Source organism: Lithobates pipiens, unplaced genomic scaffold (genome assembly GCF_037356315.1).
Source record: "Lithobates pipiens isolate NorthernLeopardFrog02 unplaced genomic scaffold, aLitPip1_a1.2 Scaffold_27, whole genome shotgun sequence".
Classification (NCBI taxonomy): domain Eukaryota; kingdom Metazoa; phylum Chordata; class Amphibia; order Anura; family Ranidae; genus Lithobates; species Lithobates pipiens.
Genome location: NW_027507788.1, coordinates 35341085 through 35404640, shown reverse-complemented (window position 1 = coordinate 35404640; position 63556 = coordinate 35341085). Strand labels below are relative to the sequence as shown.

At 42.1% G+C, this 63556-nt stretch overlaps 2 protein-coding genes across 2 annotated transcripts in view; both read right to left on the bottom strand.

Annotated features, from left to right (window-relative positions):
- The window catches only part of LOC143933168 (protein BTG2-like), a 5628-nt gene extending 1770 nt beyond the window's left edge, over positions 1–3858 (bottom strand). Inside the window, exons 1-3 of the mRNA XM_077456103.1 lie at positions 3312–3858; positions 1324–1531; positions 533–667 (exon numbers count right to left, since the gene is read on the bottom strand). Coding sequence (XP_077312229.1) covers positions 533–667; positions 1324–1526 — 338 coding nt within the window. The 5' untranslated portion in view covers positions 1527–1531; positions 3312–3858. The remainder of the gene's footprint in view (positions 1–532; positions 668–1323; positions 1532–3311) is intronic.
- A 28117-nt stretch (positions 3859–31975) lies between these two features.
- On the bottom strand, positions 31976–63270 carry LOC143933768 (protein BTG3-like). The gene is made up of 5 exons (XM_077456765.1): positions 63156–63270; positions 44128–44328; positions 40729–40866; positions 39311–39527; positions 31976–36190 (listed from the first exon to the last, which is right to left on the bottom strand). The coding sequence occupies exons 2-5, from the start codon at positions 44298–44300 to the stop codon at positions 35993–35995; spliced, it is 726 nt and encodes a 241-aa protein (XP_077312891.1). The 5' UTR covers positions 44301–44328; positions 63156–63270; the 3' UTR covers positions 31976–35992.
- Between the last annotated feature and the right edge of the window lie 286 nt (positions 63271–63556).

Genomic DNA, 63556 nt, shown 5'->3' with positions numbered 1-63556 from the left:
TAAACTAGATCCTCCATCCCCTCTCTTGCAGCAATGGAGAATAATCTCAAATTCAAAAAAAACACCCCCCACCGTGTTACAATAAACTTTCCAACCCTTGCATCCTTATAGTTTTGGCTCCCCTGCTCTTTAAACTTTAATATACATTTTGGGCATAGACATGTATTTACTTTATATGTAGGAAGTTTTCTTCTCGTTATACGCCTCCTTAAATACAAGAGCACCTAAATAACTGAGAAACCATGTATCTGGAAAATTTCCACCACAAAGAAGCCGGGGTCACGTACTTTAATCTAATGTTGCATCATCCATGCTCCTGGTTCCCCTTAGCTCCTGGCTATAGCCAGGCAGGCTGGTGAAGATGCATGGCCTAGTTTGGCATCAGTAATGGTGTCATGTTATGGGGTCACCAATCACAGTAGCTGGTTAATGTTAAGGTTAAGTTTACCTTAAGATACAATCATTAACTCAATACTGCTATATATACTGAGAATTGCTAAAATACTGTCATATAAGGATTTTGACTACTCACAAAACAGAGACATCATTTGGGTTAATCCACAGGGTCATCTCATCAGGCAAACACAAGTCTGTGTATTTGAGGCCACATTGAGCGCAGGCCTCTAGGATGCTCGGATCCATTACATCTTTGTTGCTCCTGATACATCTGAAAAAGAATAGAGTCAGAATTAAATATTACACCATAAATTGGGTCTGTCATTTCTTCACCTTCTGGGCGATAAAGGTCTGTGCCCCCATAACTGATAATTTAGTTTTTGCACTTGCCGGTGAGTTAAACCATCCAGTAGTTCCTTATATCTCTTGAGGACTCTATTGGTGAGATCTCCCAGCTTGAGTTCCTGGGTCTGCCGACCAAGTGTGGCCATTATGACGGCTTTCCAATTGGTAAATATTTTCTTTATTTATATATTTTTTATTCCACAGGCATAACTGAAACACCAAAGGTGGGTGGGAACACACGAAACTCCCGATAAAGAGTTGGAAGGGAGATCTCACCATTGGAATCTCCAAGGCATAAAAGCAATCAAAGGCCATCTCAGCCTACCATGAAAGGTGAAGCATTGTGGTTGATTTACTAAAACTGAAGCATCTGTGCATAGTTACCAATCAGCTTTTAACTTTAGCTTGTTCAATTAAGCTTTGACCATAAAACATAGAAGCTGATTGATTACTATGCACCAGATTCTGTGTGCACCGGTTTTAGTAAATCTCACTCATTGGACAACTGCCATTTAATGTCTTCAAATAGCCAAAGGATAGTTATCAGTCGAGACTGTAGAGTAAAAAAAAATGTACCGGTACCTGTATGCCTGGCCCTTTTTAGGCTTGTTCAGAAACCAGTGCCCGGTGTATCTATGGCACAAAATGATTGCCAACTTTTCTCCAAACTCGTCAATGATATTTTGACTCAGCTGCTGGAATGTGCTTGCCAGAACCTTGATTAAATCCACTCCGGCAAGCACCTCGTCCCTCATCACCAGAGGGATACCAGGTAATAACATCATTGTATCTGAAAAGACAAAAAACACAAATTTTATATTTTACGTTGAGTGGAGACACGTTCTTTTTACTTTTTCACAAAGGTGTTGGCCCTGTTCTTACACTGTAATGACATTTAAGGCATATTAATATCATGCAATGATAATGAGCTGAGGAGCTCATTTAGCATGCCTTAAACCATATCCAAACCCTACATTAAACAGTAGAGAATAATTAAAAAGTCCAGTTGGGTGGATTTTCCTTTACTCTTTGTCTTAAATAGGACTTAGGAGGAGATCTCTACAAAGTATTTTTTTTCTTAGATAATTGCCACCAGAACAAGTGGTCCTTATTGGATAATTTTCTCTCTGTTCCGGTGAAAACGCCATATTTTTTTTTCCCACACTTTCGCACCCTGTGATAATAATCGCAAAGACTAATAGGGTAAATCTCACTAACGGGCACATGGACAGCAATAAAAATAACTGATAAAGGCTCCAACCCTAGTTTATCTAAAACAAACTTGGATTGATTTACTAAAATTGGAGAGTGCAAAATCTGCTGCACCTGGGATTAGTAGCCAATCAGCTTCTAACTTTAGCTTGTTCAAATAAGCTTTGACAATAAAACCTGGAAGCTGATTGGTTTCTATGCAGAGCTGCACCAGATTTTGCACACTCCAGTTTTAATAAATCAACCCCACTGCCTTTAGGCACTATTTAGTACGCTTTGGAGCTAATTTACTAAAACTGGAGGATGCAAACTCTAGTGCAGCCCTGCAGAGAAACCAACCAGCTTCCAGGTTTTTTTGTTAAGGCTTATTTGGATAAGCCGATCGGTTTCTATGCACAGCTGCACCAGATTTTGCACTCTCCAGTTCTGGTAAATCAACCTCATTGGGGTTGCATTTGCTGGTGAGTTAAACCATCTGGCAGTTTCCTTATATTTCTCAAGAACCCTATTGGTGGGATCTCCTATCTTGAGTTCCTGGATCTAATGACCAAGTGCGGCCATTATGACGGCTTTCCAATTGCTAAGTATTTTCTTTATTTTATGTATTTTTAATTCCACAGGCATAACTGAAACACCAAAGGTGGGTGGGAACACACAAAACTCCTGATAAAGAGTTGGAAGGGAGATCTTACCATTAGAACCTCCAAGACATAAAAGTAATCCAAAGCCAACTCAACCTACCAAGAAAGTTGAAGCCCATTGGGGTTGATTTACTGAAGGCAAATAGGTTGTTCACTTTGAAAGAGAATTTTCTCTTGGTTTTGTGAATAAGGTGAATCTCTGTTGACTTCCATTATCCAATCATGTGCAAGCAAAAATACTTAAAAAAAAAATTGAATTGGGTATTCTTAGCCAAGGGGATTTTTCACCAGATTAGTTAAACTAAGGAAATATTTCCCTGCAAAGTGAACAGCCAATTTGCCATTATTTTGGCCAGTGATGGTTTCTAGTAAATTTTATTTCTTTTTCAACTGATGTTTTTAACTATCGAACTGCTATAAGTCTTTAAGACTTATAGCAGTTTGATAGTCAAAAACATCAGTTGAAAAATAAATAAAATTCACTAGAAACCATCACTGGCCAAAATAAAAAGACTAGCAAACATACATCATTTTACAATGAACATAAGCCAAGAAAGTTGAGGACCAGATGGATGTTCAATGTGCTATCCATCCATACTGATATAATACCATAACAAAGTATTTAATTACAAATGTAATGCACTATAAAGGAACATAACATGATAAATGACAATAACATAACATGTATAAAATAATCAATATTTATCCTGCCCATACCTTAGTGTTCCTGGTGTAGATAAAGTAGATGTGAGGCTTGGTCCTCTTCTCCTGGGAAGATACTGACCATGCCGTATTTAAAAATGTTGTCTAATGTTGGGGGGGCAGCCATGCTTATATAGGACCTGCAACACAAAGGGGAGGAGTCAGGTTAATGTCAGCTTCTAAAAAGGTGATTGACTGATTTACATGACAAAGTGCCATTGTCCAGACATTGTCCAGACATCAACCAGACATTGACCACACCTAAAAATCGACTTTCTGAGGACTCTCTCTCTAAATATGCTTAACCTCATTATAATCAAAATTTTTGTACACAATGAACTATTTCCTTTTACTGTACCTGACTTTTGTCTGCAATATATTTGAAATATAGTTGTTTTGCTTTTTTGTGTCAAAGCTTAATTGTGCAAGCTGAAGTTAGAAGATGCTTGGTTTCTTTGCAGAGCTACACCAGATTTGACACTCTCCAGTTTTAGTAAATCGACACCATAGATAGTGATCGATAGATAAATACGTAGCAATAATGTTTATTGGAAAGGTTATAGTTACTATGACTATATTATTTACATAGCTATACACTGTATCTTTGAAGATATGTATAACTAGGATTATATCTATAATACAATTCTTGTACACTACAATTTACTATTTTATTTTTCTGTGCCTGATTCTATCTACGGTATATATGGAGATACATGGACAGATATAAAAAAAAAAACATCCATAGATAGATAGGAATAATGTTTATTAGATGGGTAATAGTTACTTAGATAAAAAATATATTAATGACATAGATATATACAGTATCTTTAGTTATAGATATAAATATTATTATTTATAATACATAGATTGTACACTACAATTAAGAATTTTACTGTGCCTGATTTTATGTACAATGTATCTGAGAAATAGTTAGACAGATAGATATAGATCCATAGATAGATAGTTTATTGGACAGGATACAGTTATTTAGATGAACATATATTAACATACCTTAATTACATTAGATAGATAGATCGATAGATAGTTTATTGGACAGGATACAGGTACTTAGATGAACATATATTAATTACGATAGCTAGATAGATAGATAGATAGATAGATAGATAGATAGATAGATAACTAGATAGATAGATATATAGATAACTAGATAGATAGATAGCTCTGTCTATCTATATCTATCTGTCTACCCATATCTCAGATAAATTGTACAAAAAATCAGACATATTAAAAATTAATAGTTAAGTGTACGGTATATTTATATTCATATTTATACTAATATTCAACAATATATATCATATAATATATACTATATGTTAGGTGTAATTAATATAGCCCATCTAATGAGCATTACTCTATCTATCTAAAATCTACATATCTATCAATTATCATCAGTCAATTTATCTATCAATTAATCATTATCTTACCTATTCATTATCTATCTACCTACAGTATCTATCTATCTATCTGTCTGTCTATCTATCTATCTATCTATCTATCTATCTATCTATCTATCTATCTATCTATCTATCTATCTATCTATCTATCTATCTAAGATCTACATATCTATCAATTATCATCAGTCAATTGATCTATCTATTATTCATTATCTTACCTATGTATTATCTGTCTACCTACAGTGTCTATCTATATATCTATCTATCTATCGAGCTATCTATCTATCTATCTATCTATCTATCTATCTATCTATCTATCTATCTATCGCAACCTACCAGTGCAATATGTAAATTAAGTATGTTTTGTTTAGAAAATATGGAATCTAAATGTGTGTAGTAATATAGTATATTCAGGGGTCAAGTCCTGGGGGAAAAAGTGTGGGAACTCCCACCCTAGATCCACTCCCCCACCGAAAAAAATAAAAAATACGCTCATCCAATTTTCCTATTGTGTGTATGAAGCTTAACTGTTATTACATAAAAAAAACAATCCTCAATAAACATAAATTCGGTAATTCTCTGAATAATCAGCATTCATTCAATTATGCTTCCATGCAAATGTGAACATCATGTTTTGATCTTTATTGGGGAATTTTTTCTATTTATTTTGTATATAGAGTGTTTATGTGGTGAGTTTACACTTTTCATTGAACAGAGTTTGGATAACACAGGTTTAAACGGAAAGGTGATAAATTAACTGCACATTATCTGGACAGAATGTTGGGGAGATAGTGATGTGTTCCTGCTTAGGAGATGTATGTTAGCTTGGAGGGGCTGCAAACACTGCAGGGCTCCAACACACACGCGCTGCTATTCCAACCCTTCACATATTTCCACATAAACTTCCTTCCTGGCATTAAATTTTGCCAGGTATTGTGCTCAGCTTACCACCCCAAACTGATGTTCCTCCCTCAGCTCACCTCTCTCTCTGCATGTCCTGTGAGCAGAATAGCTGATCTACCCTTCAGCTAGACCTAGCTGTGATTGACAGGTAGATCGAAGAGGAAGCTGATATGGGGCCCCCTACTGGCAATGCCGGAATGGTCAGGTGTGTGGCACTTACTATTGCGAGCTGTGTCGGCAGCTGCTGGTGTAGCACCTGCCACACACCTCACATACTTCAAAGTCTTGCAAGACATGGCTGCTAATGGGAACTGAGTTCCTGTTGTGGAAAAAGTACAGGAACTCCGTTCCCATGCGTTCCCGCAGGACTTGAGCCCTGAGTATATTATTATATATACCGTCCATCTAAATTTTGGTATTATATTCAATATATCTAACATATATACAGTAGCTGTGTAGCTAATTTTCCTTTATGCAATATTCCACCTGATCTGCAATATATATATATATATATATATATATATATATATATATATATATATATATATATATAGATAGATAGATAACTAGATAGATAGATAGCTCTGTCTATCTATATCTATCTGTCTACCCATATCTCAGATAAATTGTACAAAAAATCAGACATATTAAAAATGAATAGTTAAGTGTACGGTATATTTATATTCATATTTATACTAATATTCAACAATATATATTATATAATATATACTATATGTTAGGTGTAATTATTATAGCCCATCCAATGAGCATCACTATATCTATCTAAAATCTACATATCTATCAATTATCATCAGTCAATTTATCTATCAATTAATCATTATCTTACCTATTTATTATCTATCTACCTACAGTATCTATCTATCTATCTATCTATCTATCTATCTATCTATCTATCTATCTATCTATCTATCTATCTGTCTGTCTATCTATCTATCTATCTATCTATCTATCTATCTATCTATCTATCTAAGATCTACATATCTATCAATTATCATCAGTCAATTGATCTATCTATTATTCATTATCTTACCTATGTATTATCTGTCTACCTACAGTGTCTATCTATCTATCTATCTATCTATCTACCCAACCATTCATCTATCTATCTATCTATCTATCTATCTATCTATCTATCTATCTATCTATCTATCGCAACCTACCAGTGCAATATGTAAATTAAGTATGTTTAGAAAATATGGAATCTAGATGTGTGTAGTAATATAGTATATTATTATATATACCGTCCATCTAAATTTTGGTATTATATTCAATATATCTAACATATATACAGTAGCTGTGTAGCTAATTTTCCTTTATGCAATATTCCACCTGATCTGCAATATATATATATATATATATATATATATATATATATATATATAGATAGATAGATAGATAGATAGATAGATAGATAGATAGATAGGTAGATAGATAGATAGATAGATAGATAGATAGATAGATAGATAGATAGCTCTGTCTATCTATATCTATCTGTCTACCCATATCTCAGATAAATTGTACAAAAAATCAGACATATTAAAAATGAATAGTTAAAGTGGGGTACCCCCTAAAAAAAAAAAATTAAAAGTCAGCAGCTACAAATACTGCAGCTGCTGGCTTTTAATAATCGGACACTTACCTGTCCCGGGTTCCAGCGATGCGGGGGAACGAAGCCCCCCCCTCGCTCCCCGCTCCGCTCGCGGCGCCGTCATGCATACTGTGGGCACCCGGCTGTGGCTTCACAGCCGGGCACCCACTGCGCATGCGCGAGCGGCGCAGGGCGCCGTGATACGCCGTACAGTCACCTGGGACACCTGACAGGTCCCAGGTGAATGTGCGGCGCGAGGGGAAGTGATGTCACCAGCCCGGGCAATGAAGAAGGCAGACTACGAGGGACCCCCTAGCAACCGGTATTTAGAGGTGAGTAAAAATTTTTTTTTTTGCCAATTATTTTTTTTTGATTTTTTTTAAGAATTTTAAGTAGTTTTATTTTTTGGGGGGCAACTCCACTTTAAGTGTACGGTATATTTATATTCATATTTATACTAATATTCAACAATATATATTATATAATATATACTATATGTTAGGTGTAATTAATATAGCCCATCCAATGAGCATCACTATATCTATCTAAAATCTACATATCTATCAATTATCATCAGTCAATTTATCTATCAATTAATCATTATCTTACCTATGTATTATCTATCTACCTACAGTATCTATCTATCTATCTATCTATCTATCTATCTATCTAAGATCTACAGTGCCTTGCGAAAGTATTCGGCCCCCTTGAACTTTTCAACCTTTTTCCACATTTCAGGCTTCAAACATAAAGATATAAAATTTTAATTTTTTTGTAAAGAATCACCAACAAGTGGGACACAATTGTGAAGTGGAACGAAATCTATTGGATATTTTAAACTTTTTTAGCAAATAAAAAACTGAAAAGTGGTGCGTGCAAAATTATTCGGCCCCTTTACTTTCAGTGCAGCAAACTCACTCCAGAAGTTCAGCGAGGATCTCTGAATGATCCAATGTTGTCCTAAATGACTGATGGTGATAAATAGAATCCACCTGTGTGTAATCAAGTCTCTGTATAAATGCACCTGCTCTGTGATAGTCTCAGGGTTCTGTTGAAAGCGCAGAGAGCATCATGAAGACCAAGGAACACACCAGGCAGGTCCGTAATACTGTTGTGGAGAAGTTTAAAGCCGGATTTGGATACAAAAAGATTTCCAAGCTTTAAACATCCCAAGGAGCACTGTGCAAACGATCATTTTGAAATGGAAGGAGTATCAGACCACTGCAAATCTACCAAGACCTGGCCGTCCCATCTAAACTTTCAGCTCAGACAAGGAGAAGACTGATCAGAGATGCAGCCAAGAGGCCCATGATCACTCTGGATGAACTGCAGAGAACTACAGCTGAGGTGGGAGAGTCTGTCCATAGGACAACAATCAGTCGTACACTGCACAAATCTGGCCTTTATGGAAGAGTGGCAAGAAGAAAGCCATTTCTCAAAGATATCCATAAAAAGTCTCGTCTAAAGTTTGCCACAAGCCACCTGGGAGACACACCAAACATGTGGAAGAAGGTGCTCTGGTCAGATGAAACCAAAATCAAACTTTTTGCCCACAATGCAAAACGATATGTTTGGCGTAAAAGCAACACAGCTCATCACCCTCAACACACCATCCCCACTGTCAAACATATTATATTCAATATATCTAACATATATACAGTAGCTGTGTAGCTAATTTTCCTTTATGCAATATTCCACCTGATCTGCAATATATATATATATATATATATATATATATATATATATATATATATATATATTTATATATATATATATATATATATATATATATATATATATATATATATATATATATATATATATAGATAGATAACTAGATAGATAGATAGCTCTGTCTATCTATATCTATCTGTCTACCCATATCTCAGATAAATTGTACAAAAAATCAGACATATTAAAAATGAATAGTTAAGTGTACGGTATATTTATATTCATATTTATACTAATATTCAACAATATATATTATATAATATATACTATATGTTAGGTGTAATTAATATAGCCCATCCAATGAGCATCACTATATCTATCTAAAATCTACATATCTATCAATTATCATCAGTCAATTTATCTATCAATTAATCATTATCTTACCTATTTATTATCTATCTACCTACAGTATCTATCTATCTATCTATCTATCTATCTATCTATCTATCTATCTATCTATCTATCTATCTATCTATCTATCTGTCTATCTATCTATCTATCTATCTATCTATCTATCTATCTATCTATCTATCTAAGATCTACATATCTATCAATTATCATCAGTCAATTGATCTATCTATTATTCATTATCTTACCTATGTATTATCTGTCTACCTACAGTGTCTATCTATCTATCTATCTATCTATCTACCCAACCATTCATCTATCTATCTATCTATCTATCTATCTATCTATCTATCTATCTATCTATCTATCTATCTATCTATCTATCTATCTATCTATCTATCTATCTATCTATCTATCTATCGCAACCTACCAGTGCAATATGTAAATTAAGTATGTTTAGAAAATATGGAATCTAGATGTGTGTAGTAATATAGTATATTATTATATATACCGTCCATCTAAATTTTGGTATTATATTCAATATATCTAACATATATACAGTAGCTGTGTAGCTAATTTTCCTTTATGCAATATTCCACCTGATCTGCAATATATATATATATATATATATATATATATATATATATATATATAGATAGATAGATAGATAGATAGATAGATAGGTAGATAGATAGATAGATAGATAGATAGATAGATAGATAGATAGATAGATAGATAGATAGATAGATAGATAGATAGATAGCTCTGTCTATCTATATCTATCTGTCCACCCATATCTCAGATAAATTGTACAAAAAATCAGACATATTAAAAATGAATAGTTAAAGTGGGGTACCCCCTAAAAAAAAAAATTAAAAGTCAGCAGCTACAAATACTGCAGCTGCTGGCTTTTAATAATCGGACACTTACCTGTCCCGGGTTCCAGCGATGCGGGGGAACGAAGCCCCCCCCTCGCTCCCCGCTCCGCTCGCGGCGCCGTCATGCATACTGTGGGCACCCGGCTGTGGCTTCACAGCCGGGCACCCACTGCGCATGCGCGAGCGGCGCAGGGCGCCGTGATACGCCGTACAGTCACCTGGGACACCTGACAGGTCCCAGGTGAATGTGCGGCGCGAGGGGAAGTGATGTCACCAGCCCGGGCAATGAAGAAGGCAGACTACGAGGGACCCCCTAGCAACCGGTATTTAGAGGTGAGTAAAAATTTTTTTTTTTGCCAATTATTTTTTTTTGATTTTTTTTAAGAATTTTAAGTAGTTTTATTTTTTGGGGGGCAACTCCACTTTAAGTGTACGGTATATTTATATTCATATTTATACTAATATTCAACAATATATATTATATAATATATACTATATGTTAGGTGTAATTAATATAGCCCATCCAATGAGCATCACTATATCTATCTAAAATCTACATATCTATCAATTATCATCAGTCAATTTATCTATCAATTAATCATTATCTTACCTATGTATTATCTATCTACCTACAGTATCTATCTATCTATCTATCTATCTATCTATCTATCTAAGATCTACAGTGCCTTGCGAAAGTATTCGGCCCCCTTGAACTTTTCAACCTTTTTCCACATTTCAGGCTTCAAACATAAAGATATAAAATTTTAATTTTTTTGTAAAGAATCACCAACAAGTGGGACACAATTGTGAAGTGGAACGAAATCTATTGGATATTTTAAACTTTTTTAGCAAATAAAAAACTGAAAAGTGGTGCGTGCAAAATTATTCGGCCCCTTTACTTTCAGTGCAGCAAACTCACTCCAGAAGTTCAGCGAGGATCTCTGAATGATCCAATGTTGTCCTAAATGACTGATGGTGATAAATAGAATCCACCTGTGTGTAATCAAGTCTCTGTATAAATGCACCTGCTCTGTGATAGTCTCAGGGTTCTGTTGAAAGCGCAGAGAGCATCATGAAGACCAAGGAACACACCAGGCAGGTCCGTAATACTGTTGTGGAGAAGTTTAAAGCCGGATTTGGATACAAAAAGATTTCCAAGCTTTAAACATCCCAAGGAGCACTGTGCAAATGATCATTTTGAAATGGAAGGAGTATCAGACCACTGCAAATCTACCAAGACCTGGCCGTCCCATCTAAACTTTCAGCTCAGACAAGGAGAAGACTGATCAGAGATGCAGCCAAGAGGCCCATGATCACTCTGGATGAACTGCAGAGAACTACAGCTGAGGTGGGAGAGTCTGTCCATAGGACAACAATCAGTCGTACACTGCACAAATCTGGCCTTTATGGAAGAGTGGCAAGAAGAAAGCCATTTCTCAAAGATATCCATAAAAAGTCTTGTCTAAAGTTTGCCACAAGCCACCTGGGAGACACACCAAACATGTGGAAGAAGGTGCTCTGGTCAGATGAAACCAAAATCAAACTTTTTGCCCACAATGCAAAACGATATGTTTGGCGTAAAAGCAACACAGCTCATCACCCTCAACACACCATCCCCACTGTCAAACATATTATATTCAATATATCTAACATATATACAGTAGCTGTGTAGCTAATTTTCCTTAATGCAATATTCCACCTGATCTGCAATATATATATATATATATATATATATATATATATATATATATATATAGATAGATAGATAGATAGATAGATAGATAGATAGATAGATAGATAGATAGATAGATAGATAGATAGATATATCTATAAATCTATGGATATATATAATATATTTATAAACCAATTTCTTTGAACCACAGTCTAATAACTGACAATGTTAAAAGCGTTTCCTTTCTGGCAGAATTATAGATGTAGTTTGTATTATGAAGAAGTCAGCCTTCATAGAAAAGATTTTAATTACTCCCCCACCCCCCATTTCCATTGTTAAACGCCTTTACAATATGACCCAATAATTTGTCTGATTGATCAATCTCTATGCAGTTGTCATAATCTGGATGATCAATTCTCCGTGTAGCACCGATGGGTGGGGGTCTCCCTGTGGCATTTCCTAACCACTTCTCCCAGTCCTCCCATTACCATATGAAAAGTTGTTTCCACTTTCAGCACAACAACCTATGAATAGAAATAAACAAAATAGAGAAAACACCCATTACAGACTAGTTCACCTGCAAATGACTAATAACTACATATGCTACCAGTTCAATTCATATTATATTTAGTATTAATTAAAATTATTTACATCTAAGTAAAAACTTGGACTTTTTATAAGTACTAAAAATATTTATTACAATGATCTGTATATAAAGCAGCCAAAAAAAAAAATGAATGTACACTGATAAAAATCATTCTGTTGGCTTATAATTTTACCATAAAAATTTTATCATTTTCAACAAATGAATAAATGTTACTTTATTCACTTTGATATTTTAAGTACTTTACTTCATTTTCATTAGTTCTTAAAACACACCTTTTACATTTACAAAAATAATGTGTAATATTGAGTAATCTAGACAAGAATTTTAAGGTATGTGCATTTCCATATTCTAAATGAGTTACATTTACTTTAAAAAATTATCTTTTCATTTGACTGAAATTGCGGAAGCAAATGTTTGCCAAACGAGTTTTGATGCTGTCATTTTAAAGAGTTTGACATCTTTTGGAACTTTGAAAACCGTCAGGAGGCAGTGCCCATACGTTTGAGGCCCATCAGGACCAAAGAGCGCCACCAATGACAAGAACTTTTCCAAGTCACTACAAAGCCATGCAATGGCGATGAAAGATAAGAGTGAACACTGAACAAATTATCATTCACATGCTTTAAATGGTGCTTAACCACTTCCTGCCCACCCTATTGCGGATTTACATTCGCAATGTGGCTCCATTATCCTGACTGGGCACCATATTACGTTCAGCAGAATAAGCTGCTCTTGTGCACCCCTGGCTCTTAACCATGTGATCAGCTGTGACCAATAACAGCTGATCACTGTGGTAACCAGGATGTGTCGCTAAATGGCTTTCCACTGTACGTGCTGACAGGGAGAGCCAACCGGCGCCAATCCTGACAGAGGGGGGTCTGCGCTAAAAATCAGCACATTGTTTATCAGTGCAGCCCCCATCAGAGGTGCCCACCAAAATGCCAATCAGTGCCCACCAAATGGCAGTTAGTGCCCACCAAAATGCCAATCAGTGCCCATTAAAGTGCCAGTCAGTGCCCATCAAAATGCCATTCTGTGCCCATCAGTAACACATGTCGGTGCCCTTCACAGATGCCAATCAGTGCCCATCAGTAATGACTGTCAGTGCCTCCTCATCAGTGCTGCCTATCAGTGCCATCTATTAGTGCCCATCAGTGCTGCCTATCAGTGCCCTCCGGGTGGTGCATATCATTGTAGCCTATCAGTCCCTACCAGTGCTGCATATCAGTGCAGTCTATCAGCACTGCATATAAGTGCCTCCTCATCATTGCCCATCAGTACTGCCTATCAGTGTCCATCAGTGCTGCCTATTGATGCCCATCAGTGCTGCATATCAGTGCCCATCAGTGCTGCATATAAGTGCCTCCACATCAGTGCCACCTTATTAGTGCCACCTCATCAGTCCATCAGTGCTGCCTATTGATGCCCATCAGTGCTGCCTATCCATGTCCATCAGTGCTGCCTATTGATGCCCATCAGTGCTGCATATCAGTGCCCATCAGTGCTGCATATAAGTGCCTCCTCATCAGTGCCACCTTATTAGTGCCACCTCATCAGTCCCGCCTCATCTGTGCCCATCAGTGCTGCCTATCAGTGTCCATCAGTGCTGCATATCAGTGCCCATCAGTGCTGCATATAAGTGCCCATCAGTGCTGCATATAAGTGCCTCCTCATCAGTGTCGCCTTATTAGTGGCACCTCATCGGTGCCTATTAGTGCAGCATCATCAGTGCCTTTCAGTGAAGGAGAAAATAAAATTTTATAATAGAAAAAAAGAAAAACTTTTTTTTTTCAAAAAATTCAGTCTTTTCTACTTTGTTTAGCAAAAAATAAAAATAAAAACCCACAGGTGATCAAATACCACCAAAGAAAGCTCTATTTGTGGGAAGAAAATTATTTACAAAAATGATAAAAATTTAGTTTGGGTACAGAGCTGAGGCTGTCAGTCACAGGCTGTGTTCTGGAGATCCCTTCCAGTCACCTTTTTTCTCTTGGCGTCAGGAAAACTTGTCAGAAGTCACTGATAGCAGAGAAACAAAGTAGCAGACAGAAATGACACTTAGTGCTCTTAATTGAGACAAGTGCACACTATAGAGGGATATGCTTTGTTCATATTTCATGTCTGAGGTTTACATCCACTTTAACCACCTCCCACCCACACTATAGGTATGTGTCCTTTGGACACAGCTGTTCACAGATCAGGGTAAAGAGCCAATCAAAGTGGCTCTTTACCATGTGACCAGCTGTTTCCAATCACAGCTGATCACAGTTTAAACAGGGTTTGCCAGTTATCGGCAGTCTTCTTTTTTATAAATAATAAATGTTATTTTACTTTCAAAGCCTGTTTCATGAAACTATTCCTTTTTTTAAACCATATTATTGTTTTAATATTAAATAAAAACCTTCAAACATATATCAAATACATTTGGAAAATAAGTTTTACCAACCTAAAAAAAGAAAGAAATAAGTTAATATCACTTAAAACTATGGCTCTAGACAAGTGGTGGAGTGGTGAGCACAGTGGTGGAGTGGTGGAGTGGTGGAGTGGTTAGCACAGTGGTGGAGTAGTGGAGTGGTGAGCACAGTGGTGGAGTGGAGGAGTGGTTAGCACAGTGGTGGAGTGGTGGAGTGGTTAGCACAGTGGTGGAGTAGTGGAGTGGTGAGCACAGTGGTGGAGTAGTGGAGTGGTGAGCACAGTGGTGGAGTGGAGGAGTGGTTAGCACAGTGGTGCAGTGGTTAGCACAGTGGTGGAGTGGTGAGCACAGTGATGGAGTGGTTAGCACAGTGGTGGAGTGGTTAGCACAGTGGTGGAGTGGTTAGCACAGTGGTGGAGTGGTGATCACAGTGGTGGAGTGGTGGCGTGGTGAGCACAGTGGTGGAGTGGTGTAGTGATTAGCACAGTGGTGGAGTGGTGGGCACAGTGGTGGAGTGGTGAGCACAGTGGTGGAGTGGTTAGCACAGTGGTGGAGTGGTGAGCACAGTGGTGGAGTGGTGAGCACAGTGGTGGAGTGGTGAGCACAGTGGTGGAGTGGTGAGCACAGTGGTGGAGTGGTTAGCACAGTGGTGGAGTGGTGAGCACAGTGGTGGAGTGGTGAGCACAGTGGTGGAGTGGTGGAGTGGTGAGCACAGTGGTGGAGTGGTGAGCACAGTGGTGGAGTGGTTAGCACAGTGGTGGAGTGGTGAGCACAGTGGTGGAGTGGTGAGCACAGTGGTGGAGTGGTGAGCACAGTGGTGGAGTGGTTAGCACAGTGGTGGAGTGGTGAGCACAGTGGTGGAGTGGTGAGCACAGTGGTGGAGTGGTGATCACAGTGGTGGAGTGGTTGGCACTTTTGCCTTACAGCAAAGGGGTTGCTGATTTAAATCCCAACCACTAACATTATCTGTATGGAGTTTGCATGTTCTCCCTGTGCCTGCATGGGTTTCCTCCCACGCTCAAAAGACATGCTGGTAGAGTAATTGGCTCCTGTCTAAATTGGCCCTAGTATGTGTATGTATGAATGTGAGTTAGGGATCTTAGATTGTAAGCTCCTTGAGTGCAGGGACTGATGTGAATGTATATGTAAAGCTCCGTGTAAATTGACAGTGCTATATATGTCCCCGGAATCAAGGCCGGTGCTACCACTAGGCAAACTAGGCAGTTGCCTAGGGCGCCCGGCTGCTGGTGTTCCTACTCTCTTCTCTCTGCAGCAAGCAACTAGCAGGCAGCCACCGTTCCGTTCGCACATAGTGTCAGAGGCGCATTGGCGGCAGAGGACTGTGTCTGTGTCCCGACTCCTGAATGAATGGAAGCAAAGCAAACATTTGATGGGTGCTGGTGAGGCTGAATTTGATGGGCGCTGGTGAAGTTGCATTTGATGGGTGCTGGTGAGGCTGCATTGATGGGCGATGGTGAGGCTGCATTTGATGGGCGCTGGTGAGGCTGAATTTGATGGGCGCTGGTGAGGCTGCATTGATGGGTGCTGGTAGGCTGCTTTTGATGGGCGCTGGTGGGCTGAATTTGATGGGCGCTGGTGGGCTGAATTTGATGGGCGCTGGTGAGGCTGCATTTGATGGGTGCTGGTGAGGCTGCATTTGATGGGTGCTGGTGAGGCTGCATTGGTGGGTGCTGGTAGGCTGTGTTTGATGGGCGCTGGTAGGCTGCATTGATGGGTGCTGCTGAGGCTGCATTTGATGGGTGCTGGTGAGGCTGCATTTGATAGGTGCTGGTGAGGCTGAATTTGATGGGCGCTGGTGAGGCTGCATTTGATAGGGCGCTGGTGGACTGCATTTGATGGGAGCTTCATTGAAAAGGTGGGATATACATCGGCAGGGAAAAGAAGGTGGAGTCAGAGGTGGAGTCGGGGGGGGTCGGCACCTAGGGTTACAAAAATCCTTGCACCAGCCCTGCCTGGAATAAATCAATAAGTTAATGTATGTATTCCTAACTTAAATTTATGGTCTAGAAACTGGAAAAATTTAGTTGGCTTTACCTAAAACGATAGTTCCAGACAGGTTAAGGTATGTATTCCTAACTTAAAACACTATGCTCTATAAACTGAAAAAAATGTTGTTGGCTTCACTTAAGCATTTGCTAAGCCCCGCACACATATATACGTGGGCAGAATGGCACAGGCAGGCAAATGGGCGTACAGGTACATCCCTTTAAATCTGCTGCCTTTTGGGGGCACTCGCTGCGGGAGCGTGCCTGTGGGTCCCGGGAACTCGATGCTGGCTGGCCGGTGGCTCGCGATTGTGGCGTGGAGAGGTAGAACAGGGAGATGCCTATGTAAACAAGGCATTTCCCCGTTCTGCCTTGTGACATGACAGAGATCATTGCTCCCTGTCATCGGGAACAGTGATCGCTGTCATGTCCTAGGTAGCCCACCCCCCTCAACAGTTAGAATCACTCCCTAGGACACACTTAACCCCTGGATCACCCCCTAGTGTTTAACCCCTTCCCTGCCATTGTCATTTACACATTAATCAGTGCATTTTTATGGCACTGATCACTGTATAAATGACAATGGTCCCAAAATAGTGTCAAAAGTGTCTGAGGTGTCCACCATAATGTCGCAGTTCTGATAAAAATCGCAGATTGCCACCATTAGGCCGCGTACACACGGGCGGATTGTCTGGCCAACTTAGTCCGCTGAAACGTGTTTCAGCGGACAATCCGCTCGTGTGTGGGCTTCAGCAGACTTTTTCAGCGGACAGTCTGGCGGACTAAGTCTTTCGGAATTTCCGTAATACAGTCCGTCCAAACTTGGTTTCAGCGGACAGTCCGCTCGTGAGTAGGCTAGTTGGACGGACTAAGTATGGCGCATGCTCAGAAAGGATTTACACGGCCGAAGGTTGCATTGCAGTGTATTGGACGTCGTATTTCTAGTCCCGTCGTACGTGCTGTACACGTCATCGCGCAAGCTTTCAGCGAACTGTCTGTTCATCGTGTGTGGTCAAGTCCGTTCATTCAAAAGTAGGACGGACTGTCTGTCGGATTGTCTGACGAACTTAGTTGGCCAGACAATCTGCCCGTGTGTACGCGGCCTTACTAATAAAAAAAGATTAATAATAAAAATGCCATAAAACTATGCCCTATTTTGTAGATGTTTTAACTTTTGCGCAAACCAATCAATATAAGCTTATTGTGATTTTTTTCTACCAAAAATATGTAGAAGAATACATATCGGCTTAAACTGAGGAAAAAAATTATAATTTTATATCGTTTTTGGGGGATATTTATTATAGCAAAAAGTTTTTCAAAATTTACGCTCTTTTTTTGTTTATAGCGCAAAAAATAAAAACCACAGAGGTGATTAAATACCACCAAAAGAAAGCTCTATTTGTGGGAAGAAAATTAGAAAAAAAATGATAAAAATTCTAGTTTTTATGAGTGAGTAGGGATGAACCGAACACCCCCTGGTTCAGTTCGCACCAGAACCTTCGAACGGACCAAAAATTCGTACCCTCATACCCTAGAACCCTATTAAAGTCTATGGTACTCGAAATTTCGAAATCAAAAGTGGTAATTTTAAAGGCTAATATGCAAGATCTGCAACAGACAAAACTAGCAATAAGGGATATCTTCAAGTGTATACTGTGCTGGAGGCACACAACACCCACTTTAACGCCTGCAGATGCCTGTATTAGAGAACACCAGCAATAAATGGTAGATACAGGTGTATACTGTGCTGTGCTGGAGGCACACAACACCCACTAACTCCTGCAGATGCCTGTATTATAGAACACCAGCAATAAAGGGTAGATTCAGGTGTATACTGTGTATACTGTGCTGGAGGCACACAACACCCACTAAATCCTGCAGATGGCTGTATTAGAGAACAACAGCAATAAAGGCTAGATACAGGTGTATACTGCGCTGGAGGCACACAACACCCACTTTAACTTTAAGATGCCTGAGAAAAGAACACACTGTCCCTGCCTATCTTGCTCTTTCCCTGCACACCGGAACAAACTACACAAGGCCGCCATGCTGGCAGCCTTATATAGTGTGGGGCGTGTACTAAACCCCCTGAGCTATAATTGGCCACAGGTATTCTGCCTGTGGCCAATTATGGCTCTCTTCGCTGCCGGCGCTGTGATTGGCCAGGCATGCGGGTCACAGTGCATGCTTGGCCAATCATGAGCCAGAAATGCACTGCGATGACGTAGTGCATTGTGGACCGTTCGTGCCACACACGAATTTGGTACGAACGGTCCACAAAGTTCTGAATTCAACGAACAGACGAACGGCCGATGTTCGAGTCGAACACCGAGCTCATCCCTATGAGTGAGACAAGAATAAGTTCCTTGCCTTAATTTTTTGAGTAGACCCAGCACAATATTTTTACAGTGTATCTTTAACAAAATTAAACGGGTTGTATAAAAATTGATTTTTCTGTAAATAATTGTGTGGTTATAATAATTTAATATTATACAATTAATATAATTTATTATAAAAGCATATAATATATACCATAATATAATGCATGATATATGTTATTAACAGTAGCAGCCTATATATTTTTTTTTAGAACTTATCTCCTCCACTGAAATAACTTTACCTACATTCCAGTTGCAACTAAATTTAAATAAAATTTAAGCAATGGAGAAATGGGAAGTGAGTGGAAAATTGTTGTCATAAAATATTTTACGATTACAATTTTACACAATTTTTAGACAGTCTGGTCAAAATCAAAATGGAATTAATTACAATATTTTAAAATGTTGATAACTAAAAAAATGTTAACCACTTCAATACAGGGCACTTTTGCCCCCTTCCTTCACAGCCCAATTTTTAGCTTTCATTGCTCTGGCGCTTTCAGTGACAATTGCGCGGTCATGCTACACTGTACCCAAATTAAATTTTTAACATTTTGTTCGCACAAATAGAGCTTTATTTTGGTGTTATTTATTCACGACTCCGTTTTTTATTTTTTGCGATATAAGTGCAAAAAAGCGGAAATTTGGAAAAAAAACAATATTTTCTTTTTTCTATTTTAAAAGAAATACAATAAAATCTAATTTTGTCATAAATTTAAGCCAAAATGTATTCCGCTACATGTTTTTGGTAAAAAAAATCAGTTAAGTGTATAATAATTGGTTTGTGTGATCACGGACATATGTACGCAAATGATCGTGTACATATGTGTGCAGGTGATCACGTACATATGTGTGCACATAATCATTGGGACATGTGATTTTAGTGGGACATATGTGGGGGACATGTTTTTATTATTAGGGACATGTGTTTTTATTATTTGGGGACATGTATGTTTTGGGGACATGTGTGTTTTGGGGACATGTGTGGGCACATTGTGTTTGTGTGTTTACACTAGACCAGGCATGTCCAAAGTCCGGCCCGCGGGCCAATCGCGGCCCGCGGTCCGGTTTTGAACGGCCCGCCTGGTTATTTAAACATATACATCTTTTGTGGCCCCCGGCGATCTCCCAGCGCCGGGGTCACAAAAGATATATAGTCCAGCTGCCTTGGAGGGAGGAGGCAGGACGAGTGCCGTGCACACAGGCTGAGAATTTCCTGTGTACATGGCAGCTGTAATAGGAAGTCCCATCTCTGCCATTGGACGACTGTTCTGTCCATCAGAGGAGGCGGGACTTTCTCTTAAAGGGGCCGTTGTGTAAATAAAAAATTCTCCTGTAGGATGTCTTTGGCGCTCTTCCTGCCCTCCATGGCTGCACTGATGGTAATGGTGGCTGCATTCCTGGCAGTTGCAATTGTGGGGCTGCATTCCTGGCAATGGTGGCTGCATTCCTGGCAATGGTGGCTGCATTCCTGGCAATGGTGGGTGAATTCCTGGCAATGGTGGGTGAATTCCTGGCAATGGTGGGTGAATTCCTGGCAATGGTGGCTGCATTCCTGGCAATGGTGGCTGCATTCCTGGCAATGGTGGCTGCATTCCTGGCAATGGTGGCTGCAATGGTGGCTGCATTCCCGGCAATAGTGGGTGCATTCCCGGCAATGGTGGGGCTGCATTCCTGGCAATAGTGGGTGCATTCCCGGCAATGGTGGGGCTGCATTCCTGGCAATAGTGGGTGCATTCCTGGCAATAGTGGGTGCATTCCTGGCAATGGTGGGGCTGCATTCCCGGCAATGGTGGGTGCATTCCCGGCAATGGTGGGGCTGCATTCCCGGCAATGGTGGGGCTGCATTCCCGGCAATGGTGGGGCTGCATTCCCGGCAATGGTGGGGCTGCATTCCCGGCAATGGTGGGGCTGCATTCCCGGCAATGGTGGGGCTGCATTCCGTGCAATGGTGGGGCTGCATTCCGTGCAATGGTGGGGCTGCATTCCTGGCAATGGTGAGTGAATTTCTAGCAGTGGTGGGTGCATTCCTGGCAATGGTGAGTGAATTTCTAGCAATGGTGGGGCTGCATTCCTGGCAATGGTGGGTACATTCCTGGCAATGGTGGGCACTGCATTCCTAGCAATGGTGGGCGCTGCATTCCTAGCAATGGTGGGCGCTGCATTCCTGGCAATGGTGAGTGAATTTCTAGCAATGGTGGGGCTGCATTCGTGGCAATGGTGGGTACATTCCTGGCAATGGTGGGCACTGCAATTCTAGCAATGGTGGGCGCTGCATTTCTAGCAATGGTGGGCGCTGCATTTCTGGCAATGGTGGGCGCTGCGTTCCTGGCAATGGTGGGCGCTGCGTTCCTGGCAATGGTGGGCGCTGCGTTCCTGGCAATTGTGGGTCTGCAGATGGGCACTGACCCTTATTTTGCTTCAGTTCTTTATTTAAAATTAAATTTTTTTTTTCCTGAAGCTTCCCTCTTAAAGTGAAGGTGCGTGTTATACCCCAAAAAATACGGTGTATCCAAATAATACACTTGAGTTCATCTCTTCACCACACACAGCCACAAAGGCATGAGAATTCTTGTTGGGTAGTGTATTAGTGCTCGGCCGAACACACTTAGACCGAATTTTAATGGTTCAAAGAATGTCAGGCAAAATGGTCGGCCCTCGAGCATGTTCAGTTCATCAAATCTGGCCCTCTTTGAAAAAAGTTTGGACACCCCTGCACTAGACTGATGATCAGTAAGTAAAAAGCTGTAAAAAACAGCTCATACTCACTGATCATCAGCCGGCTGCAGCGATCTGCTCTCCTCTCCTCAGCGATGACTACTGTGTGAGGAGAGGAGGAGCCAATTGCCTAGCAACGGGCTGTTTGTTTACATCACATGACAGCTGTGATTGGACACAGCCGTCATGTGATCAGGAGGGCCAATCACAGAGCCCTCCTGCCGATCTGAGATGCGCCGTGTCCGGGTGACACAAGCACATCGGGATCGCGCCGATGGGATCCCGCTCCTTCTGAAGGACGTTCCTGAATGTCCTATCAGAAGTAGACGGCTCCCACCCGGCCGTATATGTGCATTGGCCGCGTGGGAAGTGGTTAACAAATGTAATAAATGTATATCTATATATATATATATATATATATATATATATATAAAAACATTCCCACCATCCCTATGTTGAACTCCTGGGTCTGCACACCTGCTGTGCTCATTATCAGGGGTCCCCACCATTCCTACCATCCCTGTGCTGAGCTCCTGGGTCTGTACACCTGCTTTGCCCATTATGAGGGGCTCACACCATTCTGGTGCAGAGTTCCTAGGTCTGTGCACCTGCTGTGCCCATCATGAGGGGCTCCCACTATCCCTGTGCTGAGTTCCTAGGTCTGTACACCTGCTGTGCCCACTATGAGGGCTTCCCACCATCACTGTGCTAAGTTCCTAGGTCTGTACACCTGCTGTACCCATTATGAGCGTCTCACACCATTTCGGTACTGAGTTCCTAGGTCTGTAGACCTGCTTTGCCCATTATGAGGGTCTCACGCCATTCTGGTGCTGAGTTCCTAGGTCAGTACACCTACTGCTCCCATTATGAGGGCTTCCCACCATCCCTATGTTGAACTCCTGGGTCTGCACACCTGCTGTGCTCATTATCAGGGGTCCCCACCATCAGGGCCGCTGATAAGCCAGTACAATTGGCCCTGTTGTACCGGGCCCAGCCAGCAGGGGGGGCCCGGGCAATCTGAGCAGAGAATGATAGAAAAAAATATATATATTTCTCCAGCCAGCACGAGATGAGTCTGACCACCGGAGAGGTGAGGAGCGGCAGGCGCCACTCAGAGGCTGGAGAGGAGGAGGAGAACACTTTCCAGACAGTGAGTAAACTCAAGGCAGGGGTTGACTTCAGTTTAACAGCACCGACGGCAGGTAGCCTGCATGTGTGACTTGCTCACATTCCACTCACATCTCTGCTCATGTCCCTTGTGTCAGTGAGGAGAACAGCACCATGGAAGCCTCTCCTACACTGCTAGCTACAGATTTTTGCCTCCCAGCAGGATGTCAAACCAATTGGTCTGCTGCTCTGTCATTCAGAGCTGCACCGCCTCCTCCTGACCTCCAGACTGTGCAGGAAATACAATGTGCAGCCTGGAGATTTAAATGTCTGCTGAAGCAAGAGTGGTGAGAGCCAGTGGCCTCACTTGTTATAGCTGTACACTCAACCCTGTTTACCATCAATGGTGTACTGTGATGGAACATGTGGGCAGAGGGGTGTACTGAGGGAACACATGTGTAGCGATGACACATATGTACATGAGGGGAAAGCAATGGAACATGTGTACAGTGACAGAACATGTGTGCAGAGGTGTACAATGATAGAACATGTATGATAAGGTATACAGTGATAGAACATGTATGAAGAGGTGTACAGTGATAGAACATGTATGAAGAGGTGTACAGTGATAGAACATGTATGAAGAGGTGTACAGTGATAGAACATGTATGAAGAGGTGTACAGTGATAGAACATATGTGAAGAGGTGTACAGTGATAGAACATATGTGAAGAGGTGTACAGTGACAGAAGATGTGTGCAGAGGTGTACAGTGATAGAACATGTGTGAAGAGGTGTACAGTGACAGAAGATGTGTGCAGAGGTGTACAGTGATAGAACATGTGTGAAGAGGTGTACAGTGATAGAACATGTGTGAAGAGGTGTACAGTGATAGAACATGTGTGAAGAGGTGTACAGTGACAGAACATGTGTGAAGAGGTGTACAGTGATAGAACATGTGTGCAGAGGTGTACAGTGACAGCACATGTGTGAATAGGTGTACAGTGATAGAACATGTATGAAGAGGTGTACTGTACTTCATATAATGGGGGGCCCCCTGTGTGTCCTGCGAACAGTGTACTCATAATGGGCGACCCCCTGTCATGTCATGTGGATGGGGGAGATTTAACTCCTTATATTGAGACCCCTGTGTGTCCTAACTCACTGGGAAGCAGCCAGGGCTGGGGCTGAAGGAGGGACCAGGGGCAGGACCAGGGGTGGGGCTGAAGGAGGGACCAGGGGTGGGGCTAAAGGGGGCCCCGTCAGGTGGGCTGTAGGGGGCCCAATGATTTCTATCAGCGGCCCTGCCCACCATTCCTACCATCCCTGTGCTGAGCTCCTGGGTCTGTACACCTGCTTTGCCCATTATGAGGGGCTCACACCATTCTGGTGCAGAGTTCCTAGGTCTGTGCAGGTGCTGTGCCCATCATGAGGGGCTCCCACTATCCCTGTGCTGAGTTCCTAGGTCTGTACACCTGCTGTGCCCACTATGAGGGCTTCCCACCATCACTGTGCTAAGTTCCTAGGTCTGTACACCTGCTGTACCCATTATGAGCGTCTCACACCATTTTGGTACTGAGTTCCTAGGTCTGTAGACCTGCTTTGCCCATTATGAGGGTCTCACGCCATTCTGGTGCTGAGTTCCTAGGACTTTACACCTACTGTGCCCATTATGAGGGGCTCCCACGATCCCTGTGCTGAGTTCCTAGGTCTGCACACCTGCTGTACCCTTTATGAGGGGCTACCACCATTCCGGTGCTGAGTTCCTAGGTCTGTACACCTGCTGTGCCCATTATGAGGAGCACCCACCATCCCTGTACTAAGTTTCTAGGTCTGTACCCCTGCTGTGCCCATTATGAGGGGCTCCCATCATCCCAGTGCTGAGTTCCTAGGTCTGTACACCTACAGTGGCCAATATGGGCTTCCCACCATTCCTGTGTTGAGCTCCTGGGTCTGCACACCTGCTGTGCTCATTATGAGGAGTTTCCACCATCCCTACCATCCCTGTGCTGAGTTCCTAGTCTGTATACCTGCTGTACCCTTTATGAGGGGCTACCACCATTCCGATGCTGAGTTCCAAGGTATGTACACCTGCTGTGCCCATTATGAGGGGTTCCCACCATCCCAGTGCTGAGTTCCTAGGTCTGTACACCTACTGTGTCCATTATGAGGGCTTCCCACCATCCCTGTGTTGAGCTCCTGGGTCTGCACACCTGCTGTGCTCATTATGAGGAGTTTCCACCATCCCTACCATCTCTGTGCTGAGTTCCTAGGTCTGTGCACTTGCTGTACCCTTTATGAGGGGGCTCACACCATTCTGGTGCTAAGTTCCTAGGTCTGTACACCTGCTGTGCCCATCATGAGGGGCTCCCACCACCCTTGTGTTGAGTTCCTAGGTCAGTACACCTGCTGCTCCAATTATTGGGGATTCCCACCATCCCTGTGTTAAACTCCTGGGTCTGCACACCTGTTTTGCTCATTATGAGGGGCTCCCACCATTCCTATGCTGATTTCCTAGGTCTATACACCTTCTGTGCCCATTATGAGGGTCTCTCATCATCCCTGTGCTGAGTTCCTAGGTCTATACACCTGCTGTGCCCACTATGAGGGCTTTCCACCATCCCTGTGTTGAGCTCCTGGATCTGCATACCTGCTGTGCTCATCATAAGGAGTTCCTATCATCCTCACCATCCCTGTGTTGAGTTCCTAGGTCTGTACACCTGCTGGGCTCATTATGAGGGACTTCCACCATCTCGGTGCTGCGTTCCTATGTCTGTATACCTATTGTGCCCATTGTGAGGGCTTCCCACCATCCCTGTGTTGAGCTCCTGGGTCTGCACATCTGCTGTGCTCATCATAAGGGGCTCCCACCATTCCAGTGCCATGTTCCTAGGTCTGTACACCCGCTGTGCCCATTATGAGGGTCTACCACCATCCCTGTGCTGAGTTCCCAGGTCTGTACACCTGCTGTGCACATTATGAGGGGTTCCCAACATCCCTGCCACCTGTCACGAAGATCCAATAATGGAAATTCAAATCTGACAGGCAGGTCTAACATCTCATCACTCCATCCAAATTTTTGAAAAGTTTATTTTTTGACTATAGCTATCTACTATATGTAAAAGGAAACTGCATTCTCAATATTTACCACTAGATGGCAGAAGACTACACCAAATAATGTAGCCGCACGCCAGATTGGTCTATTATGTCTTAACTGTGATAAATGCGATATAAATAGTATACCGTTTTCACCAGTGTCTTTGTGCTTATTTTTGTTCTTGTCATTTTTACTCTCTGCCTGTAAAAATAATAATAATAATAATAATAATATTATATGTCACATTATCCCACCCTTTTTTCCTTATTTAGATTGTAATTATTCTGGCATGAGAATTCCATAGACTGCCATTGCTAACTTCCTTTTGAAAATGCTGGTTGCCTGACGCTCTTATGATCTCAGTCGCTGTTCTCAAACTAGTAAAATATCTATTGATCTGCCAGAAATCCAGTCTGCCCCTCATTTCCTGTTTCAGATGACAACACTGCCTCCGCTGCACTGAAATCCCAACCGGGGTCATCAGCGCTGCCTGACTACAGAATTCCACCTATAAACCCCCCCCATCAACCTCCGACCCCTTCCCCCCACCCCAACACCCCCGCCACTGCATTGATTTTTTTCTCCAAGTGAACCAATGCTGCTGCATTGACTCTCAAGAGCCTGCACACTTACTGGGTGTAGGGAAAGGTGCTGTATCTTGGGAGATGTAGTTCTGGGAGCGTGCCTGAGCAGAGCAGGAACACAGATAACAGGGGAGCTGAGGAACACCCATTGATTACCAGATATCAGCACTTCATTGGTATCAGTGGGAGGAATATTACCCCATTGTTGGTGTCAGTGGAAGGAATAGTGCCCCATTGTTGGTGTCAGTGGAAGGAATAGTGCCCCATCAGTATCAGTGGGAGGAATAGTGCCACATCATTGGTATCAGTGGGAGGAATAGTGCCCCATTGTTGGTGTCAGTGGGAGGAATAGTGCCCCATTGTTGGTGTCAGTGGAAGGAGTAGTGTCCCATCATTGGTATCAATGGGAGGAATAGTGCCCCATTATTGATGTCAGTGGGAGGAATAGTGCCCCAATGTTGGTGTCAGTGGGAGGAATAGTGCCCCATTGTTGGTGTCAGTGGAAGGAATAGTGCCCCATTGTTGGTGTCAGTGGAAGGAATAGTGCCCCATCATTGGTATAAATAGGAGGAATGGTGCCCCATTATTGATGTCAGTGGAAGGAATAGTGCCCCATCATTGGTATCAGTGGGATGAATAGTGCCCCATTATTGATGTCAGTGGGAGGAATAGTGCCCCACTGTTGGTATCAGTGTGAGGAATAGAGCCCCATTGTTGGTGTAAGTGGAAGGAATAGTGCCCCATCAGTGACAGTGGGAGGAATAGTGCCCCATCATTGGTATCAGTGGGAGGAATAGTGCCCTATCATTGGGAGGAATAGTGCCCCATCATTGATATCAGTGGGAGGAATAGTGCCCCATCATTGGTATCAGTGGGAGGAATAGTGCCCCATTATTGATGTCAGTGGGAGGAATAGTGCCCCATTGTTGGTATCAGTGTGAGGAATAGAGCCCCATTGTTGGTGTAAGTGGAAGGAATAGTGCCCCATCAGTGTCATTGGAAGGAATAGTGCCCCATCGTTGGTATCAGTGGGAGGAATAGTGCCCCATTATTGATGTTAGTGGGAGAAATAGTGCACCATTGTTGGTATCAGTGGGAGGAATAGTGCTCCATTGTTGGTTTCATTAGGCAGAACAGTGGCTCATCATTGGTATCAGTGGGAGGAATAGTGCCCCATCATTGGTAACAGTGGGAGGAATAGTGCCCCATCATTGGTATCAGTGGGATGAATAGTGCCCCATCATTGGTATCAGTGGGAGGAATAGTGCCCAATCATTGGTATCAGTGGGAGGAATAGTGCCCCATCATTGGTATCAGTGGGAGGAATAGTGCCCCATCATTGGTATCAGTGTGAGGAATAGTGCCCCATCATTGGTATCAGTGTGAGGAATAGTGCCCCATCATTGGTATCAGTGGGAGGAATAGTGCCCCATCATTGGTATCAGTGGGAGAAATAGTGCCCCATCATTGGTATCAGTGGGAGGAACAGTGCCCCATGGGCTGGGTAAAAGTTTGAAGACCACTGATCTACCTCTTTTCTGACAAAGCCTGAAGGCCCCTGTGCCGCCCTTTTCATTCTTTCAATCATGGCGACTCATCTTCACATGTGGGCGTTACCGAGAGCAGTCTGCATACAGATCCACCACTGGCATCAGGCCTGAGGGCTGCTGAGGAGTACTGAGGGCGCTGTGATGATTTCAGGAAGCCATGTACAGCATCTTACTGGTCCCTCCCAGCAGCCATGATCTGCCGGTCTTTCATAGAGAAGCGCAGAGCCCCAGTGATGACATCACTACATCTAAAATACGGTATGTAATGAGAGTAGAAACATTTCATTTCAAAACGTTAAAAATGGAAGGGAAAATGTAAAGTAGAACTATAGGTAAAACTTTTTTATTTTTTTATTTTGGATATAGTAAGGAAGGGTCAAGTTTTTTTTCGGTCATCTGTGTCCCATCAAGGAGATTTCCCTTCCCTTCCTGTCCTATAGCCAAAAAAAATCTTCAGCGCGCAAGCTCGGCGGGACGGGGCGCTTTACTTTTTTTTTTCTTATTTATGTCACTATATATTTTTGCACTGTATTTAAAAAAAAGAAAAAATCTGGGTCACTTCTATTCCTATTACAAGGAAAGTAAATATCCCTTGTAATAGAAAAAAAATAAAAATAAAATGACAGGACCTCTTATATATGAGATCTGGGGTCAAAAAGCCCTCAAATCTCATATTTACACGTCAAAACAAAATAAAATAAAAAAGTATTTTTTTTAACTGGTTCCTGACCGGCGCACGCCGATATACGTCGACAGAATGGCTGAGAAATGGGCATGCCTGTAAGTCCCTTTGACTTTGCCGCCGTGCCATTGCGTGCGCACCCGCCGGGAGCTCCGTGAGTAGGATCGCTGGTCCCGCGGACTCGATGTCCAGGGGGATACCCGCGATCGTCTCACGGAGAGGAAGAACAGGGAGATGCTGATGTAAATAAGCATCTCCCCGTTCTGCCTAGTGACACTGATCACCGCTCTCTGTAATTGGGAGCGGTGATCAGTGACATGTCACATGTAGCCCCTCCCCCCCACAGTTAGAATCACTCCCTAAGACACACTTAACCCCTACTGCGCCACCTAGTTGTTAACACCTTCACTGCCAGTCACATTTACACAGTAATCAATGCATTTTTCATCGCACTGATTGCTGTGTAAATGCCAATGGTCCCAAAAATGTGTCAAAATTGTACGATGTGTCTGCCATAATGTCGCAATCGTCATAAAAAAATCGCTGATCGCCACCATTACTAGTAAAAATATATATATATATATATATATATATATATATATTAATAAAAATGCCATAAAACTATCCCCTATTTTGTAAACGCTATAACTTTTGCACAAACCAATCAATAAACGCTTATTGCGATTTTTTTTTTTAACCAAAAATATGTAGAAGAATAGGTATCAGCCTAAACTAAGGGAAAAAAATGTTTTTATATATATTTTTGGGGATATTTATTATAGCAAAAAGTAAAAAATATTGCTTTTCTTCCCAAAATTGTTGCATTTTTTATTTATAGCGCAAAAAAATAAAAACCGCAGAGGTGATCAAATACCGCCAAAAGAAAGCGCTATTTGTGGGAGAAAAAAAAGGATGTGTTTTGTTTGGGAGCCACGTCGCACGACCGCGCAATTGTCAGTTAAGCGACGAAGTGCTGAATTGCAAAAAGTGCTCTGGTCTTTGGCCAGTCAAATGGTCCAGGCTGAAGTGGCTAAAGATCTGGGGTCAAAAGCTAAAAAAGTCTTTTTCTTTATATAAAAAAAAAATTCCCCTTTAAGACCATTGGGCGGAAGTGACGCTTGACTCATCATTTGCTCACTCAACTCCATGCCTCAGAGGAGAAAGGATCCGATCGTCTACACCGGGGAGCGGCGGGAGACCTCTCCCGCCACAGATAAAAGTGATCTTGCTGCGAATCCACCTCAGAGACCACTACTTTTATCTGAAAGTGGACCGCCGGCTGTTTAAAAAGATACCAGATAGCTGCCATAATGCCGGTATTCAATGTCAAACAGCCGACGTATAACGACGGCGGGCGGTCCGTAAGTAGGTAATGCAGATGGAGTAGAGTTGTACAGATGCTTACGCATTTCAGCTTCAATGATTAACCACTTACAGACCGGACCATTTTGCTGGTCAAAGACCAGACCACTTTTTGCGATTCGGCACTGCGTCGCTTTAACTGACAATTGCGCGGTCGTGCGACGTGGCTCCCAAACAAAATTACGTCCTTTTTTTCCCACAAATAGAGCTTTTTTTTGGTGGTATTTGATCACCCCTGCGGTTTTTATTTTTTACGCTATAAACAAAAATAGAGCGACAATTTTGAAAAAAACGCATTATTTTTTACTTTTTGTTATAATAAATATCCCCCAAAAATATATAAAAAAACTTTTTTTCCCTCAGTTTAGGCCAATACGTATTCTTCTACATATTTTTGGTAAAAAAAAAATCGCAATAAGCGATTATTGATTGGTTTGCCCAAAAGTTATAGCGTTTACAAAATAGGGATAGTTTTATGGCATTTTTCTTAATTTTTTTTTTTATACTAGTAATGGCGGCGATCAGCGATTTTTATTGTGACTGCGACATTGCGGCGGGCACATCGGACATTTTTGGGACCATTGTCATTTATACAGTAATCACTGCTATATAAATGCACTGATTCCTGTGTAAATGACACTGGCAGTGAAGGGGTTAACCAGTGGGTGGCAGTGTAGGGGTTAAGTGTTCCTAGGGGTGTGTTACTAACTGTGTGGGGGCTGGGCTTTCATTTAGTGAACACTGATCTCTGCTCCAATCACATGGAGCAGAGATCAGCGTCACTAGTTGCTAGGCAGAATGGGGAAATGCTGTTTACACTGCATTTCCTCCATTCAGCCGTCCCGTGAGACGATCGTGGGTACGCCCATGGCGATCGAGTCCGCAGGACCCGCGACCAGACTCACGGGGGTCCCGACCGGCACGCGAGATTGGACATACCTGTACACCAATATGCCTGCCCGTGCCATTCTGCCGACGCACATCGGCATGCACCGGTCGGGAACTGGTTAAGGCTTTGTAGCTGAAACGCGTAAGTTTCTGTACAACTATATGTTGCATTCCAGTGGCTCATGAGAAAGCCAACCGCTGGTGTTTCAGTTTTTTTCTCCGTTTGCGCCGGTTTGCCCGAGAAACGATCCGAAGGTGCGTCCGGCTGCTCTCATAGGCGTTCAAAGAGCTCTTTGATCAACTCTATGGCCTTGGAAGACCGGAGCAACGCCATGACGTCACTTCCGGTTCAGGCTAGAAGTATATATATATATATATATATATATATTTTTTTTTTTTTTTTTTAAAGCAAAAGATCAAAAAAACTAAGGTAAGGAAAAGATTTGGGAAGAGACTACTTCAGCACTGTGGCAGCCAGGCAACTGTCATTTTCTAGAGGAGATCCATAGCAAATTGGGATCCAGCATGGAAATATACCCCCTTCTGAGTGTCAGAGAGACATAGGAACTCCATAAACTCAAGAAGCCCCATCCACCTAAAACTGATGCTCTCTGTGCGGATTATAAACTAAAAATCACAACCAGAACCGTTTTTTGTTAGTAAAATTTTCTTTTTATATAATAAATATTCCATACAAAATATGTTACACAGGCTTAAAAAAAAAGAAGAAAAATATTAAAAACATATAAAAAGTATATTAACCACATGTACAGTGCAACACAATGGACAAAGCTTATTAATAACCAACATTGTGACATCCCATAATTTCAGCTATATACATTAAATAGCAAACTGTTAAATAAAAAAGGTTTTCTGTGCCTACACTGAACCTGTTAGTTAAATTACTAGAAAATCAACAACAAACACTTTGAGGTATATCTATAAAAAATAAATAAAAAAATTTGCAGAGCTATTCGTCCTATGAAACCGCGTGTACATTCTTCCAGTGCAAAGTCGAACGTCATAAGGCTTTTTTTCTCTCCAGGTCAAACGTTACTCATTCATTATAACTAGACTAGTTTGGGAAAATACAGCATTTAGCCACTAGATGGAGCTGTCATATCAAATATGAGTTATAATCATCAGCCCCACCTAGTGGCCATAAAGCAGTATTACACTGTATTTGACGAGAATAAATAACATTCAATCAGGACAGAAAATAGCCTTACAAGATTCGATTTTGCTCCGATTTGCAGAGGAGGAATGCGGTTTCACATGACAAATAGCTCTGCATTTTTTTTTATTTTTATTTTTTTTATAAATCCACCCTTTATTAAGAGCCCTGAGCAAATGAGACGCAGGTAGGAGACCCAAACCAGCTGAGAATCTTACTGCGGGGAACTGGAACGTCTTCAGCCTTGGAGGATGATGGGAGTTGTGGTTCAGCCACAGCCAGAGTCTCAGCATGGTCCTCTAAGATTCACATATTCTTCAATAGGGTAATATATAAATTAAATGCAACATTGTTTGAATTAAGCAGCACCACATATATCAATTCTAATATTTCAGGAATGATTATTTTATATACTATGAATTTATTTTTTTGGAATATTCATTATACATTAAAAAAAAAAGATGAAAAAATTTATATCCATACAGCTAATTTTAGTCTTACAGCTTCCTCTGCTTACATAGCTCATGGGCAACCATATTGTGAGCAATAAACACACTTACAACAATTCCTGGCACCCACAAGGTACAGGATTATCCAATAGGGGGCACTGTGCCCACCCCACACACACAGATTTCTCCTTTCTTCCTGTTGTCCATTACCCTTTACCTGCACGGGAAGCAAGGGGAAATTCTACAAGGACACCTCTCTTATGATACTAGAAAATGTGTTATTATTAATTCTGGGGGGGGGGTTCCTGACAACGTCTGTCTGAAACACATCACTTATTTGGGAGATTTTCATTCACTTCCTGTGTCCACAAGAAAAAAGAAAAAAAAGAAAGCCAGATAGACAGGAATTTAGGAGATTTTGCCTTACTCCCTGTTCTGTTTGACACAGGCCAAATAGACAGGAATTTAGGAAATTTCCCTTACTTCCTGTTCTGTGTGACACAGGCCAAATAGACAGGAATTTAGGAAATTTCCCTTACTTCCTGTTCTGTGTGACACTGGCCAAATAGACAGGAATTTAGGAAATTTCCCTTTACTTCTTGTTCTATCTGCAGCCCGTCAAACAGATTTTCTTAATTTCCTGTTCTATTGTCTAATAAAAAAAAGAAAACAGTAGGTCAGGACATTTTCATTCACTTCCTGCCTTTTTCCAACACCTACACAGGAATTTAGGAGTTTTACTTCACCTCCTGTTCTATACGAAATCCAAAAAGGCAGGAATTGTGGAAATTTACCTTCTCCTACACAGGAAATCAAGGGATTTTCCTCGACTTCCTGTTCTGTCGGACTCAAATAAAATAGACCACAAGTAAAGAGAAATCCACAAAATCAGGATACAGTAATGAACCCTGGCATGGGTTCTGAACTCATCACTCTATTCAAACCTAAAAAACAATAAAGCTTTGGCTAAAGGGCACTGCATTACCAATATCTACCACTAGATGGCATAACAGTAAAGGAGATATTGTGTAATGTGGCATCTTACGTTGGCCTATACATTTTACATATATATATATATATATATATACAGTGTATGATTCATGCTTTTGTGAGACATGGTGCTTCTATGATGTTTTAATATGCTTATGTTGCAATAAAGGAGCTTGTAAGATAATGAAATACGTTCTTCTACACTTTGGAAATCAGAGCTCACTCACCATTGGACACACATGAATCATTTCTCTATGCAGGCATATATGATCTGTAGTGAGGTAGGTGCACTGCCATTTCTACCACTTAAAGTGTATGTATAGCCAAAGCTTTTTTGTGCTCATCCTTTGGAGAGATTAGTCTTCACTTGCTGTCCTGCAGACGCAACAGGAAGGAAAAGGAAATTTCCACAAAGTAAGGGTAATTTCCATCTTGATTGTCACTGGAACCAGTGTTCCCATCGGAGGATGTTCCCTCAACCCATGTTCTGATGACAGTTTTGGCTAAACACACACTTTAAAGCAGACCTTCCACTTCAATGAAGAGATCTGCGTATTCAAGCTAACCCCTCCCCTTCCATGAAACGGTGGATAAAAAGATAAAATTAACCTGTAGGGGGAGTAAAAGTTAGATAATATACTTGCCGTTCCATGGCTTCTGGCCAGATCTCAGAGAACGTTGAGTAGCCCCAATCTTGCAAAAAGACAATCCCGCGCTGTGCCAGATTTGGGCCACTCAACGTTCTCAAAGATCTGTCTGGAAGGAGGATGACATCAATCCTTACACTAAGGAAGCCAAGGAAAGGCAAGTCATTTTTATCTAACCATTTTTTTCTCCCACAGGTTCTTCCAAAAAACGGGAGGCACCTAGGATAAATGGACAAATTGAGAAACAGACAATGCCCAGACCAATACCCAAGGAGAGCCAGCAGAAGGTGCTGGGTTGTAGGGTCTTCCCAACACCCGAGGACAACAGGAAGAAAGGAAATGAAAGCTGGCAACTCGCTCTTTTTCAAATACTGAAATTTTATTGCAGATGGAGTACAAAAAATACAGCAGCTTGTGCATTTCGGCTGTTAGCTTTAGTCATAGCCATTATTGGCAATGAATAAGGCAAAACGCGTAAGTTGCAGTATTTTTTATACTCTGCCTACGATCAAATTTCAATATTCGGTAGAACAAGTTGCCAGCTTTTATCTCCTTTCCTCATAGGATAAGCTGACTTTGCCTAAAGTGTGAGATTCACCTCAAAGGAGAAACATTTTCATGAAAGCAGAGAGCCTTGCGGACAAGCAGAACTTTGGAAATTAGTCATTGGGAACGAAGTTCCATGCAAACAAGCAGGCAAAGCAGATATTTAGAAGGCTTTAGCACACCAGAAAGATGTCCTGCATCTCTGGAGGCTTCAAGCACACATCTGATATAGAAGGTGTCCACAGCGAGTAGTGCAAGCCAAAGCAAAGTTTCTGGTGTCTAGATTCATGAGGTTATAAAACAAAATATTTAGCTGTATGGATTTTTTGACCAAAATGATGGCATTTAAGGGCCTTAAAACTTTCACAGTCACCAACTTCGGCCATGGACTGAACCACAATGTAAAATCCCAGGTCTGGGGGAACGATCCCATAGATGTACGCCACCTACAGCATAGGCCCCCATCCACCAAACCATTAACATGCAAAAATTAAGAGGATATGGAGAAACAAAAAGATGCAGGTGGAACAATAGAGGTCACATTTAGAAAAACATGACTGTGCTTGTCTAAGATATTGTATCTCAGTACTCCAATTTCCTCATCACCAGTAGTAGGAAACCAAATATCAGGTGAGACGTCAATCACCCATATAGGAATACCTCTTATGGTGTTCAGCTACATACTACATCATCCTAAATCACTTCCAGTGTGTTATCAGCCATGCTTCTGAGCAGAGATTTTGTGCTAATAAATTAATAAAAAAAAAAAAAAAAACTGTCTCAGTAGTTTCTTTCTGAGTTTTTGCATGAAAAATATCAGTTTTGGACCTTCGAGAAGGTCAACCTGTGAGATGATCTCCATTGGCTCAAAATCATCTTCCAAGAGGTGAATAGTTGAGGTCTTCTAGCGGTTGAATCACAAGGGTCCGTACAAATCACACAGTTTAGCTTTTGGCAGGAGGTGGGGACTTCTTGGACTTCCATTTACGATAGCCGCCCTTAGTCCTCATGCTGTGAAAGTACTTCGGGACCAAGTAATAGACCGTCATGGGCTGGTAGGTTGGAATAAAGCTTAAAGCATTTCTGGGATATTGGTAGTAGACTGTGGAAGCTGGAGCTGGGCTGTAGTAATATTGGGCACCCTGCCATTCAAAAAAACAAAAAACAAAACACAACTGTTAGTAAAAGGAACCCAATAGCATCAACGCATTAAAAGGTATGTGTGATGATCTTCTAAAAAAAAGTCCTTCATTAGGGCTCATGCACACTTCTCTAAATGCCCTTCCATGTTAGCCAATGTGTCCATATACACATAGGCGTTTATCGGAGTCTAGAGGCAGAAACAAAAAAACATCACTTATACGTTCCAGAGGGGAATGTTTTGGTAGAAAAAACGTCCAACGCGCCTAAACGCGGGCAAAAGCTTCTAAAAGCACCTAAGCACGTTTGGCTTTTCATTTTATTAGCCACAATAAAATCAATATTTAAATAAATAATCTTGGCTGCCAATAAAATGAATAAACACCCAAGGCATTGACGCACCTAAATGGGCCTAAACGCGTTTCTGAAAAAAAAAAAAACATTTACAAGAGCCAGTGTGCATGAGGCCTAATGGTAATTATTTGTAAAATATATTATAAAATGATTACAAATATTTTTCTTTTTTTTCCATTCAAAGTATAAACGTTGGCACATACACACATAATATGCAGTGCCTTGAAAAAGTTTTCATACCCCCTTGAAATGTTCCACATTTTGTAATTTTACATCCAAAAACGTCAATGTATTTTATTGGAATTTTATTTGATAGACCATCACAAAGTGGCACATAATTGTGAAGCGGAAGGAGAATGATAAATGGTTTTCAACATTTTTTTACAAAGAAATATGTGAAAAGGGTTGCGTGCATATGCATTCAGCCCCCTTTACTCTGATACCCCTAACTAAAATCTCTAGTGGAAAATCTAGTGGAACTAATTGCCTTCAGAAGTCACCTCATTACTAAATAGAGCCCACCTAAATGTAAGTTAATCCCAGTATAAATACAGCTGTTCTGTGAGGCCCTTGGAGGTTTGTTAGGGAACCTTAGAGAACAAACTGCACCATGAAGGCCAAGGAACACACCAGGTCTGGGATAAAGTTGTGGAGAAGTGTAAAGAAGGGTTAGGTTACACAAAAATATCCCAAGCTTTGAACATCTCACGGAGAACTGTTCAATCCATCATCCGCAAATGGAAAGATAATGGCACGACTGCAAACCTACCAAGACATGGCCGTCCACCTAAACTGACAGGCCGGGCAAGGAGAGCATTAATCAGAGAAGCAGCTCTGGAGGAGCTGAAGAGATCCACAGCTCAGGTGGGAGAATCTGTCCACAGGACAAATATTAGTCGTGCTCTCCACAAATCTGGCCTTTATGGAAGAGTGGCAAGAAGAAAGACATTGGTGAAAGAAAGCAATAAGAAGTCCCATTTGCAGTTTGCAAGAAGCCATGTGGGGGACACAGCAAACATGTGGAAGAAGGTGCTCTGGTCAGATGAGACCAAAATTGAACTTTTTGGCCTTAAAGCAAAACGTTATGTGGGGTGGAAAACTAACACTGCACATAACCCTGAGCACACCATCCCCACCGTGAAACATGGTGGTGGCAGAATCATGTTGGGGGGACGCTTTTCTTCAGCAGGGACAGGGAAGCTGGTCAGAGTTCATGGTAAGATGAATGGAGCCAAATACAGGGCAATCTTAGAAGAAAACCTGTTCACCTTCCAGCAGGACAATGACACTAAACATACAGCCAGAGCTACAATGGAATGCTTTAGATCAAAGCATATTCATGTGTTGGCCCTTGTACACACGGTCGGAGATTCCGACAACCAAATCCGTCGGATTTTGTCAGACAGATCTTGTCCGAAACTGTTGCATACACACGGTCAGACAAAGTTGTCGGAAAATCCGATTTTTCAGAACGTGATGACGTAATTTCGTTACGACGGGACTACGTTCAGGCTAGTAGCCAATAGCTTTGATGTAGGAATTTGATCTGAGCATGCGTGGCACTTTGTCCGATCGGAATTCTCTACACATGATCAGAGTATGTCCGATCGGAGCATTTTGTCGGAAAATATTTCCGGCAAGTTGGAGAATTTGGTCCGACGGAAACAGTCCGATGCAGACCACACACAGTCGGAATACCCGACAAAATGCTCCGATCGGACACATTCCGTCGGAATCTCCAACCGTGTGTACAAGGGCTTAGAATGACCCAGTCCAGACCTAAATCCAATTAAGAATCTGTGGCAAGACTTGAAAATTGCTGCTCACAGGTGGTAAAGGTAGTAGAGACATGCCCAAAAATTCTTGCAGCTGTAATTCCAGCAAAACGTGGTTCTACAAAGTATTGACATTGTGTTGTTCTATCACATAAAATCCGAATAAAATACATTTACGTTTTTGTTTCTACTGTGACAAAATGTGGAAAATTTCAAGGCATATGAATAGTTTTTCAAGGTACTGTATATAATATATATATATATATATATATATATACACACACACACACACATTTATTTAATTTTTTATATTATTATTATTATTAATTAAAAAATATATATATGGGTTAGGTACTGATGATGGGTGACCTGGCTCACACTCTTCCAATTCATTCAACAGGCCTTCAGTAGAGTTGAGTTCAAGGCTCTATGAAGGCCACTCAAGTTCTTTTCACACTATATTTGGCAAACCATGCCTCTATGAGTGATAAAACGGAAACCAAAATTATTATAGCTTGCTTTAAATATATATGCAGTAGATATAACTCATAATAAAAAAAATTCTAATGCCATTTCCTTTTCTTTAATGAAAGGGTGGAGAGGAACCAAAAAGATAAGATGACTCAAATAACTGAATCACTTACAGAAAAATGTGAAATCGGTGACTCATAACTCTAGTTTAAACAATTATCAGGGAGATCCGGGTTTGTGGGAAACCTATGACACGTGTGGCTCTAGCAAAACAATTTACCTCCTACAATTCCCAGCAGTTGAATAAAGTTTGATTCATAACAATGTGCTTAGGATAGCACAGACTATAGTAGCACATCAGGTCTAGCAGAATGGAGAAGCCAGGGTCAAACCAAAGGAAAACCCAATCATTGCATTGAGTTGGTATGGTCCAACTGTATGAATTTTCTCTCAAAATACAAAAAGGTCAAGAATGGTTGCCTCCATGTTTCTCTAATGACTGGTGTACTTTTAACCACTTACAAGTTTTTGGGTGTCTATCCCTGGGGTGGTCTTCTTGTCCTTGCTGATAACACTTTCTTCATCCTCGCTGGAGCACTCCGATGGCGATCCGGTGGTGTCTGAGCCATCAGAGTGATAGTCTGAGGTCTCCAGGTCAGATTTGTCTGAACTTTGATCCTTCTTGGACTTTTCGGGCTCAAAAGCCTTCACAATAAAGGGGCTACAGCTCTCTCCAAGCCTGGGGAAATAGAACAGCAGAGGTAAATGACACCTGCCAAGGTCACCATCATAAACGCATCGTAAACTTAGCATTTATATGAATCAACTCAGCCCCATAAAACTTTAAGACAACAATCTGAACTCCGGGCACACAGTTGTGAAATGTCCCATCTTCCAATGAATTTGTAATTCTGGCCAGCTAGTTTTGTGATTTATACACCCCTGCTAGACAGTACAGCCAGGAAAGTGATGCCACTTTCTTTGTTAGGGCTAATTTACACTTCCTTCGGCTTTAACACACCCACTGCTTCAACTTGCTTTTTTTTATGCTTCTGTGATGCTTTTTTGAAGCTTTAATGAAGCTTGGCAAATGCCCTGTGTGTTTATTTTCTGTGTTTTAAAGGGGCCCAGTAGAACCCCAGCTCAGTAGTACCCCTGTACAGCAGATCCTTAGCTCATTAATACCCATGTTCAGCAGATCACCAGCTTATTGGTACTCACGTATCGCAGATTCCCTGCTCAGAAGTACCGCCAGCTTTGCTGATCTACCACTCAGTAGTAAGCCCCAGCTCTGCTGATCTACCACTCAGTAGTAAGCCCCAGCTCTGCTGATCTACCACTCAGTAGTAAGCCCCAGCTCTGCTGATCTACCACTCAGTAGTAAGCCCCAGCTCTGCTGATCTACCACTCAGTAGTAAGCCCCAGCTCTGCTGATCTACCACTCAGTAGTAAGCCCCAGCTCTGCTGATCTACCACTCAGTAGTAAGCCCCAGCTCTGCTGATCCCCTACCCAATAGTAAGCCCCAGCTCTGCTGATGCTCTACTCAGTAGTAAGCCCCAGCTCTGCTGATCTACCACTCAGTAGTAAGCCCCAGCTCTGCTGATCCCCTACCCAATAGTAAGCCCCAGCTCTGCTGATGCTCTACTCAGTAGTAAGCCCCAGCTCTGCTGATCTACCACTCAGTAGTAAGCCCCAGCTCTGCTGATCCCCTACCCAATAGTAAGCCCCAGCTCTGCTGATGCTCTACTCAGTAGTAAGCCCCAGCTCTGCTGATCTACCACTCAGTAGTAAGCCCCAGCTCTGCTGATCCCCTACCCAATAGTAAGCCTCAGCTCTGCTGATGCTCTACTCAGTAGTAAGCCCCAGCTCTGCTGATCCTCCACTCAGTAGCAACCCCCAGCTCTGTAGAGTGGACTACAGTCCCTTAGGTATGACTTACCTACAGCTGACCTCTTTGGGGTCAATCCAGATGGACATGTGTTTGGGCAGAGCAAGCTGTGAGCAGCGCAGGCCACTCCTGACACAGGCCTGTAATACAGAGTCATCCAACAAGAGGTTTTTCTCGATCCTTACACACCTGAAATAATAAGAAAGGCACAGGATTAGCAGGCACTTGTAGGAAGGTTCTGGACAAGGTGTGTTAACATTCAAGGATAAAGCCCAACTCTAGTCAAAGTGTTCTTTATAGCTTGGTTGATGGGAAAGAGTTAGAACCTAAGCTTGTTTATGTTTTTGCATTTCCTTTCACTTCCTGTCTGTGTGACACCCGGATGAACAATAAAAGAAACTGGTGCCACTGGGAAAGGAAGGCACAGACAACGATAATAACCTTACAACTGCATTAACTAGGACCCTCATTCTTAACCAAGGTTCTGTGGAACCCTAGGGATCCTCCAGAATTTGCTATGGTTTCCTTGAGCTGTGACTGATCAAGCTCCCATTTAATAGTATCGTTCCAGAGACAATGTTCTTTTCATCTATCTGAAGGGTGGCTATCTGACCAGCACTGTACATGGGGCATTTTTCCCACTGGCCACCAATGGAATGGGCATTTCATTCCAATTCAATTCGATTCAATTCAATTCAAGTTGCCTAAAACCTGAAAATGTCTCCAAGGGTTCCAATGGGGTAAAAAGGTTGGGAAAGGTTGGCTTAGGAGGAGCATTGGTAGCATCCACATTTCTCTAATGACATGTTTTTTTAGATAGGGGTAATCTTCCTAATGGCTACCAATTGTAAGGGTCATTTTTTCCACTAACCTCAATAAAGTGGTTTAATCATGGGTTCCCTAAGACCTGAAAATAATTTCAAGGGTTCCAATGGGGTAAAATGGTTGTGAATGGCTGGTTTGGGAGGAGCATTGGTAGCCTCCACATTTACATATTACTGGCCACCAGTGTAAGGAGTGTTTTAAAAAGATTCAAGTACTCAAAGGCCAGACTGCCTAAAACGGTTTTAGTTGTACATAGAGCCTGGTGGGCTGGGTCAATACAGGTTTCTTCCATATTTTAGATGTTTAGATGTGTGAACAGTGGCATCACACAGCCATAAATCCCAGCTCTGTTCCTGTCCACCTGGAAGCATTTGGTGTTCCTGCCCACCATTGTGTGTCTCAGCTTCCGGTTACATTCCCCATTATATAAAATATAGCAAAGATTGCAGGAACTCCTCATAATGGCCAGAGCAGGTGTGGAGACCCGGAAACTCAGTGCCAAGATGGTGGAAATGCCTCATAGAACTCAGCATTGAGACGGTGGACGCTCCTAATAATGGCCAGAGCAGGTGTATGGACCTGCCAACTGAGCGCCAATACCGTGGCAACGTCTCATAATGTCCAGAGCAAGTGTGCAAACCCAGGAACTCAGCGCCGGGACGGTGGAAATGACACATAATGGTGAGCAGGTGTGCAGATCCAGGAAATCAGAGCCATTAAGGTGGGAACTCCTCACAATGGCCAGAGCAGGTGTGCAGACCCAGGAACTCAGTGCCAAGATGGTGGAAATGCTTCACTGAACTCAGCACCAGGATGGTGGGAACACCTCACAATGGCCAGAACAGGTGTATAGACCCGGAAAATCAGAGCCAGGATGGTGGAAATACCTCATAATGGCCTGAGCAGGTGTGCAGACCTGGGAGCTCAGTGCCAAGATGGTGAAAATGCCTCATAGAACTCAGCACCGGGATGGTGGAAGCTCCTCATAATGGTCAGAGCAGGTGTATTGACCCAGCAACTTAGCGGCAATACGGTGGCAACGCCTCATAATGGGCAGAGCAAGTATGCGGACCTGGGAACTCAGCGCCGGGACGCTGGAAATTACACATAATGGCAAGCAGGTGTGCAGATCCAGGAACTCAGCGCCAGGATGGTGGGAACTCCTCACAATGGCCAGAGCAGGTGTGCAGACCCAGGAACTCAGTGCCAAGCTGGTGGAAATGCTTCATTGAACGCAGCGCCAGGATAGTAGGAACGCCTCACAATGGCAAGAACAGGTGTATAGACCCGGAAACTCAGCGCCAGGATGGTGGCAATGCCTCATAATGGCCAGAGCGGGTGTGCAGACCCAGGAACTCAGAGCCAGGACAGTGGAAATGGTTCATAATGGCGATCAGGTGTGCAGACCCAGGAACTCAGCGCCGGGACAGTCAAAATGCCTCATAATGTCCAGAGCAGGTGTGAAGACCCAGGAATTCAGGCCAGGAACTCCTCATAATGGCCAGAGCAGGTGTGAAGACCCAGGAATTCAGGCCAGGAACTCCTCATAATGGCCAGAGCAAGTGTGCATACCTGGGAACTCAGTGCCATGATGGTGGATATGCCTCATAGAACTCAACCCTGGGACGGTGGGAACTTCTCATAATGGCTAGAGCAGGTGTACGGACCCGGCAACTCAGCGCCAGGACGGTGGGAACGCCTCATAATGGCCAGGGCAGGTGTGCAGACCCGTGAACTCAGCGCCGGGATGCTGGAAATGGCTCATAATTGGGCAGAACAGATTTCCGGCCTTAAGAAGCAATAGCAGAAATCTCACCGATGGAGGCCCCAAGAAACAAAAGAGAGTGTTAGATGGTTTACCGTTGCAAAATTTACCAAAATTTCCAACATCAGTTGTGTGTGAACTGACCTTTTAACGTGACATTTTGTTGAACATTTCGGGAGGGTTTTTTTTTTTTTTTTTAAATGATTGTGTAAACATGAGAACAAAAAGAGGAAGCAGACTGGACGAAATTGGGAAGGATCTCTGTGAATGGGGATTTATCGAAAAATACCGATGCCCTCTCCCTAGTGCAATGGTAATTTTGTATGTGTCACTTGTGTTGTCCCAGCAGCTCTTATACCTCCAGCGATCCTGGTCATCGTTGTCTGAGAATATTATATGCAATATGGGAATTAAGCAGCTTTCACATATATTTTTGCTCTACTAGAAAATATTTAAAGGGAATGTACAGGTTTGTATAATAGTCCCCCCCCCCCCCCCCCCCCCCCTGGTCATGGTGGTTTTTTTGAACTATGGCTTTGGCATGGGGCAGGTTCCTAAAAAATTCCATCCTCCCCAGCATTATGAAGGCCCCTTCCCTTCCCATTCAGCTGGAGCAGTCGCCCCAATGCCTACTTAAGTCATGAGGTGGCCCTCTTCATTCCCATGGATTGGGCATGTCTTGTATGGGGGGCATTCAGTATCTTCCTCCCCAGCCTGTCCTTGGCCTGCCCCATTCATTTATTAGGATTTAGTTGTTTCATGGAGGCTCAGCCTACGGAGGTCTTTCAATAAGCTAAGCCATGATCTGCCTGCATTGCCTAGACAGGCACAGTGACCCAGTGATGGCTTTTCCCTCTTACCTGTAGGCCTGTCCTTTCTGCGGGCTGTCCGGGTACCAATGTCCTTCGAATTTGTCGCACAGGATGGAGGTCAAAGTCTCCGTAAACTTTTCCACTTGCTTGCTGTCCAACTTTTGGTGACGATTGAGCAGCCTTACGATGTAAGACGCCCCAAGCTTAACCTCCTCGTGCATCTTCTCTAGTGCTATCTATCTCGCACTCCTGGAATAAACATATATACAACGTTAATGGACATATCCAAACTTTATTTATTCTCTGTGAATATACAAGAACATTAAAATAATACAAAAGCCACATTAATACAACTTAGCAGTAACTCACAAATGCAGGTCCCCCAAAACAAATATTCCCTTGTGTTAAAAAGAATATTGTACTTGTAAAGTGTTAGGGGGTCTAATTTGTGCATTTCTTATGAACAGCAGTGTCATCTAGTGGCCATAATGTGTCATTTTCCCAAAGCACTGCAGTAAGGAAAATCTCACATTATGGCCACTAGATGGAGCCGATGATCATAGGAAATACACATATTAGACACATTACAAGGATTATTTGCGATGGCTTTGTGGATGCCGAGGCATGCGCACAGCAAATTGTATTATAAATAGACCCATAAATAAATACAAACGCCCATGATTTTTTATAAAATACTTGTATGTGTCCTTTGTAGCATCTCTAGTTCTTGTACTAGCTGCATTTTACTGTATGGAGGATGTCAATAGGCTAATAGCACAGTCAAGTTCAGGTACTTGTATTAGCTGCATTTTACTCTACAAGGGATGACAAGAGGCTAATAAACAAGTCAGATCCAGGTACTTATATTAGCTGCATTTTACTGTACAGTAGATGACAAGAGGCTAACAACCAAGTCAGATCCAGGTACTTATATTAGCTGCATTTTACTGTACAGAGTCTGACAAAAGGCTAACAACCCTGTAAGATTCAGGTACTCGTACTAGCTGCATTTTACTTTACAAAGGACACCAATAGGCTAACAACTAAGTCAAATGCAGCTACATGTACTAGCTGCATTTTACTGATCAGGGGATTACAACCAAGTCAGATTCAGGTACATTTACTAGCTGCATTTTACTGTACAGAGGATGGCAAGAGGCTAACAACCCTGTAAGATTCAGGTACTTGTACTAGTTGCATTTCATCGTATGGAGGATGTCAATAGGCCAATAACCATGTAGGATTTAGATACTTATACTAGCTGCATTATACTGTACAGGGATGACAAGAGGCTAACAATACTGTAAGATTCAGGTACTTGTATTAGCTGCTTTGTACTGTACAGGGATGACATCAGACTAACAACCAAGTCAGATTCAGGTGCTTGTACTAGCTGCATTTCATTGTAGGGAGGATGTCAATAGGCTAATAACCATGTAAGTTTCAGGTACTTGTACTAGCTGCATTTTACTGTACAGAAGATGAGAAGAGGTTAACAGCCAAGTCAGATTCAGGTACTTGTATTAGCTGCATTTTACTGTACAGAGGATGACAAGAGGCTAACAACCCTGTAAGATTCAGGTACTTGTACTAGTTGCATTTCATTGTATGGAGGATGTTAATAGGCCAATAACCATGTAGGATTTAGATACTTATACTAGCTGCATTATACTGTACATGGATGACAAGAGGCTAACAACACTGTAAGATTCAGGTACTTGTATTAGCTGCTTTGTACTATACAGGGATGACATCAGGCTAACAACCAAGTCAGATTCAGGTACTTGTACTAGCTGCATTTCATTTTATGGAGGATGTCAATAGGCTAATGACCATGTAAGTTTCAGGTACTTGTACTAGCTGCATTTTACTATACAGAGGATGCCAATAGGCTAACTTCAAAGTCGGGTACTTGTATTAGCTGCATTTTACTGTACGGAGGATGACAATAAGCCAACGACCAAGTAAAACTTGCAACAGGTTAACAACCCAGTCAAATTCAGGTACTTGTACTAGCTGCATTTTACTATAAAGGGGGTGGCAATAGGTTAACAACCAAGTACACTCCAGGTACTTGTACTAGCTGCATTTAACTTCACAAAAGGATGCCAATAGGCTAACAACTAAGTCAAATTCAGTTACATGTACTAGCTGCATTTTACTGATCAGGGGATTACAACCGAGTCAGATTCAGGTACTTGTACTAGCTTAATTTTACTGTATAGAGGATGACAAGAGGCTAACAACCCTGTAAGATTCAGGTACTTGTACTAGCTGCATCGTACTGTACAGAGGGTGACAACCACCAAGTCAAATTTAGGTACTTGTATTAGCTGCATTTAAAAAGAAATTGACAATTTTTTTTCAAGAATATACAACTGTAAAAAAAATTTGTTTTTTTTTTTTCACTTCCGTCTGGAGTTCAGCTGTAAACTGCCACCACTTGGAGGACCAAGTCCAAAGCAATAAACCCTGAGCATCATTATTGCCACATTGCCAGTCAGACAATTAATGACTAAACCACTTCCTGCAAAAAAAAAAAAGCACAAAAGGTCTTTCAGTTGCAGCGTGCCCCAACCCAACTTCCTCCTGTGTGCAAAGTGACTCGTAGGTGGAAGAGGATGACGGACAGATCAGGTGATGACACCACGCCGTAACATCAGCAACAGCCTGCCATCTGTGACCCCCATCTCCGCCTTTCCTTTGCCGTCTGTTTCATCAGCTTAGCAGACAAAGAATTTACTGTGGATGAGTGGCCCGGGAAGGAACACGCCATGTGCAGAGTCAGGCGAGGACGCTGCTGTGCGTGTAATAAGAACCGCCTGTGACGCAGCAAAGCTGTGCACTTCAATGACAGCGTGCAACTGCGTCTCGTACAAAAAAACAAAAAGCACAAAAACAATTAGGGCTCATTCGCACCATACGCAGGCTAAGCGCATAGACAAGGAAATTTGCCTTATGTCCTACTGGTTCAGTTCCTATAATTGTGTGCTGTGGTGCATAGAAAGGAATAACATGTAATTATGTGGCATTTCAATAAAGTAAAAAAAAAAAAAAAAAAAAAAAAAAACTTAAATCTGATGTCATAATGCATGGCACCATACGCAGGCTAAGCACATAGACAAGGAAATTTGCCTTATGTCCTACTAGTTCAGTTCCTATAAATAAAATTGTGTGATGCGGTGCTTAGAAAGGAATAAAATTTAATTTTGTGACATTCCAATAAAGTTAAAAAAAGAAACACTTAAATCTGATGTCACAATGCATGGAACCATACGCAGTCTAAGCGCATAGACAAGGAAATTTGCCTTATGTCCTACTAGTTCAGTTACTATAAAAAAAAGTGTGTTGTGGGGCATAGAAAGGAATAAAATAAAATTTTGGGACATTTCAATAAAGTTAAAAAACAAACACTTAAATCTGATGTCACAATGCATGGCACCACCCCTTTACAGCACACATTAGCAGTTGTGCTTTTCAAAGGGCATAAAATGCACCAACTGGTGTGAATGGGCCCTCACTCAGAGACACTTACATACCACACAATTTATCGGGCTTAGTCGCCTTTATGGCTAAGCACCCAGTGGGCGAGGCGAAACGTGTCACTGCTATGACTAAGCCCCGTGGGTGGGACGAAATGCGTCACCGCTATGTGAAAACGTCAGGCGGTGTGGTCAGGGGAGGAGCGCTTGCTGAGGCTTCCTACGGGAAGGGAGGGAGAGCCGCTTGTGCGATGTGTGTTATTGTCACAGCTGGATGTGTCATTTAAATGGCAGCACCCCTACGCCTAAGGACCGAGGGGAAAATACGACACACTCCTGCTTGGAGCTGCAAAGTCTTCTTAGGTCACTGTACAAAGTGACAGGTTCCCAATGTGCTTAAGAAATTAACATGCATCTAAGCCCAAACACTTTTTTTGTTTTTTTGGATAGGGTGATGGCTGGTTGGCAACGTAGATGCCCTTTTTTACCATCTGCGCCCCCATTGGGGAGACTCACCATATTCCTCCTGGTGACCAAAACCTCAAAAAATCCAAAAATGTGAGTAGTCACCATAACAGTGATAAGAGGTTGGTCTTCCAATGGGAGCACTTCTTCCGGTAACAAGTGATCAAGAGAGATTTTCCCTCCCTTTGGAAAGATTTCCTCTCACTTCCTGTTGTGGGATAAGGAAAATGTCCCAGATGGGACACAGAGGGCAAGCAAAAATAACCTGGAAGGGGTCTTAACCCTTCCATACTCTACAAAGGGATAGGTTCCCAATGTGATTATTAAGAAATGAAAGTGTATCTAAGCCCAAACATTTTTTTTGTTTTTTTGGATAGGGTGATGGCTGGTTGGCAACGTAGATGCCCTTTTTACCATCTGCGTCCCCATTGGGGAGACTCACCATATTCCCTCCCTTAGGAGAGATCTCCTCTCACTTCCCGTTGTGGGATAAGGAAAATGTCCCAAATGGGACACAGAGGGCAAGCAAACATAACCTGGAAGGGGGTCTTAACCCTTGCATACTTTATCCAAAAACAAATATATATATATATATATATATATATATATATATATATATATATATATATATATATATTTGTTTTGGTTTTAGACTGGTGCAAAAATGTATTATTTTATATAAAGAAGATGTGGATTTTCTAGTATTTTAGTTTTTGCCTGTGTCCACATTGGAGAGATAGGCCATCCCTTAGGCTCCAGTCTCGCCAGTGCAATTCCAAAGCCATGCAATTTCCAGTGCGACTTATTACACGCTATAGCATTCAAGTCGCAAGAAAAGTCTCAAAGTAGAGCAGGAACCTTTTTTGACTTGAATTGCTCTAATTAGAACAGGGGCCATTAAAACACATGGTTTTTGACTTCCCAAGTCACACTAGTGGGAACAGAGCCTTACTGTCCTGACAAGATGTAACGGTAGATCTCTACAAGAGGGGGATCTGCTCAATCCCAAGGAAAATAAAGAGTTTCGGTAGGAGGTTAGGCCTTACCTATTGTTCTGGAAGTACGAGTTCCTTGGTTTCTTAAAGGGTTAGTCCATACAAAACTGTTCTTTGGGGTTTTGGTAAATGGTGAAGAACCCTCCCCAGACAGCTGAGTGAGGGGGACATGTCGTGGTTCTATGAAGGCAAACTACGAGATCTCTCCAACGGGGGGACCCAGGGGGATCTGCTCAATCTCAATCCCAAGGAAAATAAAGAGTTTCAGTAGGAAGTTAGGCCTTGCCTATTTTTCTGGAAGTACGAGTTCCTTGGTTTCTTAAAGGGTTAGTCCATACAAAACTGTTCTTTGGGTCTTTGGTAAATGGTGAAGAACCTTCCCCAGGCAGCTGAGCAGTTAGCTGGGTGAGAGGGACATGTCGTGGTTCTATGAAGGCAAACTATGAGATCTCTCCAACAGGGGGACCCAGGGGGATCTGCTCAATCTCAATCCCAAGGAAAATAAAGAGTTTCAGTAGGAGGTTAGGCCTTACCTATTCCTCTGGAAGTACGAGTTCCTTGGTTTCTTAAAGGGTTAGTCCATACAAAACTGTTCTTGGGTTTTTGGTAAATGGTGAAGAACCTTCCCCAGACAGCTGAGAAGTTAGCTGGGTGAGGGGGACATGTCGTGGTTCTACGAAGGCAAACTATGAGATCTCTCCAACAGGGGGACCCAGGGGGATCTGCTCAATCTCAATCCCAAGGAAAGTAAAGAGTTTCAGTAGGAGGTTAGGCCTTACCTATTCTTCTGGAAGTACGAGTTCCTTCGTTTCTTAAAGGGTTAGTCCATACAAAACTGTTCTTTGGGTTTTTGGTAAATGGTGAAGAACCCTCCCCAGACAGCTGAGCAGTTAGCTGGATGAGGGGGACATGTCATTGTTCTATGAAGGCAAACTATGAGATCTCTCCAACAAGGGGACCCAGGGGGATCTGCTCAATCTCAACCCCAAGGAAAATAAAGAGTTTCAGTAGGAGGTTAGGCCTTACCTATTCTTCTGGAAGTACGAGTTCCTTGGTTTCTTAAAGGGTTAGTCCATACAAAACTAGTCTTTGGGTTTTTGGTAAATGGTGAAGAACCCTCCTCAGACAGCTGAGCAGTTAGCTGGGTGAGGGGGACATGTCGTGGTTCTATGAAGGCGACGTAAACTAGAGAATTCTCACCACTTCAGTTTCCAAAAATATTAAAAGCTGCCCAGCAACTCTGCCCACCCACCACCCCCATAAAGATAACCATCAAGATGTTTAACTACGACTCATAGTCATAGCTTCCTTCCTGTGTTATGTGCGACTCGCTGCTCTACATTTGTTAAAGACCTTGGTTCTTTCTGCTGAATGTTTGAAGGTTTTAGTGGCTTCCTCCATCTCTATTTATATGTATATCGCTGTGTACTAAACACTTTCGCCAACCCCCACTTCAACAACTTCCTTCTTGTCCTGAGTGTTTAAGTTGAGCTTTAAGTTAAATTTTTCTTTTAGACCTTTGTAAACTGAATAATGTTAATACATTTTTGGGATAAAATTAATTAAATTGACCTTAAACTTAATAAGTTGACCCTAAAGTGTATCTAATGTAGGGTTGAACCAAGGCTTGGCCATATTTGGTGATTGACCTTGTCCAAATATGGCCAAGTGATTTAGACCCAAGCCTTGGTTCAACCCTTCATAAATGTAGGCCTAAATAGCTTCTGCTACAGGACTTTGGTAAAACCCAAATTTTAATCATGATCAAGATACTGATCCGTACAGACACTATATTAGTAATGGCGGTGATAAGCGACTTGTAGTGTGACTGTGAGGCGGACAATCTGATGCTAACGGACAATGGCTGGAAGGGATACTGACACTGACGTTGCTAGTGAGACTAATACAATGATCAGTGATAATACTGTACACTGTACTAATGGCAGTAGCTGGGTGACAGGAGTGCTCAGAAGGGCGATCAAGAGGTTAACTACGTGCTTAACAAGTGTATGTGTGTCGCTTTTACTCACCGATCATCTGGCTAGAGTCTCTCTTCTGAACGGTAGCTGAAAGCAGGGAAAAATCCAGCCAGATATGTGGGTTGTGTTTACTAGCACAGAGATCTATGTGCTGTAATTGGCCACAGCCAATCAGCAGGTATACAGCCAAAATGATGGGCTGTAACCTGCTGACAAACTCATGCTGTGTACAATCAAAGCACAGGTTGGTGGTGGTGGTGGTGGGGGGGGGGGGGGGGGCATAAATGCACGCCTCTAAACTGGGAAGTACACTGAATTAGATCTCTCCATAAAGAGTACCTGTCACATTGCCTATTGCTGTCAAAGAATATTTACATATTGACAGCAATAAAAGTGATCAAAAAATAAATAAATTAAAGCAAAGGTGAAAAAAAAAAATATATAAAAAAATTGATAATAAAAAAAAAAAAAGGAAAATTGAACATGCCCCCCGTCCCCCGATGCTATCACGCAAAAGCGAACACACGCATGCACGTAAACAGCAATCAAAGAATATTTACATTTCTTGTGACAGCAATAAAAGTGATCAAAAACTAAATTAATTAAAGCAACGGTGAAAAAAATAAAAAAATGTATAATAAAAATAAAAGGAAAATTGAGCGTGCCCCCTGTCCCCCGATGCTATCACGCAAAAGCGAACACACGCATGCACGTAAGCAACAATCAAAGAATATTTACATTTCTTGTGACAGCAATAAAAGTGATCACAAAATAAATAAATTAAAGCAACGGTAAAAAAAAAAAAATTTAAATAAAAAGGAAAATTTAAAGTGCCCCCCACCCCCCGATTCTATCATGCAAAAGCTAACGCGCGCATGCGTGTAAACAGCAATCGTTATACACATGTGAGGTATCACCGTGAACGTCAGATCATGGGCAGTAATTCTAGCACCAGACCTCCTCTGTACTTCTAAAGTGATAACATGTAAAGGCTTTTAAAGTGTCACCTATGGATAGCAAAATTTACGCAGTTTTCCGCTGCTGCACGGGCATGCAAAATTTTAAAGCATGACATGTTAGGTATCTATTTACTCGGTATAGCATTGTCTTTTTTATTCTAAAAAAGTTAGTTATGTATTGTGTTTTTTTGCACTAAAATGCAAAAAAGTGTATTTTTCCCCCAAAAAAATGCGTTCGAAAAAACTCTGCAAATATCATGTGATATAAAAAATTGCAATCCCACCCATTTATTCTCTAGGGCCTCTGCTTTAAAAAATATATATATAACGTTTGAGGGTTCTAGCTAGTTTTCTAGCAAAAAATAAAAAAAATTTAGAAAACGTGTAAAAAAAAAAGGCCTGAAGATCAAGTAAATACTAAATACCGTGTGAAATAAAAAATTGCAACACCCACCAATTTATTCTCTAGGGCCTCTGCTTTAAAAAAATATACAGTATATAATGTTTGGGAGTTCTACCTAATTTTCTAGCAAAAAAATACAAATTTTTACATGTAAACAAAAAGTGTCAAAAAAAGGCCCGGAGGTCAAGGGGTTATATAAGGCAACAAAGAGCTTCTTCAAATATATTTGTGATCCACTAATGATGAGAGCTGTTTATAGCATGTTACTCATGCTTGCTGGGGCATTACTGTTATGAAAATGGTGCAATCAACGGTAACAAGGAAATTGTAAAAGTGGAAACGAGTTTATCGTGTTCTGGAAGAAAAGTGTTACAGGAAGTCTGGATCACGCCGGTTTCTTGGTAAACATTGTGCCTCACTGAACATCTGATGGGAGGCCATTTCACAAGAACTTGCCAGGGCGGCTGGAATGTATACAAACAATATACATCATCTCCGGTTGTGTAAAGACCCTGTGGTCTACAGATCTTAAAAGAACTGGTTGATCTTATTTTTTGCAAACGAGTTCTCACAAAGAGCTTCCAGAATGCTGGAAAACTTCTAGTTGACCCCCGTGCCCATTATGATGTAAACCACGCAATCCACAAATGCTGTAAACTATTCCTGAGCCAGTGGCACCTGTAGTGTGAATGGCCAGACTAACTGCTGACGAACACCTGCCTACCTACCTACCTACTTTATCTACAGATGATTCTTCTCCAAGTTCCCACAAATGCCTGGGGAGGGCAACATATACTCTCTGTTGAAGGACAGGTCAACCCGACCAATATCTTTGCTTCAGTGACGATCACACGTTGGGTTGTTGAGTTTCTTTTTGCGTTGCACCAATACCGATATAGGTTGCCGATACACAAAGTACTTGTACTCGCGCAAATGCTCCATATTAATACCTTGCTCCTCACGCCACCACTTCCTCCTTCTTCTTCTTCTGCTCCTCCTCCCCCACCACCACCACTCGATACCCTGTATTGTCAAAACAGCAAGTCCACCTTTCAAAAATGCTGCCTAATTCCGCCTGGCATTGAAAGTTTTGAAATAACGCAATGCCAGCAGTAGAGGAGGCTTGTTGACTCCTGGGTTTGATGGCACTGAAATCCCTGGAGCCAACTGGAGACCTCGCCTCAGCGACAAGGCCTGGAAATGTGGAACATTTCGACAAAATAAAAGTAGTTATACAACCAATTTAAAAGAAAATGACACTAAAAATAGTTATCGGTAATTGGCATCTGCGAATACTCAGTATTGGTAGTCGTAATCAGTTTTAGCACCTGGCCCAGAGCGGATTGAAGGCAGGATGGTGGCTTTACCGTTCTGACTGAACATTATGATGGGGGTGTGCAGGGCGGAGATCCGTGTGTTCCTCTGACAGCGAGTGAGGAGTATGACAGCCGATAAGCGGCTTTTCGCAGAGGGGACATCTGCAACGATAATCAGTGCTCCTCATCAGTGTCACCTTTCAGTGATGCCTGTTATTGCCCATCAGTGTGTCCTCATCAGTGCAAATCAGTGCCACTTATCAGAGCCCATCGGTGTTGCATATCAGTGCCCGTCAGTGCTGCACATTAGTTCCTCCCCATCAGTGCAAATCAGTGGCAGCTATCAGTGCCCATCAATGCTGCATATCAGTGCCCATCAGTGCTGCATATAAGTTCCTCCTCATCAGTGCCCATCAGTCCTGCATATTAGTTACTCATCAGTGCCCATCAGTGCCACCTCATCAGCGCACATCAGTGAAGAAGAAAAATTACTTATTTACAAAATTTTATTACAGAAACTAAAAAAAAAAAAATATATATATATATAAAAATGTATTATATTATAAAATATATATAATAATGTATAGGTATGTAATGTAGATATATAATAACGAATATTATAATATATATTTTTATATATATTGTATGTATGTATGTGTGTATATATATATATATATATATATATATATATACACATACACACACACATACATACAATATATATAAAAATATATATTATAAAATCTATATTATAATATTCGTTATTAATAGTCATTTTTCTTCTTCACTGATGTGCGCTGATGAGGCTTGTATGTATGTGTATATTATATATATATATATATATATATATATATATATATATGTTTATTTATTTATTTTTTAATTATTGGTCTTTTTTCATTTGTTTAGCAAAAAATAAAAAAAAACTGCGGTGAATAAAATCCACCAAAAGAAATCTCTATTTGTGTGAAAGAAATTATAAAAATGTCATATAGGTGCAGTGTTGCATGACCGCGCAATTGTCATTCTAAGTGCAACAGCGCTGAAAGCTGAGAATTGGCCTGGGCAGGAAGGGGGTAAAAGTGCCCAGTATTGAAGTGGTTGAAAAACTGGTATTGGTACACCCCTAAGCGTCTATGACACATATCACATGATCTGCTGCCATAGGTTTCCAATGGTGTCTCCAGTAGATATCACATAACTGACCAATGGGGATCTCAGTAGCTTTTCCGTGCCTTTTGTTAAGGCATATCTATAGAAAAATGTAATGTTGAGTGGAGAAGAGTTAGAACCTGTCAGGATTTTATTGCTGTGTGTGTCCCCATTGAGAAGATGTTCCTGCACTTCCTGTTCCAGGGAAACTACAGGAAGTGGAAAGCCCACATCTGAAAGTTGGCTCCAGCACAAGTGTCCCAATGGAACGATTTCCCAACCAAACATTTGGGATTCCTTTTCACTTTTTACGCTATTTGGCAATGGTCCCAGGACAAATAGCCAGGTTCGATCGCCCCGATAGGGACACGGAGATCAATATAAAACTGACAAAAGGTTATAACTCTTGTATACCAATACTAGCAAAACAAAAAGTTTGGGCTGGAAGTAACTTTTTGGCTTTAAAAAAAAGAGAAAGTGATAGCAAGTTCTAGGTGGAACACAGGTCCACTTTAGGTATATATGTGCCGGTACGTTGTGTACATTTAGTATGCAATTTCTCCGTGACCTGCATAACTTTCACTAGAAATGTTTACAACGTGAAGGAAATAGCTTGTGAAGTTCAGCTGAGCAGGTTATGTAAATGAGGTCTTATGACGGCGAATACCAGGAAAACTATCAGCACATCTGTTCCCTGAAATGGACTGAACAACGTCTAGAAGACAACTTGTCTGGGACTTCCCAGAGCTACTTTCCGATAGCCTTCGAAATTCCCTAAACTTTCGCCACTCCTCAGATACCTAGTCAAAGCATTGGCAGGAAACGGGTTCCTATTCCTATAGGAAGAATACGAATTATGGTCATTTTGGACAGTTTTAAGCCCTTGCACACACGATCGGAGAATCCGTCGGAATGTGTCCTATCGGACCGTGTTGTCGGATAATCCGACTGTGTGTGGTATGCATCGGAATGTTTCCGTAGGACCCAAATTTCCAACTTGTTGGAAATATTTCCCCACCAACTGGTCCGATAGCACATACTCCGGTCATGTGTAGAGAATTTTGATCGGACCAAGTGCCACGCATGCTCAGATCAAATTCCTACATCAAAGCTATTGGCTACCAGTCTGAATGTAGTCCCATCGTAATGAAATTACGTCATCACGTTCTGAAAGATCGGATTTTTCGACAACTTAGTCCAACCGTGTGTATGCAACAGTTTCGGACAAAATCCGACGGACAAAATCCGACGGATTTGGTTGTCGAAATCTCCGACCGTGTGTACAGGGGCTTAGACCCTATAGTTGGGGAGGAACTACAAGTCATCGCAAGACCTGCTAACCAGGTCTCAATCCTGACCAATAAAAAACAGAGCTTAGCAACTGATTACATTGATAGATATAAACTGGGAAACTCGGTGGACTCAAACGTTGAATATCTTTAATGGCTACAAAAGTGCATCCAGTAAAACAATGCTAACGTGTTTCAGCATGATATCAGTGGGAGGAATAGTGCCCCATCATTGATATCAGTGGGAGGAACAGTGCCCCAACATTGATATAACTGGGAGGAATAGTGCCCCATCATTGATATCAGTGGGAGGAATAGTGCCCCATCATTGATATCAGTGGGAGGAATAGTGCCCCATCATTGATATCAGTGGGAGGAATAGTGCCCCATCATTGATATCAGTGGGAGGAATAGAGCCCCTTCATTGATATCAGTGGGAGGAATAGTGCCCCATCATTGATATCAGTGGGAGGAACAGTGCCCCATCATTGATATAAGTGGGAGGAATAGTGCCCTATTATTGATATCAGTAGGAGGAATAGTGTCCCATCATTGATATCAGTGGGAGGAATAGTGCCCCATCATTGATATCAGTGGGAGGGATAGTGTCCTATCATTGATATCAGTGGGAGGAATAGTGCCCCATCATTGATATCAGTGGGAGGGATAGTGTCCTATCATTGATATCAGTGGGAGGAATAGTGCCCCATCATTGATATCAGTGGGAGGGATAGTGTCCTATCATTGATATCAGTGGGAGGAATAGTGCCCCATCATTGATATCAGTGGGAGGGATAGTGTCCTATCATTGATATCAGTGGGAGGAATAGTGCCCCATCATTGATATCAGTGGGAGGGATAGTGTCCTATCATTGATATCAGTGGGAGGAATAGTGCCCCATCATTGATATCAGTGGGAGGGATAGTGTCCTATCATTGATATCAGTGGGAGGAATAGTGCCCCATCATTGATATCAGTGGGAGGAATAGTGCCCCATCATTGATATCAGTGGGAGGGATAGTGTCCCATAATTGGTGTCAGTGGGAGGAATAGTACCCCATCATTGGTGTCAGTAAAAGAATAGTGCCCCATCATTGAGTAAGGCCACAGTGGCATGATCTTCTATCATGACACTGTGGCCTTACTCATATGCCAGAAGAAAGGCCACGCTATAGCATTGTTTTACTGGATGTACATGTGCAGCCAATAAAGATTTCCAACAGTAGAGTCCAGTAGAGAGTATGGCCAGCTTAAAGGAGGTTGTAAAATCAGATTGAAATGTTTATGGTTAGCTTTAGAACAAGGAGGAAGCACTAAATTGAATAAACTTTTTACGCATGCACACCACACCCATTTGTTGACCTACTCCAGGTGTAAGGATTACAGGTAAATCCCTCACCATTGCTCGAAATCAGTAAATTGCAGTTATTAAGTATCCAGGTGAGACCAAAAATAGATAAAACAGTTGCTTCTTCTTTGATTTTCTTGAGGTCACAAAACCAACTTTTTCAGCCAGACAATGGATCCATAGAGTCACATGTCAGCACATGGCCTTGTGGCATCAGCCTAAACCATGGGTCTTCAAACTATGGCCCTCCAGTTGTTCAGGAACTACAATTCCCATCATGCCTAGTCATGTCTGCGAATGTCAGAGTTTTACAATGCCTCATGGGATGTGTAGTTTCACAACAGCTGGAGGGCCGTAGTTTGAGGATCCCTGGCCTAAACCATCCCTTGCCATGGAAGTCAAAAATAGGTTTTCATTATGGCACAAGATCGTACAAACTTGTCACGAGAAAGTTTTGTATGGTAGCAGCGTTGGCCCGTATCATCCAATTTTAGGATGCCCACACACACTTATTCAAATTCAATTACCTTTTCAGTACCATAAATACCCAATGGATTAAAGTAGCCTACCACCAACATTTTGTACCAGATGGTAAAATGATATAAAGGTTGGTGGTTGGCCGCCATAACCTTGGTTGGTGTTTGTGATTGAAAACTGCTTAAAACTATGTGTGTAGCCAGCACTGCTCCGGTCAAAGGCCGCCAGTTTTTTCATGAAATTCCAAAAATATAAAGATACCAAAAACTGATCACAGGTAGGTGTAAGGCTAATGTTTTTTTTAAAAAATGACCACTTGAACTCAACTTTTTGCTCTTGTCAAAGGATTGCATGTTCCCCAACTCCTAAATTCTACACCAGCCTTTCCCAAACATTTTAGGCAACCCCTAAATTAATTTTGAGGGCTCGAAGGAACACTTACTAAAACCAATTAATCGGGAGTTAATGGTCCTTTACATTGGTGGTCAGAAGGAACAATTCAATGCTTACAGACAGCTAATTTGTGTGATTCTGCTGGCTTTGCCAAGTGTTGTTGGTCCTGGGACAATGCAAGCACCATCAAATGGAAGGTCAACCAACCACAGCTCAAGAAACCCTTATGCCGCGTACACACGGTCGAACTGTTTGATGTACTTAGTCCGTCATACAATCCGACGGACAATCCGGCGTACTTTCCACTGAACGGACTTGACCACACACGGATACACAAACAGTCCGACGAAAGCTTGCGCGATGACGTACAGCACGTACGACGGGACTAGAAATAGGAAGTCCAAGACACAGCAAAGCCCTGTAAATCCTTTCTGGGCATGCGCCATTCTTAGTCCGTCGGACTAGCATACTGACGACCGTATTGTCCGCTGAAACCAAAGTACGACGGACAGATTTTTGGAAAAAACAAAATTCTTAGTACTCCGGACTGCACGCTGAAAAAGTCCGCTGAAGCCCACACACGAGCGGATTGTCCGCTGAAATGTGTTTCAACGGACTAAGTACGTCAAACAGTTCGACCGTGTGTACGCGGCATTAGAAACCTTGAGGGTTACACTTTACACTTTAAGCCCCTGTTCACACGGTCGAAAATTCAGACGGAAAATGTCCGATCGGACCGTGTTGTCGGATAATCCGACCGTGTGTGGGCTACATCGGACTTTTTCCGTCGGAATGTCCGACCAACAAAGTTTGAGAGCTGGATATAAAATTTTCCGACAACGTGATCCGATTGGACTTTGTCCGATCGTTTGTAGAGAATCCCGTTCGGACAAAGTGCCACGCATGCTCAGATCAAATTACGAGACCAAAGCTATTGGCTACTAGCCACAACGTGGTCCCGTCGTAACGAATGAACGTCATCACGCTCCGATCGATCGGATTTTCCGACAACTTTGTCCGACCGTGTGTATGCAACACCAGTTTTGGACAAAATCCGTCAGAAAAAATCTGACGGATTTTGTTGTCGGAATGTCCGGCCGTGTGTACAAGGGCTAACACTGGTTGAGAATGGTTGTTATACACCTTCAGGGTGCTGATGACCATCACGAAATTCAATGGACCATTATTTAAGGGCACAGAGATGTGGAACCAGTTCTGCTTGCTGGTTCACCTAAGTCATTCTAGGTTTATCTCTAGCTATGGTGGTTCTACAAGCCTCAATATGAAAGCATATGGTGGGACTAGTAGCCCAGACAAAGCTAAAGGATCACAGAAGCTTGTCCCAAAACTTTCTATCTCTCCTGAAAGTATCACGATTTCCATCTCCTAAATTCTATACCTTCATGCTGCTGATGACCTTCACAATTGTTCCATAATTCAAGGACACAGAAATAAAGAACCATTTTAGCTTGTGGGCACACCTAAAGCAATCCTAGGATTCTCTTTAGCTATAGCGGAACTTCAATACTTAACAGGAATGCAGATGCTGTTACTTGTAGTCCCGCCACAACTAAGGGATAACAGATGAGCTTATCCCGAAACTTTTTGCCTTAGTCTCACCTCAATGCGATCACATATTCCCCATTTCCTAAACTCTACACTGTCCCACTTTTGATGACTATCAAAAAGGTTGACCACTTCGTTATTAAAGAAACTATATCATCATTCAAAGATACAGAAAATCTCAGAATGAATGGAGATGCTGGGACTTGTAGTCCTACCACAACTATGTGGTCACATGTTCCCAGTCTTCACTGTTGATGACTTTGAGGAAGACCAACATATTAAGAAAGAAACAATATGGTCCTTATAAGGCATAGAAAATCTCAACATGAATGGAGATGTTGGGACTTGTAGTCCCACCACAACTAAAGGGTCACAGACGAGCTTAACCTGAAACTTTTTGTCCTGGTCTCTTCTCAACGGGATCACAGATGGGCTTACCATGAAACTTTTTGTCCTGGTATCTTCTTAATGGGATCATAGATGGGCTTATCCTAAAACTTTTTGTCCTTGTCTCAAGCCACATGGTCCCAGACTCCGCTGCTGATGACTTTGAGGACAATCTCATTATAAAATAGCTCCTATCGGCCTTCAATGGCACAGAAAATCTCAGCATGTATGGAGATGCTGGGACTTGTAGTCCTACCACAACTACAGTAAAAGGTCATAGATGGACTTATCCTGAAACTTTCTGTCCACAGAAATTCTCAGCATGACCAGTGATGATGGGACTTGTCTTACCACAGCTAAAAGGTCACTGATGGGCTCATCCTGAAACTTTTTGTCCTCATCTCAAGTCACATGGTCCCAGTCCCACCATTGATGACCATGAGGAAGCCCAAAACATTAAGAAAGAGACAATACGGTCATTTAAAGGCACAGAAAACCTAAACATGATCAGATTATTGCTGGGACTTGTAGTCCCACCACAACTAAAGGGTCACAGATCAGCTTAACCTTAAACTTTTTGTCCTGGTCTCTTCTCAACTGGATCACAGATGGGCTTACCCTGAAACTTTTTGTCTTTATCTCAAGTCACATGGTCCCAGTCCCACCATTGATGACCATGAGGAAGCCCAAAACACTAAGAAAGAGACAATACGGTCCTTTAAAGGCACAGAAAACCTAAACATGATCAGATTATTGCTGGGACTTGTAGTCCCACCACAACTAAAGGGTCACAGATGGGCTTACCCTGAAACTTTTTGTCCTCGTCTCAAGTCACATGCCCACGGAAAATCTCAGGCTGGATGGACATGCTGGGACCTGTAGTCCCACCACAACTAAAGGGTCACAGATGAGCTTACCCTGAAACTTTTTGTCCTCGTATCTTCTCAATGGGATCACTGATGGGCTTATCCTGAAGCTTTTTGTCCTCGCCTCAAGTCACATGCTCACAATCTCCGCTGCTGATGAATTTGAGGATAATCAACGCTCATCAAGAGCACATATCCTTCAAAGGCACAGAGAAACTCAACATAAATAGGCATGCTGGCACTTGAGGTCCCACCACAACTAAAGGGTCACTGATGGGCATATACTGAAACTTTCTGTCCAAAGAAAATCTCAGAATGAAGAGAGATGCTGGAACCTCTAGTTCCACCACAGTTAAAGGGTCACAGGAGGGCTTATCCTGAAACTTTTTGCCGTTGTCTCTAGTCACATGCTCTCAGAATCCACTGTTGATGACTTTGAGGACAATCACACTTCAAAGGCACAGAAAATCTCAGCATGATCGAAGATGCTGGGACTTGTAGTCCCACCACAACTAAAGGGTCACAGGTGGACCTACCCTGAAACTTTTTGTCCTCGTCTCAAGTCACACGCTCTCAGTCTTCTGTTGATGAGTTTGAGGAAGACCAAAACAGCATGGTCCTTTAAAGGCACAGAAAATCTCAACATAATCGGAGATACTGGGACTTGTAGTCCCACCACAACTAAAGGGTCACAGGTGGGCTTACCCTGAAACTGTCTGTCCTGGTTTCTTCTCAATAGGATCACATATGGGCTTATCCTGAAACTTTTTGTCCCTGTCTCAAGTCACATGCTCTCAGTCTCTGCTGTTGATGCTTTTAAGGACGATCACCACCGTATGAAAAAGCTCATATCATCCTTAAAAGGCACAGAGAATCTTATCATAAACAGGGATGTTGGGACTTGTAGTCCCACCACAAATAAGAATCACACATGGGCTTACCCTGAAACTTTCTGCCCACAGAAAATCTCAGGATGGAGATGCTGGGTCCTGTAGTCCCACCACAACTAAAGGGTCACAGATGGGCTTACCCTGAAACTTTCAGCCCATAGAAAATCTCAGGATGGAGATGCTGGGTCCTGTAGTCCCACCACAACTAAAGGGTCACAGATGGGCTTACCCTGAAACTTTCAGCCCATAGAAAATCTCAGGATGGAGATGCTGGGTCCTGAAAGTCCCACCACAACTAAAGGGTCACAGATGGGCTTACCCTGAAACTTTCAGCCCATAGAAAATCTCAGGATGGAGATGCTGGGTCCTGAAAGTCCCACCACAACTAAAGGGTCACAGATGAGCTTACCCTGAAACTTTTTGATCCTGGTCTCTTCTCAATGGGATCGCTTTTCCTGAAACTTTTTGTCTCAAGTCACATGCTCCCAGTCTCCGCTTTTGATGACTTTGAGGACAATCGCCACCATTTGAAAGAGCTCATATCACTATTTAAAGGCACAGAGAATCTCAACATGAACAAGGATGCTGGGACTTGTAGTCCTACCAAAAATAAGGGTCACAGGTGGGCTTATCCTGAAACTTTTTGTCCTCGTCTCAAGTCACATGCTCCCAGTCTCCGCCGTTGATGACTTTGAGGACGATCAACACCATAAAAAAAAAAGGGCTCATATCATCCTTCGAAGGCACAGAAAATGACAGGGTGCCCGGAGATGCTGGGACCTGTAGTCCCACCAAAGGCACAAAGACTCTCAACATGAACAGAGATGCTGGGACTTGTAGTCCTACCACAACTAAAAGGTTCACAGATGGACTTTTCCGGATAGCAGTCCTAGGATCTAATTATGGTGGCATCACCCCAACCTAAGTTCTTCTACCAAAAAGGGAAATAAAATACAATGTATCACCCAACTTCCTCAACTAAAAAAAGAGTAAATAAAACTTTCTGAGGACTATAGAGCAGAATGTAAGTTGTTAGACTGTTGTAGGTAGGTGAGTAGAAAGGTGTGATCCCCCATGCCTGCTCCTCCCGGGCTCATGGTCCTCTTACCCGCCTGGATGTCCTCTTCTGCCCGCGTGTTCTTTGTGTCTGCCGCTCAGCATGGTGAGCCCGGACTTCCCATCACAGCTTATGAGTCACAGTCAGGGGGTGGGAATCCCCGCTGTGACGTCACAGTCCATATAGGGACATCCTGGGGAGAAGAAGCGCAGCTGTCAGTGAGCACAGGGAGAGATCGCAGAGGGGTAGGAAGAGGGGCCTCTGTTCCCCCCCTGGGGGACGGTGATCAGGAGGGGTCACTTCTATAAAGGTGTTAATTAAATTGTCAGCTCTGCTGAATAGCCCCTCCCCCCATCCCCCAACTGTTTTGTCTTTTTCGTTTGCTTATAATGTTTATAAAAAGCCTTAAAGGGGCTTTCCATTCTACAGCCAGAGGAACTATCCACAGGTGG

What these genes read in the sequence shown, in the direction of transcription:
- LOC143933768 (XM_077456765.1), bottom strand. Translation starts at nt 44,300, where the DNA reads ATGCACGAGGAGGTTAAGCTTGGGGCGTCTTACATCGTAAGGCTGCTC. An exon ending in CAGAAAGGACAGGCCTACAG is followed by an intron (nt 40,867 to 44,127) that starts GTAAGAGGGAAA and finishes TTATTATTTCAG; the next exon opens with GTGTGTAAGGATCGAGAAAA. An exon ending in CCCAAAGAGGTCAGCTGTAG is followed by an intron (nt 39,528 to 40,728) that starts GTAAGTCATACC and finishes CTATTTCCCCAG; the next exon opens with GCTTGGAGAGAGCTGTAGCC.